Here is a 68,301-nt window from a genome sequence, read left to right on the forward strand (position 1 = left end):
ACTGTAGCCAGGTCAGCCTTGGTGAGTGGAAGTCCATGTTGCCAAGCCCATGCATAACCCCCATCTCTGCTACTGTGGCCACTTTGCTCAATGGGCCCATTGAGTAGTGACAGGAATGGCTGGAGAAAGAGGCTGACTGCCCCTATCTATCTATGCCATTACTGAATGCCTCCTCAGTTGAAGTCACCTTTTGTTGGGACCCAAGTATCTTCATATCCTTCCTCCATTTGGACAGATCCATCTACATACTTCCCCAGATGTCTTCTTGCCAATTTTCCAATCATGCTCTTTTTGTGTCCCTGAATATCCAGCCAGTCCATTGGCTACAGCCCATGAATCAGTGAGCAATCACACATCTGGCCATTTCTCCTCCCAAACAAAACATATGACGGACTGTGTGTACTGCTGGAAGTTCTGCCCACTGTGAAGATTTCTCTTTGTCAGTGTCTTTTAGGGTTGTCCTAGAAAGGGGTTGTGATGTTACAGCCATACTTCTGGACTTCTGGGTAGTACCTACATAACATACAGAACCATCAGTAAAACAGGCCCTCGTCTCTTCCTTAGGCAGCTGATGAAAGGGCACACCCCATGAAACTATAGCTGCATACTTGGAAGGAGACAGTGTCGTAACAGAAGTAGAAACCACAGGCGTTTGTGCAACTTGTTCTTGTAACCTGCTTGTGCACTCAGGACCTTCTTGGGTCCAACCAGTTCTATCTGATAATAGATTGCAGCTGTGCAGATCCTACTTTATGACTTGATGAGTCAGATAACACCCGGCTCATGATGGGCAGCTCGGGTTGCAGGGTAACTTACTGGCCCATTGGTAAATTTTCAGTTTCCCAATAGCAGGTCAAGACCTGTCTCTCATGGAGAGAACAGTTGTCTGCAGATGATCGCAGATCCTTACTCTACACTCCCAAAGGTCCCTTCTGTGACTCACCAATAGGGCCCTGCCTAAGGCTCCGAAAATCATCCCAATCTGCCACTGACACAAGTCCCATTGCATCTGCTGGATCATGGTCCAGGTAGTAGAGCAGCCCACACAGCACCCTGGACCTGTTGAAGAGCCTGCTCTTGTTTCAGCCCCCGCCACCCCAAATGAGTAGCTTTCCAAGTCAGTTGATGTATGGACTAGAGTAATACACCCAAGTAAGTAAGTGCTGTCACCAGAATCCAAACAGGCCCATTAAATGTTGTGCTGCTTTCCTGGTTGTGGGAGGAGCCAGGCACAATAACTTATCCTTCTCCTTAGAAAGAATATGCCTTTAATCCCAGTACTTGGGAGGCAAAGGCAGGTGGATCTCTGTGAGTTCCAGGCCAGCCTGATCTACAAGAGCTAGTTCCAGGACAGGCTCCAAAGTTCCAGAGAAACCCTGACTCAAAAAAAAAAAAAAAAAAAAAAAGAATATCTTTGCATGCTTCACACCACTGGACTCCTAAGAATTTCACTGAGGTAAAAGGCCCTTGAATTTTGTTTGGACTTATTTTCCATCCTCTGATGTTCATATGTGTTACTAATAAGTCCAAAATGGTTGCTACCTCCTGTTCATTTGGTCCAATCAGCATAATGCCATCAATACAGTGAATCAACGTGATATTTTGTGGGAAGAGACAGGTGATCAAGATCTCTTCTAAATATGACACAGGGCTGGAGAGCTAATATATCCTTAAGGTAAAACTGTAAAGATACTGCTGGTCTTTTCAACTGAAAGCAAGTTGCTTCTGGTGGTCCTTGTGGACAGGTCCTGAAAAAAAGGCATTTGTTAGACTAATAGCTTCATAATATGTTCAAATAAGGACACCATATCTAGTGCAGTGGCTGCAATTGAAGTCACTACTTGATTGATTTTTAACAGTCAACTGTCTTTCTCTATGATCCGTCTGTCTTCTGTACTGGCCAGATAGGAAAGTTAAAAAGAGATTCATTCAGACAAACTTCTGGCAACTCTTTAAAATTATGAGAGCTTCCACATTAAACCTGGCCTTTCCATTCAGGTGGGCCCATATGAATAAACTCAGTCTAATTCAGTTTTATGTTCCTTTCATCATTATCCCACACTCTTAAAATTCAGTCCCACACTTGTTTCCTAGATTTCTGCTTGATGAGTTAGCAAACTCTTGAAGCTCTTTAGTAGAGTAGTGCACCTCCTCCTGGGCTACACTTCCTATCTCCCCTCTAGGAGACTGCTTAGCCTCCTATCTGGTTCTAGGTCTAGAGGCCACTGTTGGTGGGCCCTGAAGAACATAGTCTCATCGTGTCTGGCTTTTCCTTTGGAGAAAGTCACTGCTGATGTAGCAGACAATGAAGGATCAGTTTCATCATCCAAAGGCATAAAAGGCAATATTTTAGAGGTTGGGAGTGTGTGTATATTTTCTGTTGAGTGTAGACAGCCTACTTCCTTAAGTGATATAAACCCTTAAGAATCTGAGGGTTAGCTAGGCAGTGATGGCACACGCCTTTAATCCCAGCACTCAAGAGGCAGAGGCAGGTGGATCTCTAAATTTGAGGCCAGCCTGTCCCACAGAGTGAGTTCCAGGACAGCTAGGGCTGCAAACTGAAATCCTGTCCTGGAAACAAAACAACAACAACATGGAACCTGAGGGTTCAAAGTTCTGAGCTTCAGTGGGGTCCTCCCATACACCTTTTTTTTTTTTAAAAAAATTTTCTGCCTCCTCCCCGCCTCCCATTTCCCTCCCCCTCCTCCCGCCCCTCTCCCCCTCCCCCCACTCATCTTCTCCTTCCTCTCCAGTCCCAGGAGCAGTCAGGGTTCCCTGCCCTGTGGAAAGTCCAAGGTCCTCCCCCCTCCATCCAGGTCTAGGAAGGTGAACATCCAAATTGTCTAGGCTCCCACAAAGCCAGAACATGAAGTAGGATCAAAACCCCGTGCCATTGTCCTTGGCCTCTCATCAGTTCTCATTGTCCGCCATGTTCAGAGAGTCCGGTTTTATCCCATGCTTTTTCAGTCACAGTCCAGCTGGCCTTGGTGAGCTCCCAATAGATCAGCCCCACTGTCTCAGTGGGTGGGTGCACCCCTCGTGGTCCTGACTTCCTTGTTCATGTTCTCCCTCCTTCTGCTCCTCATTAGGACCTTGGGAGCTCAGTCCGGTGCTCCAGTGTGGGTCTCTGTCTCTATCTCCATCCATAGCTAGATGAAGGTTCAGCTTTTGTTGAGATGAACAAACTGATTCTGTCATTCGTGTGTAAATGTCAGATCAGAGGACACTGAGGAGAGGGAACCTGAAATGACCCTATCCTATACTGATGAATATCTTACATATCACCTTAGAACCTTCATCTGGCGATGGATCGAGGTAGAGACAGAGTCTCAATTTGGAGCAACGGTCTGAGCTCTTAAGGTCCAAATGAGGAGCAGAAGGAGGGAGAACATGAGCAAGGAAATCAGGACCACAAGGGATGCACCCACCCACTGTGACAGTAGATCTGATTTATTGGGAGCCCACCAAGGCCAGCTCGTCTGGGACTGAATAAGCATGGGTTGAAACTGGACTCTCTGAGCATGGCGGACAATGAAGGCTGATGAGAAGCCAAGGACAATGGCACTAGGCCAAAAATGGCTCCATAGGTAAAATGTTTACCATCAAATCTGATGACCTAAATTCAATCCCAGGACTCACATAGTAGAGGGAGAAAACCAATTCCTATCTCTAGATGTCACAGATACCTCAATGTCTCCAGGTAAAGGAGCTGTTGATCCTCCCATACATCTGTATCCCACATTACAGGATCCCATTCTTTTTTTTTTTAATTTCTAAAATAAATAAGTTTATTTATTTATTTTACATCCCTGCCACAATTTCCCCTCCCTCCTCTTCTACCAGCCACCCCCCACCCCTGCTCTGTTCCCACCCCACAATCCACTCCTCCTCCGTTTCTGTTTAGGAAAGGGCACCTCTCCCATGAGTATCAACAAAACTTGATGTATCAAGTTGCAGTAAGACTAAGCACTTCCCCATGTATTAAGACTGGGCAATGTAACCCAGTATGAGGAGTAGGGTCTTAAAATCAGTAAAAGAGTCAGAGACAGCCCCTGTCCCCACTGTTAGAAGTCCCACAAGAGGATCAAGCTACAGGACTGTGCAGAATGCCTGTCAGTCCCATGCAGGGTCCCTGGTTGCCGGTTCAGTCTCTGTGAGCCTCTATGAGCCAGGTTAGTTGATTCTGTGGGTTCTCTTGTGATGTCCTTGTCCTCTCTGGCTCCTATAATCGTTCATCCTCCTCATCTGCAGGATTCCCCCCTACTCTGCCTATTGTTTGGCTGTGGGTCTGGATCTGTTTCCATCAGTTTCTGGATGAAGACTCTGATAACTGGGGAAAGCACCAATCTGGTCAAGGGAGATGGCCAGTTCAGGTTACTTGCCTGCTATTGCTGGGAGTCTTAGCTGGGGTCATCCTTGTCGATTCCTGGGAGAAACCCAGGTTTTTACCTGACCCTGAAATGCCCTGCCTTTCCAGTGGTCTCTTTCAGTACTCTCCCCCTACATCCAGGTCCCCCCTCGCCCCGCCCCGCCCCAGCACTCTGATCACTTGTGTTCCCATCCCCACCTGCCATCAGTCCACTCATGAAATTTCTTCTGTTTCCCCTTCCTTGGGATAGCTGATTTTTTCCTCATGAACCCTCCTTATTTATTACCTAGTCTCTCTGGGTCTGTGGATTGTAGCATAGATGTTAGTTTATAGTTAATATCCATTTATGAGTGAGTATATACCATATTTGCCTTTCTTGGTCTCACTCAGGATGATTTTTTCTCTAGTTCCATCCATTTATCTTCAAATTCCCTGGTGTCCTTGTTTTTAACAGCTGAGTAATAGTCTACTGTGAAATTATACCACATTTTCTTTACCCATTCCTCAGTAGAGTGACATCTAGGTTGTTTCCAGGTTCTGGCTATTACAAATAAAGCTGCTATGAACATAGTTGAGCAAGTGTATATGCCCAAGAGTAGTATAGCTGGGTATACAGAGTTATCAAATCTGTTGCCTTTTATCAATGATGTATCAGGATAATCAAATGCCTTTGTCTCCTTAAGTTTGTAGAATAGTTCACAGCATTGGCTTTCAGTACTCTCCAATCTCCCAAGAGCGTCTTCTGTAATTGGAGAGGCTTCAGTACCTGTAGGTGTTGACAAATTGGAAAGCCTATTCCAGATACTTAAAAGATTCACTTTAACTCGGCGGTGGTGGTGCACGCCTTTAATCTCAGCACTCGGGAGGCAGAGGCAGGCGGATCTCTGTGAGTTCGAGACCAGCCTGGTCTACAGAGCTAGTTCCAGGACAGGCACCAAAGCCACAGAGAAACCCTGTCTCGAAAAACCAAGAAAAAAAATTCTTTCTTATGCTTCTGTTGCTCTAGAACCATTTCTGATACCAAAATCTATATTAGTCAGGGGTCAGGGTTCTCTCAAGTAACATAACTTATAGAATGAATATATCATATATATATATATATATATATATATATATATATATATATATATATATATTAGAATGACTTACAGGCTGTGGTCCAGCTAGTTCAACAATGGCTCTCTACCAGCAGAAGGTCCATAGGTGTTCAATCCATAAGGCTGGATGCCTCAGCTGATCTTCAGTACACGCCAGAATCCCAAAGAAGTCAACTCCAATGACAGTAAAGGAAGGTCTTGCTAGCAAGGGAGGGAGGAAACAGGTGACGAACTAAAGTTTTCTTCTTCCATGTCCTTTATATAGGCGGACAGCAGAAGGCATGACCCAGATTAAAGTCGGATCTTTCCACCTCAGTAAAAATCTTTGTATTCCCACCACAAAGATCCTCATTAGAAGTAAGTCTTTTCACTTCAAATGACTCAATTAATAAAAAATCCCTCACAGGTGTGCTCAATTATTTGGGTTTTAGTTAATTCCAGATGTGGTCAAGTTGACAACCAAGAATAACCATCACAAGAATAAGTCAAAATATATCAAAGACAAAGAAAGCAGAAAGCAAAATGTCTCCAAAGTTCCCAAAGCAACCAAATTCTGAAATGCCTCTAGAGAGCTGAGAGCAAGCAAAGAAGAGGACCAGACCCAAGGTCTGGACCAAAACGCCTTCAATACACACAGGTGCCCTAAAAGTGAATATTTTCAGAGCAGACCACAAAAGGTATCTATCAAATTATGATCCTTACTTAAGCAGATAATAAAGAGAATGGAATGTTGACCAAACCACAGGAGGTCTGTAGCCCCAGAAAGACCTCAACTAACAATCCACCTGAGGAATAGGACCCGGCGGCTGGATTCAATGGGTCCATGCAGATACCTGGCTTGCTTTCAAGTTATTGGTCTGGTGAAAAGTGAATCATTCTCTGAGTCTCATGCTGAGGTCCTGAGAGACTAGGCCTTAGACAGACGGAAAAGGAGAGGGACTAGGTAATAAATATGATCAATGTCCAAGGTGTCTGAAAAGTCAGAGCAAAAATCATGCTTATTATGTTGCAGGTCTACTTTATTTTTTCCAAAAGAAAATGCATAACCTTGAAAGTATGGGTGGAAATTGATATTGAAGCTTGTACAAGAAAAAAAAATGTAAATTTAGGATGATCTGTCCACATAAATCTAGGATATGGGATTGATTCCTTTCATAGAATAGGATTTTAGAATAAATTCTGACACTTAGCAATTATTCACCAAGAGTAAAAGTGTTCTAATTACTAACTGCAACTTGCAGCATTTAAATTTGGCCTTTCGGTTTTACCTACTATATTAGAAACATCCCAGTATAAAGGGCCAAGACTTATGTTCTTATATGGTGCTGTTCTCACATGATTATTGGATCCAGCCTTTATAATCAGTGTTATAAACTAAATGATAGTGCAACTAGATCTATAAACATTAAACAGACCTATAAATTTCAAAACACACTGTGGTAAAATCCTGCAATACTATGTGTGCCTCAATAGCTTCTTGAGACATTTATTATTAGTTTACAATTTAAAAATATTTAAATTTATTGTTTTATTATTTCTTTTTGTTTGGTTTTTGTTATGTGGTTCAGGCTTGCTTCAAACTCAGTACTTTTCTTCTCCAGCCTCCAGAGTGCTGGTTTTATAGGTGTGTCCACCACACTGAGATTTCTTTGAAGTGTTTTTTTTTTTTGAAGTTATAATTTGAATACGTTTCTCCTTGCCTTTTTTCCCTCCATACCCTTCCAATAACACCACTCCATTCTCCTTCAAAGTCATAGCCTCTTTATTTTTTAATTGTTATTGCATGCATATAAGCATATGTATATACTCTATCCTATGTATCTATGTATCTATGTATCTATGTATCTATGTATCTATCTATGTATCTATCTATGTATCTATGTATCTATGTATCTATGTATCTATGTATCTATCTATCTATCTATCATCTATCTATCATCTATCTATCTATCTATCTATCTATCTATCTATCTATCTATCTATCTATCTATCTATCCTTGGTCTATAAAATGCTTCCTGTCTGTCTGCTTTTAGTGTGGAACTGAGCAACCAATTGGTGTGCTCTTCCCGGGAAAAGGCCAGCTCTCCCACTCCCAGCTTTCCTCAGTTGCCTGCAGTTCTTTCTGAAGGGCTGAGACCTCCCCTCACAGCCCTTCCCCTCTCTATTCTACTCGGCGTGTTCAATGGTGTCATCCTGGTGTGGTTCATATTTGGACAGTCATGTTGATGAGATAATGGGAGTAGCTTCTGGTATTAGTAGGAGACACTCTCATAGCAAACTCCCTGATCTTCTGGATTTTAAAGTTTTTCTGTCCTCTCTTCTGTAAGGTTCCCTAAGCCTCAGAGCAGGAACGTTTTATAGCTGTATCCATTGAGACTTAGCTCGGTTGTGGTTTTCTATAGTGGTGTCCATCTGTTCTGAAAAGAAATTTCTTTGATGAAGGGTGGAGACAAATGTTCATAAATCGTTAGGTATTATGCTGGTTTAATAAATCAGTGGTTATCGATTCTCCTCCAATAACCATAATGTCACAAGCACTGAGTTGTTAGTCAGGTTTCCAGTACCAAACAACGTCTTCTTATTGAACAAGTCTCAAGTTAGGTTAGAGAGCTATTTGAAGTGCCATTTCAGTTGTATTTTAATAAGTAAAGACTGCCTGAAGATTTGAGACTGAAACAGTCCCACTGGTCAGCCTTATAGACCAGGTTATGGTAGCACACCCCGCTAATCCCAGTAACCACAATGACACACACCTTTAATCCTAGTAGCCACAACACTAGTTGCCATAGAAATAGGTTAGTGCATACCTTTAATCCCAGCCCTAGAGAGAACTGTAAAACAGGAGGAGACAGCTCTCAGACACAGTCTCGTTCTGAGATTCCTGAAGGCAGGATCGCCATTTTCGGACTGAGGTCAAGATAAGAGCCAGTGGCTGACTGTTCTGCTTTTTGGATCTTCAGGTTGAACCACAATTCCTGACCCTGAGTTTTTATTAATTGTGCATCAGCTGTTGGTTACCAGAACGAGCTGCATGCCACTGCTTCACCCCATGGCTGTCTTGTTGTATTGGTCTTGATGTGGTCGTAGGTGTCAGAGCAGGGTAGGACTGTGGGTCACCTCCCTCTTTGGGAAGCTTGCATGGTGCCTTCTGGTACCATGGAAGCTAGTCCTCAGGGAGGAGACTTTCAGATCAGTTCCAGCTCAAGGGTTCAAAGTATTTAAATATAAAATTCTCAAGTTGGTTATTATTTTTTTTCATTTATTTTTGGAGATAGCCAGTATGTATTCCAGGCTGGCTTCAAACTCAGTGGCTTCCTACTTTAGCCTCCTGAGTGCTAGCTTCACAGGTATGTACCACCACACTAGGCTTTCTTTGAAGTTTTCAAAGCTGCGCATCAGAGCAGAACAGGAGGCACTGGCATGTTCTCCTTATTAATGCTTAGACTAATTGTGTTTGAACTGGTAGACAAGCAGCTCGAGGGCAGCAAAAGAGTGTAGCTATTACAAGCGTTTGAGACATCAAGCTTGCAATCAAGTTTCTGATTCATGTCTGAAAAGAGCATGGCAGAGAATGCAGAGCATCAGGAGGACAAGCAGCTCTTCATGCTTTGTTTTGCTTGCTGTTTCACAGGGCTGAAGATCTAAATAACTAGTGTACCTACGTTTTGTATATACACTTAATATATTAAAATGTTCACGTATACAAATGGTGCCCAGTGTACAGACTCTGCATCTACAGAAAACCCGAGAGAGCTTGGGAAGAGATTCTAGACACAAAATGACAGTGTTAAGCATGGTTTCTTGGTTGCAGCAATTTCTTGGGTTTGCTCTCTTTGCTAGAAGCAAGTGCATCTCATGGAAGAGAGGCTTCCTAACTCAGTTTTAGCTGAGAAATTTTGCAGCTCTTTTAAGAGGTGCAAACACTTAAATGGTGTTTATGAATTGCCAACAGCATACTTCTTGGTGGTGTCAGGGACCTTGAAACACCAAAGAGTTGTGGCAATAAACAGGGTTCCTGATGGCACCTCTGCCTTGAGGCTAGACTCTCAGAAAGCTAAGGAATGGGGTGGATCCAGCTGTCAAAACCACAGCTTTAATCCTAGCCATATCCATATGGCTTAGCAAATTTAAGACTCAAACGGTCAGAAAAAAAGATATACAGTAAATATAGTTTCAGAAGAAAAAGACTCTTAACAGTTTATAAAGTCCTGAAAATAAAAAAGAAAGAGAGTAGTTGGGTGTGGTGGCACACACCTTTAATTCCAACACTTGGGAGGCAGAGGCCGGCATATCTCTGTGAGCTCAAGGACAGCCTGGTCTACAGAGTGAGTTTCAGGACAGCCAAAGATACACAGAGAAATTCTGTCTCAAGAAGCCAAAAAATTAAAAATAAAAATAAAAGAAATAGAGGTTAAAATAAAGCCACATAAAGATGGAAAATACACAGAGAGTCTAGATACTGTATGTTATTGTGTTGTCTTTAAATTGTTTGACTGCCGAGGAAGGATCAATAGCTGTTAAAAGACATTTGATTATAAATGCTGCTGGATTAATACAACAAATATGTTTTGAAAATGCTTTGACTTCAAAATTTAAGTCAAAAGAAATGTTACTTTGAAGAGAATTTACTTTTGCTTCTACAGGAAATGAGAGACTGTGGATTCATTATGGGCTAAGAAAAATCAGTTTTAATCAAGGAAGACCCCCCCCCCCGAAGAATCTCCTATAGAAGCAAATGGTCCAGATGATTCAACATTTCAGAGGACCTCTGTTGGAGTTACCTGTGAGTTCTGCATCCAGAACAGTTTCAAGACTGTTGGTGGAGATGATCAAGTCTCACAGAATTTTCCAGTTAGGACTTGACCATAATCTTAAATTTTCTTTAGGTCCCCATAAGATTATCAGTGCCCCCAATCAGCAGGAAGTAGAATGGAAAACTATGCCCACATTCCCAAAAAGTAGATTATGGATGTTATGGATGTTTGCCTTTTTTTTAGAATGCTTGTTACAAATTGTTATAGATAATGGTCAAAAGAAAAGCTAAGCAAAAGAGATTCGATTCAGAGTTCTTGTTTTGTTTTTTGTTTTTAAAAAGGGGGGAAGTGCTGTGGGACAATGGTTTTACCCTGTAAAGATTTGTTTCTTATACTTGTTTAATAAAATGCGGATTGGCCAGTAGCCAGGCAGGAAATATAGGTGGGACAACCAGGCAGGAAGTAGAGGCGGACCAAGGAGAACAGGAGAATTCTGGGAGGAGAAAAGGGTCAGTCTGCAGTTATGACCCAGACACAGAGGAAGCCAGACACAGAGCAAGCAAGATTTTACTGACTCGCCAAAAAGGCACCAAGCCACGTGGCTAACACAGACAAGAATTATGGGCTAATATAAGTTATAAGAGTTAATAAGAAGCCTGAGCTAATAGGCCAACTAGTTTACGATTAATATAGACCTCTGTGTGTTTCTTTGGGACTGAACGACTGCAGGACCAGGTGGGACAGAAACCTCAGTTAACATCTTTGGCAGAGAGAATGGTACAAAGTAAGGAGAGATTTAAAGATGAGGAATGTGGCTCAGTGCTGGAACTCTTGTCTAACATGCACAGACTCTGAGTTCTACTCCTAACATTGCAAACAAACACATGTAAAAGTGAGAATCATCCAATGTTTCCAAACAAGGAGAATGTGTTTTCCTTTGTCTAATATAATTTTGATCATTCATATTGCATTAATTACTTTTCTTATTTCTCTGACCAAATACCTGAAAGAGGAAGGATTATTCTCACATATCGCATTGTTGTTGTTCCCACTTACAGCCTAAGGAATACAGTCAGCCACTGCAGCAAAGACATGGCAGAAAGGCAGGCGGTCATATTACATTCACTTTCTGGTGATGAATGTTGCTGGTCTGTCCACTTTGTTCCTTTTGTTTAGTCGAGAGCCCCAGCCCAAGGCTGCCCAGACCCCAGATAGGCCTTCTTGTAACTGGCACACACTATTTTTGCACTGGTTAATCTTCATTGTCCACCTGATTGGCTTTAAACTTACCATGAAGAAACACAACTCTGGGTGTGTTTTAGATTTGTCCGCACAGGTAAATTGAAGAGAGTAGACCTACCTGGAGTATGGGCAGCCCTCGTCTGCTGCTCCTGATGGAACAAAAAGGAGAAAGTGGGGAAAGAAGCATTTGTTTTTTAACTGTGGAGATAATGTGACTGCCTGCCTTTCTATCCTACAATCAAGGCAATGATGAACTGTATTCCATAAGCTGTAAGTGAGAGCAACAATAATATTCTGTAGCCAGTCTTGTTTCTGGCTAATAGCCTCTTACAATATGGCATGGTATCCTGGCTCTTGAGGGAACCCTACACTTGATGTGCGACCAAAAGCTCAGTGACTTCTGGTTAGATTTCTTCCTTCAGCAATCCAGGTGATCACTGTTGCCTTTCTGCACACTTCTACTTGTACTTCTGCTTACTACTGTAAATATGACCAAGAACCCATGGCTGTAGAGCTCACGGGCCCAGGAGTGAACGTACTGCTATTTTGTAAAGGATACCGTGTTGAACTCCTCTCTAAGTTCACATTCCTATACTCATTGATGCTGTCAGAGGCCATCAGAGAAGCTTCTCTGTGCAGTGGACAGTGGTAAAAAGTAGAGACTGTCCAACATGCAGAGAATGAGAGTCTGTGACATGTTCACCTATGAATGGGACATCGATATTCCACCCTCTCCCGGGGCTCAGGGACTGTCATGGAAGAGGGAGTAAAAAGACTGAGGGAGCGAGAGGACAGGGAGGACCAGAGCAAAATATTTTTAGGACTTGGCAGGATGACTACACACAGGAACTCATAGTATCTGTGGTTACCTGCACAAGAGCAGCTAACATTCTTGCATACAGCGAGGAGGGGTTCATGAGTCCCGCCTCTAGAAAAGGAGCTGTTGACAGCTAATGGCTTCCAGGGGTAAGGAGAGTCAGTTTTTCTTTAAGGGTTCTATTGCTGAGAAGAGACAGCATGACCATGGCAACTCTTATAAAGGAAACTTTAATTGGGGTGGCTCACTTACAGTTCAGAGGTTTAGCCCACTATCATCATGGCAGGAAGCAAAACAGCACACAGGCAGACATGGTGCTGGAGTTGAGAGTCCCTATATCTTGATCCAAAGGCAACAGGAAGTGAATTGAGATACTGGCCAGTATCTTGAGCATATATGACACCTCAAAGTCCACCTCCACAGTGACACACTTCCTCCAACAAGGCGACACCTCCTAACAGTGCCACTCCCTTTGAGGGCCATTTTCCTTTGAATCACCACAGGGGTTGTGGCTCCCAGTAGGTCAACCACCTTCCAATGGATTCTCCACATCCATGAATATATATGGACAGTACAAATTCGACTTGGTGGATTATTTTAAAAAAATAAAAAAAGAGGACATGAAGCTGGGAAACGGTAAGGAGAGGAATAGAGGGCAAATGAGATAAAAATGTCTTGTATGTATGCAGGAAATTTTGAAAAATTATTAAACACACACACAGAGTAAAGACTGGAGTGATGCATCCGTGGTTAAGAGAACTTCTTGCTCTTTCCAGAGGACCTGAGTTTAATTCCCAGTACCACATGGTACCTTACAGCTCCACGTCTGCTGGTAACTTCATTTCCAGAGGATCAGACAACCTCTTCTGGCCTCTGTGGACACCAGGCACACATGTGGTGCACAGACATACATGCAAGTACAATACCCAGACACTTAATACATCTATTTTTAAAAAGAAAAAGACTTCCTGTGACATTGTGAAAGAACATGTACAAAGACCATAACACAAAGAGATCTCATGCGTGTAACACTGTTTTTAAGGCTTCGACTGTATTTAAGGGAGGGCTTTGAATGCACTGGTATCTTATAAATGTGTAACTGATTACTATGGAAGTAAACACTAAAATAGGAAACTGGAAAGGGACACCATCACGTGGTGGAGGCCATAAATCCCAGGACTTTGAAGGTGGATGCAGGAAATGAAGAAGAAAGCTCAAAGCCAACCTCAGCTATATAACAAGTTTGAAGCCACCTTGAGCTACACAACAGAACACAATAAAACACAACAAATCCATAGTTGTTTTCCCCTAGAATACATTAAAGTAGAATCCAACATATTAATTTCTTATTTAAGGGCTGGGGATGTAGCTCAGTGCTTGGTTAGTGTATATGAAGCCCTGAGTTCTATCCCAAGTCCATGTAATAACTGGGTGTGGTCTCCATGTCTACAATCTCAGCACTGGGAAAGTGGAGGCAGAAAGATCAGAAATGAAAAAATCGTTCTCAGCTACATCCCAAGTTCAAGGCTTGGACAGGAAACTAAGGTCAAACGCTGATGATAACACTGCTTAGCATACATGAAACGCTCCCTGTAAGCTCCCCACATCATCTCCGAGGAACACAGCCTAGACGGGTTCTTGTGTCTACAGAATGCTAACGCCTACGTTTTTACTCAAACAGGAAATTTAAAAACGTCTGTGATAAATACATAATGTTGGAACTCAGTGTAATGGACAAACATCTGCTTCCAATTTCTATATTCTAAAAATGCTGCCACAAAATACATCACACAGTTTTTAAGCTACAGGCAATCCACTATGGAAACCATCATGACCTTTTCTCCGAGTTTCCACAGAATATTCTGGAAGAGGGAAACAAAAGAGATGACAGGGCAGGTAAGGGTGCATCTTGCTGAGTCTGGTGGCACAGACTCAGATCCCTCCACTCAGGAGGCCCAGGCAGGGGGGTCACTTGGCAATTTAGTGAAACTGTGCTTCAAAATAAAACGCAGTGGGAAATGACCCGAAGATTCGCCTTGGTGGCAGGGTGCTTGCCTAGACTTTGTGAAGACCTAGCTTCAATCTTCAGTACAAATATTAAAGAAAATTCTTTCTTTTTACAGCTTCTTGACATTAATTGGCAAATAGTTAAAATATGGTTCCCCTGATGGTTTGAAAGAAAATGGCCCACAAAGGGAGCGGCACGATTAGGAGAGGTGGCCTTGTTGGAGGAAGTGTGTCAGTGTGCGGGTGGCTTCAAGGTCTCTTTTGCTCAGGTTTCCTCAGTGTGGCAGTCAGTTGATTTCCTGTTGCCTACGAGATGTTGCACTCTCAGCTCCAGCACCCCATCTGCCTCCATGCCTCCATGTTCCCCGCCATCATGATAATGGGCTGCACCTCCGAAATGGCAAGCCAGCCCCAACTAAACGTCTTCTTGGTAAGAGTTGCCGTGGTCATGGTGTCTGTTCTCAGCAACAGAAATCCAAAGACAGCTAGTAAGGAAATCCCAGAGTCTTTACTGACACTAAATCCTTTATTCCATTCAGATCAGACACGATAAACACTGAACAATCTGGATGTCAAATAAGCAGAAGTGGAGTTTCGGAGGAGTTTAATATGTGCATTTTATTAGGCTGTTTTCACCACTGAGACAGTTACCCTAGCACAGACATTTACAAGAATAGCCAGACTCGCTACAAGGGACTGCACCAAGCAGAACTTTGGAAATTGCAAAAACAAATACGCACAAGAGAACTGCAGCAGAAATTCAGTTAATTTAGGTCACATCGCTGTGCTGCCTTCCGCACTAGAATCCAATGTCAGCTCAGTCATTCTTGGTGGTGGGACACATCTAAGTTCTCACAGCCCAGAATTCGGGACCCCATGGATCATTCCAACCATTCAGCGGCCAATGGGAGCTGCCACAGAACCAGCTGGTCTTTTCCCAGCCCTCAAATGCAGCAGGCAAGTCACCATTTTGCTTTATTTACCTTGCAAAACACAACTTGTTATTCCTGCTTAAGCCATTCTCAGAATGAAAGCCAAGAAATTCAATGTAATGTAACAGCCCAACTCTCAGGGCACTGTTTTATAGACACAAGCATGTGGAGAACCCTGGCAGTAAAGGAAAACGCAACACTTGGCTACACTTGTTAATTCTAAACTTGAACTCCCCAGGTCCCACCCGGAAGCATCTTCTTACTCTCCCATTACCACGAGATTAATTTCATATCCATTCTTGAACAATTAGTAATCAAATTTTAAATAATTTCAAACCTCAAATAATTTCTGTATTTTAGATTATATGCTACTACCTCTTCAAAGTGAACATTTAAAAGTGTTGTAATATGGGAAGGTTCATATCATGCAGTACAAAGAAGCAAAATTGATCCCTCCCGAAGAATCTTTCAACTCTAAGGGGAAAAATGCCTGGATTTGAAGCAATCAAGAGACACAAAGAATTCTGACAAGTGAACATCTGGCAGAGAACAGGGCTACATTTACTTCTGAATTGATAAGATATTTATAATTTATAATTGTAAAATATCACAATACTTTAAAGAACATTTCACCAAATAATGGGTGGCACAACACAAAAGAGTTTTTTTACAAACCACAAGTAAATCAAAGGCACACACACACACACACATATTACACGTTCAGTATTTTATCATTTATACCAAGCAAACCACATGGCAAACTCCCAGCAAAATTCATACTTAGAAAGTATGTAAGACCAGTCCCTTTCTTTCCACTATTGTGCCATTTGCAAGAACAGGGGCATGCGTATACATAGGATTATAATTATATTCTTTAAATTATATTTTAATATCGAGACTTAGAAAATATAGACACATGTATTTTATTTCCATACTGACTTGTAGTTTATTCAGGTTTGTTCTCAACAAATATATGTTAAGAAAGCCTGCAGGAAAGGCTACAGCCAAGCCCCTATGGAGACCAGCACTTTCTATCCTTTATAAGGATGATTGGATGAGGGTTTTCAGTTTCTTCCAGGTAAAACTAGACCTGGGAGCACACGCTTATAATCTCAGCACTCAGGGGTTTAAGACAAGTCTGTCCAAAAATAAATACATATAGATACAAACACACACACACATATACACACATGCACACACACACACACACACACACACACACACACACACCAAACCTCACCACCAGCACCAAAAATCTTTTCCAGAAGAAACAGGATCAAGTGCACCCAAGGCCATTATCCACAGACTCCTCCTTGTCAAATCTAAATTTACCTCAATCTATCAAAGACCTTCAGGTCTCTGAATTCCACCAGTTTGCTAAAAAAAAGGGGGGGGAGTATGGGGTGTGGGGGAGGAGCAGCAGTAATGCAAAGAACTCAGAGAAGAAATGGAGCCCACACACCAGAATGCTACACACCAGAACACTACACACCAGAACGCTGCACACCAGAATGCTGTCATTTTTATGCGCGCATTAGCTTACAAGTTCTCAATGCTCTTAAAAGTTGTTTCCATAATTCTGTCCCAACACCTGATTCAACAAGAAAGTGCCTCAGCTCTGCTAGTCTCCCTGTACTTCTTCATTTTAGACAGTGAACACAGACTCTGCTCCTTCTTGTAGGTTTTGTTTGTCTCCTGAGCCGGGGTCTTGTTATACAATGCATAGCAAATCCAGGATTCCTCTGCCACAGTCTCCTACGTGTTAGAAGGGCACATGTAAACTAACATTCCTGGCAAATGTTTTCCTCCTTCCGACTAACATCCATGAAAAGACCTTAAATTCTTTTTTGAGCCTGTTCTAAATAGGGTAGGCAGGTAAAATGAAAATATATACTTTTTCCATTTCCCAAAAACAAGAAGACGAAAAAATTTATTTTGGGACATTTTCTTTCTACTAGGTATTTAAAACAAAAATTAAAGGAAGAAAGCATGTCAGACTTGAAGGCATATATATTTCATTATTTTTTCTCTTGTTTCTGCCTCAAAATTCCATGTCACCCTTAACATTACCTAATCTTTTCATATCCCATAATTTTATATTCAAATTACCACACAATATGGCTGCTTCTGTTCTTTGGTTATCCACATCAGTTATGCATAATACAATGTATCTTATAGCCATTTGTTGTTGATATTTTGGTTTGGGAGACAAGCTGTGGCTCAGGCTTCCTTGGAACTTGCTATGCAGCCCCAGGCTGATCTCAAAGTCACCATCCTGCTTCTCTTACCTCCTCCCCTCAAGTCCTGAGATTATAGGTGTAGGCCACCACATCTGGCCCCCATATATATTTTAACCCAAGTGGTTATCTAATAATAACCACTGATTGTTTACTACAGAAAACCACTCAATCTGCTGAGTGTCCTTCGGGATAAATATATCAATAATTTAAAGCTAACTCATAAAGGCTCCATAAGTCTGCTCTCTTTAATGTTATATCGCTTCAAAATATTTACACACGCACCACACATATACCAAATTTACACAGTTTGTGAAAATAAACTATAGATTAATTCCAAACACACATTTAGGGATTCACAGTTAACAGCAAATTTATATGCAGGTAAAAAGGAGTTTAGGTTTACATTCCTAATTTACCTAGCAAATTGACATGTTTGAATACACTTTCTGAAAGATTTATTCTTCCTCATAAATCTCAGAAATGAGGAAAATGGAGACATAAACTTCAAGCTATGTCTACAGCAGTGTGAGTCATTGCAACATTATCTTTACTAACAAATGACCCAACTAGCTTACTTTGTGCGGAAAAAATGATACAAACATACCGTTTACAAAACACACAACAACAAACTTACATACACCATCAAGAAACAGAAACACTGTCCGTGTTTCCCTGTACATGTTTTGATCAAGGAGTGTGTACATTCTCCTTGGGACATTAAGGAACAGTTGGAGCAATATAGCACATTTAACTGCAGAAAAATGGGAATGGATGGGGAAGGGGCTAAAAAGAGTTCAAATACACAAGAGAGCTATTTACAAATCTGGATACACTTCAGTCCTGTCTTTTGTCTGAAGAAGCTCGCAGGGTTAAGCTTACTAATAAATGGTTCAGAGTACAAGATACAGTAACAGAAAAGCTTTTCATTTTGACTCCTTGGAACATTTATTAAAAAAATAACACTTGTGGGTATTCCTCCCTTAGAATTTCTGCATCTCCTGGGAGTACTTTTCTTTAGTAAATCTATGCTTGTTTGTCTCTAAAACATTACAAATGAAAATAAACAAACAAAAAAAGACACTTGTAAGTTGGAGCATCCTGGAGTCCCAGGTACCCAGCAAACTGAAGTAGGAAGACTGTTTGAAAGAAGGAGTGCAGGGCCAACCCGGGAAAACTGTTTTAAACAGAGAGAAAGAGAAGAGAAACATTGAAGATAATGCACTGACTAGCTGTCAAAATTCAGAAAAACCTGTCCAACTGAATAAAGAACGAACTCATTAAAAAGAAACCGGATCTGCTTGGTAATCTTAAAGATCTGAAAGCCCCCGACTCACTCTCTAGCATCACAAAACAAAGCATATAGATTTACCATTCATCAAGTGTACCAAACCACTTCCTCTCCCACTCAGTGCGGAGACTCACAATGGCTTCACAGCTTTGTCATGGTGCTTACGCTGAGCATGTACAGTTGCACATAGTGATAAGGATTTATGAAAACACTACCGTGCCTATGGCTGGTAAGCTTATACTGCATTGGGATCTATCAGTTCACAGGGACACACAGGGACAGGTGGCCTTCTGGGTATTACCAGTTTCTTGCTATGCCTGCTGACACGTGCAGCAGAGGAACCCTGAGCCCAGGCTGGCGATCAGGCCCATCGCCCGCTGGAGGCAAAGCTTCTGCTGAATGAGAAGTTTATCTCAGAGTTCTTGTATTTTCCCCAGGCACCAAAGGGCACCACGACTGCAGTGCTGTTGTCTTCGGTGCCATACTGTAGAGCCTGCAGGAGCCGGGAGAAAGAGAAAGGTAAGAGCTGGAGCCGCTGGACTTCTGTGCAAACAGACAGCATCCTTTCTCCAGAAAGTCGACTGGTTCTATACAGTTAACAAATGCAATTATCTGACACAGTTTGCAACTGTCTCAACCCTGTATTTATGTTCCACTGTGGTTATTAACTGCACATGAATAATAGATTATCCAACTATTTCCCATCCTCCACTATAGCAATCTTGGCAACTGAAACAGCTTTAAACTGAGAAACACTGCTGAGTGGCTCCCAAATAGGACACACTCAAAACCCTTAGCATGGTGCCAGTCATGGAAAAGCCTTAATAAGTGCTAATTCTTACCAACAAAATTGCCTGTAGGAATTTAGTTGAAGAACTTAAGAGCTTTGGAGAGGAATAAAAAAGAACAAAATATAACATCTGAAAACAATACTAGAAACCTACCCCTTGGTATACTAACTTAAAATCTAAAATCTCAGAAATGGGTATGTACAAAAACGTTTGTAGTATTCCTTCTACGACGGTTACGTGGGCGTCAACTAAAGTGCCTGCAGCAGGACTGTGAACCACTTCTAGGAGCCACTTCAAATAGTGAGTCAGTACTGTTCAGAAGGGCCTAGGGTTGCAGTCAGCATCAAACAGATCAAAAGATCTCACAGCCTGAGTTAAAAGATGTCTGGTATGAATAGCTTCAAGGAATGTAAAAGGCTTACAAACAAATCCTACGAGAAAAACATGTTTAAAATGTTTCAAATATACCATTATACTTAATGTATAGTTGTTAAAGTAACCATTAAAAATGGTGATAAAATAATAGGCAATGAGGAAAAACAAACAAGAAATATGATATTTTAAAAGATTTGTTTACTTATTTATGTATAAAGCGTTCTGCCTTTGTGTATGTCTACACAAATAGGAGGGCACCAGATCTCATTATGGTTGTGAGTCACTATGTGGTTGCTGAGAATTGAGCTCAGGACCTCTGGAAGAGTAGCCAGGGCTCTTAATCTCTGGGCCATCTCTCCAGTTCCGAAATATGAATTATTAAAATCCCATCCTATAAGTTGATTCCACTAACAACAAGATGCAAAACTAAACAGTAAGATCTCTATTTTTCTCAAGGCCTTGTGCCTCGCTCAGTAGGAGAGTGCTCACCCAGCATTCGAGAGACCCTGTGTTCAAATTCACTTAAGCTAAAACACTAGAGGCCTCTGCTGTCCTTCATCCTCTTCCCTCTGGGAATTTCCCACCAGAAGCTCCGCTACGTCACCTGTTCAGTCACCGCGTGGGCTGCTTCATTAGGATCATGGCACTGGTTGACAAAGTCACAGATCTCTTGACTATTCACCATGAAGTTAATCCCATCTGTGGTGAGGACCAGGAAGCTGTCCTCCGCATGGTAGAGCTGCAATCAGAAGCAAACAGATGTGATTAAGACTGTGCCTTAGGCTGTGCCTTCCAGTGATCCAATAGCGTGGAAACTGAATCTCCTTTGCAGAGTGGCCATGTGGGTCAGAGTTCATGGGCAAACTGAAAATGTAGCTGAGAATCAATACCACCTGGGACAAACCAAACTTTTACCTAGCAATACCAAGAAAGAGGCCAGACAGCCAAACGCTGAGAGTCGGGATTTAAATGCGGCTTGTATTATCTGGCTGACCCTTCCATCACTCGACGGTGTGAGCCTCTATTTACTTTAACTTGTGCTGTTATCTCAATTTGTTTCTCTTTCTTTTAAAGCGAAGACAGTTATATCTCTTCTGAACAGAGGTTGCCACAAAGTAAATCCTACATAAGTATTTATAAGTATTTTTTTTCATAAACATTTCATAATTTTTTTCTTTTTGAGACAGGGTTTCTCTGTGTAGTTCTAGCTCTGTAGACCAGGCTGGCCTCGAACTGAAAAGATGGGCTTGCTTCTGCCTCACCAGTGCAGGGATTAAAGGCGTGCACTACCACCACCTGGAATGAGACATCTTTTTAAGGCCGGAAATCCTTCCTTGAATTCTGAACATTCATGCCCTACCATTTGTGAAAGCCTACTAAGCTGACTCAAGAGCTCTAGAGAAGCAAGCAGCGGGACCTGTATCGTGTTGGGCTCAGTTTAGAGTAAAACACCGAGTGTTGAACTGAGTGGAGAAGGGAGGCCAAGAATGAGTCCTGAGCTGAGAGAATGCCTCTGTCTGGCAGGCTTTGGAAAGGATGGCCACAGAGCCCCTCTGCCAGGGGAAAACAAAAGCCAAAGACATTACCCGCCTCAGATTGGAAACTAGCATCTCACTTAGAAAGTTTATTCTGCACACATTAGTCCCCCTTGAAAAACACATCTCCTTCAGGTAAATCTTCCAGGACAGTCTCGGGTCATTCCCAGTGTTTCTGACCCCCTTCTTACCTTAATCCTGGTTGTCTCGGGCTCTGCAATTACGCCACTGGGTTTAAGATCCAAATCTCCAATACTCCTCGTCATTGCGAGTCTGCCGTTTACATGGGGCTGTCCCAAGCTATTCCAAGACACAAACCCACCACATTTCTTGATCCTAGTTAGGAAAAGATAAAATTAATCACAATGATGATGATGACAATAATATAGGAAATTAAAGCACTGGCTTAAATACCAACTTTAAAAATTGAAATCCGGAGCCTTCTAGGTCAGCCCATACCCATAATCCAAGAATTCGGGAAGGCTGAGGAGGATTTCAAGTTTAAGGTAAGCCCATGGTAAATGCCAAAACTTTTAAGTCCATAAATAAATGAGATAAAAACGAAAAACTTAGGCCACATATGGTGTACACACCCTGATAGCCCAGCACTTGAGAGGCTGAGAAAGGAGAAAACAGATTAGGCTGCATGGTGAGCTCCAGTCTCAACAAACCCAAACCACCCCAAACAAGAAAATCTGGCCCGAGGTAATGGCTATGGACAGCAAGGCTTGCAAAGAGGCCCTGGGGTTTTACACCAACAGAGGGAATGCCACGTTCCATTTCTATGGCAGCTACAGCTATCACCCCATAAAATGTCTGGTCATGGCGGCAGTACCTTTCTTTCTCATCCTTTCTTTCTGGGGTATGGTCAGTGGTCAGCTTCATGGGTTTTCCTTTTCTACACAAAAGAGCCCGGCTGTCTCCAACACTGGCTACCACCAGTTCAATACCATCTCGCAACAAGGCTACCGTGGCAGTAGTCCCAGAAGTCAGGAGGCTTGCTACAAATATTACAAAACAGAGTATCAGTTAGCGACAGAAGTGCTCGGATATGGGATTTTTACTAAGAATAAAGCAGAAGCATAGTAACCTAAGGCTGGCCCATACCGGTCTAACTTAACAAGAGCTATGCAAATGTCCTGCAAACAAACCAAGGAAGACCATGCAGAGAAACAATTAATTATTTAATTCAGTTATAAGGCTCCATGCAAACGGAAAGCTTGGCAAGCTAACTTGGCGAGCAAAGCATCAGTGTCTCCAAACGGTCTGTGTGTAAAAAGCATCACAATGATGATGCCTTCGCGTGTGTAGCAGGTGTCAAAACAAAACATGGAAATGCCACTAATCTGGCTGCTGTGGCAGATGGCAGATCAGCTGGGCCCAGTAGGTGGGCCACCTTTCTAAAATCATGAGATTTGGATCATTCTCTTTCATTCCTTACTCCAGTCAAAGTAGTACTAGTTAATAGGTGAGGAGAGAAATGCCAAGTCCAGACCATTTGTCTTCAAGTTCTACAGTGGGCATTTTTACCTTCTAGAACTACAGTTTATAAATTTTCACACACACATGAACACGCATGCACACAGTTAAAGAACCATGCCCATTTCTGGTTTTGATCTTTGTTGGCTCTATGCCTGAAGAAAAGTCCCCCCCCCCACCTTAGATTCTAGATCTGAATGGTAAAGAATGAAATTCATTCCAGTTTCTCACCAACATGACATACTCAACATGATTAGCTCCAAAAGTATCTAATAACAGAATCTGCAGCCAAAAGCAGATGAGCATGGCCAGCTGCTACTCCTGCAGCCCTGCCTGGGCAGGAATATGTCAGCAATGTGCATCTTCTCTGCCATCAAGGAAAACCCAGCGTCACTAGGCTTGAGGCTGCCGCTCTTTTTCTTCCCAAGCCAATCACCTTTGTGTGTCTTCCTTTGATTTATTCTAACATCACCTGTTCTGTGCTGTTTACCGCTAATAGAATCGTTTAAGGTGTGTCGAGCCTTGTGGAGAGCGGAACGACTATAAACTACGAACCAAAGGACAACACAGCCAAGTGGAGGAAGTTGAGAAGTAACTCATTTAGAGCAGGAATTGTCTCTAGTGATACTGTTAATCCTATAAAGCATTGTCAAAAGTTTAATTGGATTAGTTTTTTTTTTGCAGTACGAATTCTATATCCAATCACTTGATTGTTGCTTATGTAATATTTGTAGAAAGCTTCCTGACCATCCAAAGGTGACTTGTACACTATAAGCTGATTTAGAAACCTGTAATTGATTTAAATGACAATCAAGTCTTTCCAAGATGGTTTTTAGAGACAACTTTTCAAACTTCACCAAATAATGCATTTTAGAAAGAGATGAATACATTTTCCAGTCATTATATTAAAATGCCTGCTTTAATCAGGAAAGGAAATAGAAAAGCCATGGATAAAGTCTACTCAGTCTTTTGTAGTCATGCTAAGTTCACTGAGAAACGGCATCTACAATTGCACTGTCTTCCCACTTATCTCTTGTTTTTGGAACCATTAGATCAAAGCAATGCTATCATATCACAGCAATGTTGAGATGTATGTCAGCACATGACAGAAATTTTTTAACATAAGGACCATTGATGCTTATCTTACAAGCGTTACAACTTTCAACCTGATATTAGTCAAAAGTCTATACAACAATAGACTATTTACAGTTCAGTCAAGTATACAATCTACTTCCAAATGGCTTTAAAAGGCAGGGAGGAGAAGTCAGGCATGCATTAGATGCTACCAGCCCAGGGAACTCTGAACTCTTCACGTTAGCTCTCATCAACAGCTTTTCATCACGTGATCTTTAATTGAAGACGACAAAAGAATTAGCATGTATAAATGAAATTTCAGTTTGGGCTGTAGTTCCCAGCTCTCTCACCTCTGAATTTAAAAGACCTTGGGCTTTTATCAACTCACCTTCCCAGTTTCAAAATCTCAGGATATATGGGGAAGGTTTCAAAACTAACCGTTGATTCTGGCTTGATATGCATCTAAGAATATAAATTAGTGAATCAGCACTTATTTCCATGTAACAGTTAACACAGAGGTAACAATCGTCATCGTCTGCCCTAACAACAAAACTAGAAAACTAAGACGTTGTTCAGTAAGTCTTAAGACTCACTGGATACTTTATACGGTACATTGTCTCACTAGCAGGACAAGGAGGAAATGGAAATGTCCCAGTAGCTTGGGTTAGGAACTGTGAGACTCTTTTCACCTGAGACAAAATTAAGCAGCTCTCTCTTTCTGCTGAAGCCCAGCAGAGAGAGTCCACAGGCTCCAGGTCTAGAGTTGCTGAGGAGGCACAGTTCTCTGCCACAAACAACACGCACAGAGGCAAAGGGGAATTTCACCCAGAAATTATGCTCAAACACAACAAACCTGTAACACAAAGGAGAGCAGAGAGGGAGCTGCAAAATAAGGAGGAGGATTTCCAGTAGGGGACATTTCCCTGGCAAATCACATACTATACCAGGAGATGCTACATCAATGATTTCAACACTCAGCAGCTTCAAGTTAATAGTGTCTATTTTTCCCATCAGACTAACATTTCTCATAGTGTTGAAACTCTTAGAAAAAAGTACTCACGTATGCATCTGTACCAAAACACCAGTGCTGACACAGACATGTATCTGCATGTGTGTTGCAAGTGCACACGTGAACGCACACACGTGCACACACACACTTAATTTTGAAGACAGCAAATTCAATCTTTTTATTGGGTCAGAAAACAATGCAGTGTAAATTTGGATCATAACAATATAGAACTGTCCCCTAAACAAAATAATTTATATTCGATAATCAGTACACAGAAGGTGTGTGTAAACTATAGTTTATACCAGCTGATGGGGGTTTCAATTTACGTGGAGAGGCAATCAAAACACCCCGTATGCCAGAAACAGAACACAAGCCATTTGTTCATAGCATATAATGTAAGAATTAAGTACGGGAAGAACTGTTTCTAGTTGGAGGACTTAAATTCAATGTTTATATGAAGGCCAGTGTGGCTCTTGAATGATAAGATTTTTTATCATCTTTGTAACTTGATGCAATCTAAAGCAGGTGTTTCTGCTGCTCTCTCTCTCTCTTTTTCCGCAGTGCTGCAGGACGATAGAAGAGAAGAAAAATGACCACAATTTGGAAGAGCAACAAAAAGAGTAAAATCTAATGCCACCCCCAGTGATTATTAAGCTGTGTAAATAACAATCCTTATAAACTAATATTGCTGCAAAATTTATTTAAAATTGGTGATCTTGACATGTATAACTTTTTTGTCTACCATCTGTTTTGTTTTAAATGGTCATTTGTTTAAAAAAAATGAAGTGAGAGGGTATTTTAAGTCATTGCTCGGTTTCACTAAATGTAAAAAAGACTGACACAAATTGAATTTAAAATTTTGAAGGTGATGCTAAAAGGTTGGAAGGTTAGTTCAGTGGTGGAACACTTGTCTAGAGTGTATGAGGTCTGCTAAAAAATAATCCCCATTCTCTTGTCTCACAGCAAGGGCTCAGGGGAAGTGAAAGTAGGGGAGATACAAAGAAATGAGAAAAGACAGCAAGGGTAACCATGGTCATAGAGAATGTTTGCTAGCTAGCTCTGGTTCAACACACACACACACCAAAAAGAGTACTATCTACCTTTAAAATACCTTTTAAAAACACTAAAATAATATTTCAACTCAATACTTCAATTAAAAAATTAAATTTGGATAACTTTGAAACCTTATGTGAGACAGGTCTAATTTCCATTTAATCTGACCCGGAAAGACTAGCACATAGTATTCTGTCTTTAGTGATTTTATTTTGCCATCTGAAAGATATTTACAAATATATCTTTAAAATAGTTCTCAAACTCTGGTTTTTAAGAAGCATATGATATGCACAATAGTACACAGAACACTTTCTAAACACTTTCTAACCAGTGCACTGGGTACCATCCTGTTCTAACCAGCGCACTGGGTACCATCCTGTCTCTAACAGCGCACTGGGTACCATCCTATTTTGTTCCCTTTTAACCAGTTCTTCACTAAAAAGAATAATAAATTTTAAGACATCTTTATGAAGTTCTAAGATTATCCCAAAGGATGAAAGAGCAACTAAATTAGCAAAATATATCTTACTTTGGTTATTAGAAATGATATTTTATTTAACAACTGGATTGTGTGAGTCATCTAAAAAGTCTCTAGAAGATGTACAAGTCAAATTCAAAATCTCCTGAATTATAATTATTAAAAATAGACATACAAGTTAAATGTTATAAATTCCATCTCCTGAATTATAATTATTAAGAGTAAATGTTTTTAAATTCGACACCAAGTCTAATATTGATGGTTTTAATCACCAGCATTGACTATATCATTTTTAAAAAGCTTGATTGCACTCATGAAGGGTTAATGAATTTTAGTGTTGGCCATATGCCAGTGCTCTGGGACATTGTGTTCTATGAGTCATGGGCAGTAAATACAGCTGTTTGTAGAACAGCTGGAGCACAGTACTGACACTACATCCCTTAAATACTGTGATGAAGCAGCCAAGTTCACAGCCACCCTAGAAATGGGTAAAAACACTCCAAATCGATTATTCTAAAAATGCTGGGTGTGGTGGTGCATACCTTTCTCTGTGAGTTTGACCCATCCTGATCTACATAGCCAGCTCCAAACCAGCTTGGGAAGCTTAATGAGACTCTGTCCCCACCCTCAAAAAAGTAAAACCACGAGAAACTGTTTCACTTCCTCTTTATGTGTTTTACTCTTTAGGAGAACAAAAGCTAAATCTTAAGCAGAAACCACACCCTCTGTCAAGTCCCCACTAAAGGAAGGGGAGATAACTTTGGGTGCAAAAGGAAGAAGACAAAATGATTTCAAATAACTCACAAAGTGAAAACTACATGTGCAGACAAATGGAGAAAGAATGGACCATCAAGTGTACTGGGGAGTGTGATGGTAAGCATCTCACAGTAGCAGGCAGGGGCTGGAGAAGCAGCTCAGCGGCAGAGCCCGCTGGCCTAGCATGTTCCAAGGCGCTGGGTTCAACAGGGATGGTGATGGGGAGGCTGATACTGAAGTGGTACACTCAGCTCTCCTAGGGCCACCCTTTCCCCCACCCTGCTATTAAATATGCTAATGAACAAGGCCCTAATCTCCACTAACCATTTCTTCTCTTTGAGTTGGAGCTCCTCGTGTGTGAAATGGGGAGAATCTCCATCTGGCTGAAAATGGCATTCCTGGGGGGCGCTTTGCTTGTTAAAAGGAAAGAAAACTAAGAGCAACACTCCCCCACAATGCTGTAGCCTGTCAGCACACATTACAAGGCTGCTGCAGACGCTTGCAAAATTAACTTTATTATCAATGCACTTTTGGTGAGCTAACTAGAAAATATTGGATATACTTTCCTGAAATTATTTTGATAAACTTAGTTAAAACACAAAACATTTACTTTAAAAACTTAGCACATTACACGAGTTTTTTTTTCTTTTTTAAAAATACACTTGTCATGTCCTTATACTTAACAAAACCAAAAATATCACTAGTTACCATAGGAAATCTGCAAGATGGAGAAAGAGAAGACAAATATCTCCCTTCTGACTAGACAAATGGGTGCCAATCAGTCATTTTCTGTCAGACTTAGGACTTACTGCTAATATTCTTCTTTTTAAAAATATATATTCATTTATTTTGTGTGTGCATGCATGTGTTAGTTTTTAAGTGTACACAGACATGTCATAGCTCATGTGTGAAGGTCAGAAGTGAACATATGGAAATTGCTTCTTTCCTTTCTCCATGTGGGTCTTGGGGCTAGAACTCTCAGGTGATGAAACTTGGTGGCAGGCACCTTTACCCACGAATCCCTCTCTCTGATCCCCTGAAGTAAATGCTGAACAGTTATCAACCTTGCAGATGGGATTTTCCTGCAGTGTTTGAACTAGTGGTCTGGCAGGGGGATGAGGTCCTCTTAGTACGGACATCCTGTCCATAAAACTATTCATCAAATAGATTGAAACATTTTAAAATCTTTTTCAAATTAAAATTCAGTAACAACCATTTTGGAGCGTCCCCTTCTGAAAGGTCATTATCGACATGGTGGGACCCTGACATCAGTTCAGATTCTAAACAGCATTGAAAAGGATTCTTTGTATAAAATTATTTCTGTAAAAACTCCCCACAAGCAAACATGCAACAACATTCCCACCACTGAAGACCTTCCCCTTCGGTTTCCCTTTCCCCACAAATCCTTAAGGCTCTGAGGCATGCCCTGACTGGCTTACCATCAGCAGACAGGTGGGCATAACTGGAAAAGGCTTTATCAATTTCTAGAAAGGCCATGGTCAGGACTGTTTCCAAGTCTTTCTCCCGAGGAAGCAGATCCCTTTGGGGAGAGGAAAGAAAGCTGCGATCACTCTACAGTGGTTTTCTCTTCTCAGGCAGTGCTCCAGCAGCCACTCCACGCAATAGGCCTCATGCTTTCCTCTCAGATGCTTTCGCTGAGGATTCAAGAACTGAGGACCATATATTGGTCTCTGAATGCACTAAGTATGGTGAAGTGTGTCACTGTTGGGCTGAGGCTCATGGCATCATGCTCTGGGTATGTGGTGCTGGAGAGGCAACTCAGAGTTCCCTGTTAGGTAGGACTAACTGAGCTACATTAAACCCGAGGCTTCTTAAAGGCAAAGGCATGAGAATCTAAGTTGGGGAAAGTGGTGCTGGTGGTCGCCTATAATACTGACTTAGGAGGTGAGGGCAGGAGGATCAGGAGTTTAAGGTCATCCTTAAATCAGTTCTAGCCCAGCCTGGAATGTGGCATTCGACCTCGGAAAAACAAACAAGGCTGTCTGAAGATATAGTTTAAGTGGTTGGGTCTTTGTCTCAATTGGAAAAAAAAAAAAAAAAGCTTCAGGTCCTTACCTTCTGAGCCATCTCACGATCCCCAAGTCCTTTCCTGTTTTTAAAGAATTCTTAGTAGTGCAACCCTGATCGACTTAAATCACTGAATTTGTAGAATGAGGTAAATCATGCAAAACTCAACTGACAAATTACCTCTAACAATACATTGGAAGGTAAAACAGTAGCCCATGGCCATAACTGCCACACTGTTTCCTCTCTTTAATTCTAGAAGCGGTGTGAGTCTCAAAAACATAATGAGTGTTTTGGGTGAGAATAGCTCCCACAGGCTCATGTATTTGACTGCTTGGAACTGTTTTTTTTTTTTTTTTTTTTTTTTTTTTTGGGAAAGGATTAAGAGGTTTTAAAACCCCACACCATTCTGAGTTAGCCAGTTCTCGTTCTCTTGTTCTCTCTCTCTCTCTTTCTCTCTTCCCGTTTGTAGATAAGGATATCATCTCTCAGCTATTGCTGGCTGTTGCCATGCTGCCCGTCATCACAGTCATGGACTCTAATTTCCTGAAACTGTAAGCAAGTCCCCAATAAACTTTCTTTTATAAGTTGCTTGGTCACTATGTGTCTTCACAGAAAAGTAACTAAGACAATAAGTAAACTTCTCTGTGCTGACAAGAGTAAATACTTCTTCAGGAACACAGAGGTATAGCTCCATGGGTAAAGTGTTTGCTATGCAAACAACATGAAGACCTACCTCCCATCTAAAGACAACATGAGGCCTAGGGGCTCATGGGCCAGCCAGTCTAGCTAAAAAAGTGTGAGCTCCAGGTTCAGCAAGAGACTCAATCTCAAAATGTAAATTAGGGAACGATACAGAAAGACACTGATGTCAACCTGTGGCCTCCACACACAGATGGGTGCACAAACACATACACAGACATGCACTCCACACACAAATTACCACAAACACAGGTGATAACACACATGAGTAAAATTTCTTTTTTTTTTTTCTTTTTTTTTTTTTTTTGGTTTTTCGAGACAGGGTTTCTCTGTGGCTTTGGAGCCTGTCCTGGAACTAGCTTTGTAGACCAGGCTGGTCTCGAACTCATAGAGATCCGCCTGCCTCTGCCTCCCGAGTGCTGGGATTAAAGGCGTGCGCCACCATCGCCCGGCATGAGTAAAATTTCTCACAAGTTATCTTTGTACTTTATAATTTACTGGAAATAGTAACCTAGAGGCGCAGATTCTCAACCGTGTTTCTCAAATGGCGAACAGGTACACAGGCCACGCTGACTACCGCACACACTGATGGAGTGGCACGTGTGCACTCGAGGAATTCCGTCTGCACTGGCTATCTCAGCCACAGGGAGACTATTTCAACAGAGGAACTGCAACACCAAGGTCGTCATACATACATCACACATTTTTCCATGTGCGTGTGACAGAAGTCAGCAGCTGCCGGTCCCCCGTGCCCGTCGTATACTGCAAAGTACAGCACCTCCTCTGTCAGCTGTGCGAACCCAAACCGATCTTCATTTTCTTTCCGTTTGCCAATGAGGGAGGCACTGCCCACGTTCTCCAGGCTAATTTTGGGGATTGGCTTGCCATACTTGATGCTAGGTGGCAGCAGAATTGGCTCATCGATGCGGTTATCCCAGATCCCAAAGTTGTCCCAAGTGGCTGGCTGCCCGCTTCCATCGGGGTCAAATCGGGAACACCTGGGCTCGGTGGTGGAGCTGTAACAGGCAGGAGTCACCTGCCTGCTGTCCTGCAGGAAGACGGAGCTTAGCAACACTCTCTTCTTCACCTGGTTCCCGCCACTTCTGGCCAAAGTAATTAAGGCCGCCGATAGCATACTGCAATGCCAAAGGCCTCAGTCACAGGGAAAAACAGAGCAATAGCAGAATTCCTTGAAGAAAATTGATGCACCTAGGGGTGGGGGCAAAGACAAGGTCATAGTAAATAATTCAAAACACTGCTAATACATCATTAGATGCCAGAAACGAAAGCCATAAAGAGTCTGACATTGTGTGCGCGCACATGCGTGCAAGCATGTATGTGTACGGACTCTACATTCTATTCTTGAGAATGCTGAATCAAATAACTTACCTACCCCCTTCACAGTGTTTGAATTCTATAACAGTTGATAATATGCATATACAAACAACACATGTATCTCCGATTTAACCTGCTATCACTTTGGGACCTTGCCAAAATGAACATGTTGATTCGGCTGGCATGAAGCAAGGTCACACGGTACATGCTACTCAGCCGTGACCACACAAATGCCGGTCATCAGGTCACACTCTGGAAGTAGAGATCCTTTCCTCAGCCGTTATAAAGACAAGATACTGTAATTGTCAACAAGAACAACTGCCTCTCCTAAGGACAGAAGTAGGGAAAACAGTGGTTGCTAGAATATTTATAATAATTCTATACTCAAAGAGTAGCCAAGTTTAACAAAGACACTATTTGGGATCAGGGTTTCCTTTTTACTTTAAATATTTTTATTCATTCTTTCAGAATTTCATACAGTGTATTTTTTTTTGTCATATTCACCTAACTCTTCCTACCAATGCCTTCAAGGTCCACCCTACGGCCCAGCCCCATACTTGGTGTCACCCATCAACTCCAATTTGAGTCACCCAAGTACTCCTGGGTGTGGGTCCACCAGGTAGGGGCACAATTGACCTACCGGGAGCCAGTCTCTTAAACTGACTCTTCCTCCCCACTCCATGCTGGAAAAAGGTATTATATTATTCTCAACCACACAAACCAGGACTGTGTCTGTAGTGCTAGCTATTGAGGACAGTGAAGTAAGAAGAATTATTTCCATTCAGTTCAGATCAGTCTAGGAGACACAGTGGAACACTGTTTCAAACAAACAGTTGAAATTTACTTCACAATAAAAAAAATGAGTTAAAAAATATATCTGTTTAGGGCCTGTGGATATGATGTTATCGATTAATCTTGCCAAAATGCATCAACATTCACAAAAAAAGTCAGCTGGAGTTCATATATGCAGAAATGCATCGCAAATTTTATTTATTTATTCTTAAATGTACTTACTATGCATGCAGTGTTTTGTCTGCATATATGCCTGCAGGCCAAAAGAGGGCACAGATCTCATTACAGATGGTTGTGAGTCACCATGTGGTTGCTGGGAATTGAACTCAGGACCTCTGGAATAGTAGCCAATGCTCTTAACCTTGAGCCATCTCTCCATCCCACACTACAAACTTTAAACAATAACTTTCAGGTGAATTTTTGTGAATTCACTTTAGCTAAGGGTGGGAAGGGCCATTATCCTGGTCAGCAGGTAAAACAGTCAAAGAAAGATGCAATACAAAAGCACTCCCTTAGAAATCCTGATGAGGATGGGAGATAGGTGGGAGGAGGGGGTAGGGAGAGGGATAACTAACACTAAGGATGTTTGAAAAAGTCATACAAACTACCTAATACATACATACATACATATATATATGTATGTATATATAATATCCTCTGGGAGTCAGGGAAGAGGGAGAGAGAAATTGTATACAGGAGATGCTGATGCTTCTGGAAGCCATATGTAGCCAAATAAAAGTTCGTGGCTGGGTGTAGGATATCCCACCCCTCCCCGCCCTCGGCTGTCTGTCAGGAGTGTACCAGAAACTCTTTACACAATACAGGCTGCTGTGATTGCTCTTGGTTGCCCACTAGAACTCTATGGTAACACCCCATTGCTGAATCCACCCACCACACACTTCGTCCGCAGAGAATGCCTTGTAAAGTCCTATCTCTATACCCAGAGATGAGTGCCGCTCTCAGACCTCATTGATGTTGCTTTGTGTGTGGACAGTGACTGATGCAGAAACTCACAACCAATCAAAGGGCCACTTGGATAACAGTGGGACATTATACTACACCTCTCCCCTCAAGGACCATCCAAGAAGATGGAGCAGAAAGATTCAAAGAGCCAGCCGCTAGGGAGGAGTGGCAGGAAACAATGTCTTCTAAACTTGACACCATTGCTGCACTCTCGAACTCACCACAGCTGTGGTTGCTGGCACAAGACCAAACCACTCACTATTCTAGGATGCAAGGGCTGATGGGAACTCCCCCAACCCACCCCTGAGGTGCTATGGACAGCTGGTGGATTCTGGGAGAAGGAGAGCCAGTTTTTCTTTACAGGTGTAGCAGCTGGTCTGTTGACTATGCTCAGGAAGGCCCCACATCCGTGAATTGATGGATGATATAAACAATGGTCAAGGGGGAAAAATGACATAAAGGCAAAAGTGGGGACTGGGAAGTAGATTTCAGAAAAGTTAGGAGGAAGAGTGTGTGGGGGGAGGAGGGGTTGAGTATGATCAAAATACACTGTATGCAATTCTTAAAAAAAAAAGTAATAAAATATTTTGACCAAATTTTGAGACACACAGAAAATTGGCAGCACACATTCTGGGTGTATCTGTGAGGATGTCTTCAGAGACCATGAGAAACGAGTTAGTGCTCGGTCAGCAAATGGAGGGCAAAAGACTCATCCTAAGTATGGGTGACATCATCTAATAAGCTAGGCCCTCTTCTTAGGGGGACATTTTCCCTCCTGATCCAGTGAACACCAGACCCCAGCTTCTTACCTTTGAATGGAGATTCACACTAGCTATTCTCCAGGGTGCTTATGGACCTTCAACCCCACACTGGGCTCAGAAAAATTTCAAGTAATACTTCAGCTGCCCATTAGCTCCCAATAGAACAACTTACTTGGAAGGCCCAGCCGGCCCCTGACTTTGCTCTCTGGCTTCCTGGACAGGATTGTACTTGTCCCCTCGCACATGTTCTCCTGATGTTAAGGTGCCACCCGCCATGGAGTCCTCATCAGAGCGCCTGCCAGCACCATGTCCTTCAAGACCCAGAGGAACCTGAACTAAAGTCACCCAAACAAACTTACTCTGTTTTTATTCATTTTTCACGCCTATTGGTTTATCTACTTGTACACAGGCATGGAGTGCAAGTTCATTGGTGCATACGAGGAGGTCTGAGAAATACTTGAAGGGAGCTGGCTCTCCCCTTCCGCCATGTAGCCTCCAGGGACAAAACACCAGTCTTGGCAGCAAGCACCTTATATCCTCTGAGCCATCTCACTGGCCCAAAACAAATGTTTCATACCATTTCCCCGAGTCACAGGTTTCAATAAAAATATGTGTTATAGGTGACAGCAAAGAGAAATTTCAAACGAATATAATGTGGCATTTACTAGAAGTATTAATCACTGATGGATGTGATTGGCACAGCAGTAATTATTACTTCTAATAGATAAAGCAATATGTGTGAACAATAAAAAACAGTTTGTTTAGGTGACTTTAGCTCGTGCACACTTCCTTATCAGGCATACACCCACCTTAAAGTAACAGGACTGCAGACAAATGACTGAAGTAGCTCTTCTAGAGTTCTCTGGCCTTCCTCTTACGCTTCTCTCTAACCCTCAAAAAAAATCAAATGATAAACGCAACTGCTTTCTCATCAGAGAAGAAATGCTCACAAGATATATTAGTGAATGATAAAATTAAAGTACAAGTGGGCAGCTCCTCTGAGCCTGTATAAACTAACAGTTATCATCAATTTGACCTTCCCTCATAGTGTCAACACTGTCACTTCAGAAAGTTAGCAGAGCAGGCTATAGAGAAACACGTGCTGGAGAGCACTCTGCTGGCTGAGATTCAGTGTGGGCAACTCCGGAATAGGTCAGCACCCCCAGACAAACAGATTTAAGTGGTTCCATCTCCTTTGCCAACCACACCCAAACTAAACCACACAGATCCCTTTTAGAGCCTCAAGAAAACTATTCAAAGACAACCTGTGTTTCTAAGCTACACAACTCTCAATTAAACCCACACACAACCCAGAAGTCTAACTTAACGGTGGAGCCAGGTCTTAGCTTGCATAAGACCCTCAATTCAAAACCTAAGCAGCCCCCGAACAAAGATAAAAACAGCAAGAGAAAAAAGCAAACACCCTCACCCCAAACCAAACAAATCTCTGTACATCAAGAAAGACACCCCCTGTTTCAAGTTTGGAAAAAACAAAACAAAACAAAACAAAAACCCCCAAACATCCCTCCCTCCCCATCAGACCAAGAGATCTTGGAACAGGTGCAGAAATGACCATGAACAGAACAGCAGATTGGGGTGGGGGGTGGGAGGAACGACACAGAAGTTTGAAAGACAGCAAACACTTAAAACAAATAAACAAAACAAAAAGCTGTGCCCTTAAACAGAATGGAAAACAGCCTGGCAAAGCCCCAAGCATTGGCTTTGTCAAACCAGCAAGCAGCAGTGGGCTGGGATAAGCTTATTAGTTGTCCACTAAAAAGCAGTTACTTAGCTAGTTGTTACTAATCAGGGAGAGTTACGTAAATCTGCGGATTAGAAATCTAAGCTAACCAATGTTAGTAAGCCATTTAAACAATTATATTTAATCTTTCAAAGTGAAATCACCCTTTTACTGTTTTTACTACACAAAAATGTCCCAGAAAAGTAAAAGGAACGCAAAGTATATACACAAACGCTTATGGCATAGTCTATTAACAGTAAGCTAACTTTGAACTGTGGTAAGGAAGAAAATAAAGATAAATAGTATGTTTGGAATCCTAGATATACAACATAACAATCTCAAATAAATTGGTAATTGTACATAAAAGGGGAAAAAAGAATGCTTGCCTGAACTATTTCAAATTCTTTATTTCCCAATCAAAACACAAATTGAGTATCACAATTTAATCAACATTGGTCTTTAAAATTGTATGTGTACACGCACACAATTAAAAATACCTTATATATTCTATCTATTATAAACGCCTCAAAACATGCCTTCCCACCATTTCCATAATGAGTCCAGTGACTAAAGTCAGTCTCCCTACCTTCTTCCTCTACCTCATACTTAAAAGTGACCAGAAAGGAAAGAAAGAAGTCAATGTTAGAACGAAGTTGTCCCCATGTAAGTAACTCCATCTAGCAGGAATCTCAGCCAAGAGGATAAGAAGCTGTGTGATGTCCTCGGCACAGTTGCTTCAAGACAGCGCTGGTGAAACTCACTTCTACAGAGCAGCAATCGCAGGCCAAAGACATCAGGAAAGGAGCTTTGTAGGGTGGTCTGCCCCCTAAAATCTCACCACTTAGGGTGTGGAGGCAAGAAGACCAGGAGTTAAAGGCCAGCCTGGGCTACTTGAGATCCTGTCCCAACAACAAAAACATCAGGATTGAAAAATGCATCTGCCTCGTCAACCTTTGAAACCACCCTTTGAATTTACAGCGCAAGCGCCCACACACAGCTGCAAGACGACTGCACCGATTTTACTCTTCATATTTCTCCCGTGTGATGCTTGTCCAGCAGTTTAACTCCCAAAGCTGTTCCACTGTATTTCTGGAAAAAGGAGGCACTGTCTCTATAGCAGGTTTTGGCACGGGGAATTTGAGTTCAACTGCTGATGAATGCCCAAAACAATTCAAAAGGGAAATTTCCTGCTACCACTTTAAGCAAGCCCTGGCAGAATCGGGAGTTCTGGCAAGCAGCATTACTGATATGGCTTAGATTTTCCTCTCTCCAGGAACCCTGTGCGGTAACTAACTGCATAGTGGCAGTGTGCTAACTTATCATAATGGGAAACACAAGGTAATTTTAATATTTTTTCATTTTGTTTATTGTGTGTGCCAGCGCAAGCCAGCAAAGGTCAGAGGACGCCTTGGAGGTGTACCTTTTGTTGCTATCTGTAGATCCTGGTGGCAGAACTCAAGCAGCAGGCTTGGCACCAGGCAACTTCACCGGCCAAGTCCATGGGACATCACCAGCAGATTTTTAATATTCTTAAACTCTAAATGTCTTTACCATCATCACCAATGAAAACCCACTGCACCCCAATAAACAATTAAAATCATCTGAAAAATCTCTGAAATGTATTTTAGCAAATCTGCACTCAATGTCCTTACCTCCTTTTAGGAGGAAAGAAAATGTATTCGCTTACAGGAGCAAAGAAAACAACAAAACCCCCAGTGAGCTCCGGGCGTCTGTTTAGTAATGAAAAGTACTTACTACTCAATTCTGTGAAAGGGGTGCTGAAGTCAAGGAAAAAAGAGACTCAGATTGTAAGGAAAACAGTTATTAACAAGAACTCATTATCCAAAGCTTCCGTATTCAATGACATTTGTCATACTGTGGTGATCTGGTCTCCAGTTTCTACACTCTATCTAGCAGACCAACACCTTCCCTTCCGCGCAGTCCTGCAGATCTCAGGCGGCCCCCATTGTTTTCTCCCTGGGGTCCAGGTTCTGCAGAGGGCACATCTGCTTTTCCCACCAGAGGCACCTGGGGTGAGGCTGGGGGCTTTTGCTGTTACTATTTCTCCAACTCCTACCACAAAACACCAGCGGCGCTTTTGAGACTCGAAATCGTCTAGCTGCTTCTACCCACAGCCTCATCTTTGTCTCCTCCGGGGGAATGTGCTCATCTACAGAAACAGGCACCAGGAGCCACTTGGCTTAAGACACGGTGCTTTCCCAGCAAAGCAAAACACAAGCTCTCAGATCCGAGCCACCAGGGCTCCGCAATCCTTCTCTACACCCAGCTCCTTACACACCCCGCAGGACAGGGTCCTGAGTTAGTTTTCTGACCTTGGCCGAAACGGGACGCGGCAGGACTCCGGCCAGCCCAGCGCAGCCCAGCAGATCTCCGGGCACCCCCGGGTCTTCATTTCGGGAAACAGGTCCCGCAGTGGCCACGCCTGCTCCCTCGGGCTGGAGCGCACCTGGGGGGGCCTCGCTGCAGGGAATCTGGGGCGGCTTCGGTTTTCCCCACTGTCTCTGTCCCTCCCTCCGACTCTGCCCACCCTACTAGCCCCGCTCCCACAACGCACACTTCTCGCCTGAGGTCAAGTTCAAGGCCGATTGCAACAACCGAAGAGCCGGATGCCCGGGTGCAGCCTCCGTGGGCCTCGGCGGGAACAGCTGCTCTCCACCCGGCACACAGAGCCCGGGGCGATGCGCATGGGGCTCGGCCTCAAAGCGAGGCCGAGGAAGCTGCGGGAACCCATCCCATATTTCTCCGCCTTCCTGAGGAACGCTCCATTCCGAGGACCGCCAATAGATTCCCGTCAACAACCTAGGGAATGAGCGAATTGAACTATTCAAGCTCTTACCTTGTGATGGTTGTGTCTGTAAATTTCTTAACTAGCTAATGGAAGTAAAGAGAAGGTTTTCTTGGATGATAAATAAGGCTGACTTCTCTTGTTGATGCGAATCTCCAGAGCTAACAATTAGGGAGGCCACAAACTCCTCTCTGGAAATGCTCGAAAAAATTTTCAGCCGCTGGCCAAATGGAGACCGGGAGGAGTCTGCTCCTCATGATTGACAACAACTCCGACCAGCTGATGCTCGGCAAGTCTCGGTGCCTGCCCTCAATCTCAGCCAATCATAGATCTAGATGGGATCGAGCCTCCTGCACGGGTAATTTGACCTCTCTGATTGCCAACTGAGTGTAGCAGAGCGACGGCAAATTGGACCAGTAGCTGATCGACATGGCGCCCCGCCCTCCCGAGGTGGCTTGGATCAGAGGTGCCCGGGAGTTGGTTGCTTAGGCCAGAGATATCTTGGCTATGACCCAAGAAATCGAGAACATGACAGCCACGCTTTGGCTTGTGTATAGCGCTTGTACATCTTCCAGTTCTCTTGCAAGTTCTTTGACAAATCACAGAGCACTGTTCTTCGGGCTGCACTAACAGACATTTTGGGATGGCTTGAAACTGTTCTGCCTGCCATAGGGATTTTCATCTTTGTGAAAGAAGCATTGCCTACGATCTGGAGGTCTAAACTGATTCGGATAGTCAGATAACAGCTCTTAGAATCTTCGGCCAAGTACCGAAGTGGAAGCAAGCCAACAAATAAACAAACGAGTAAAAAATAAATCATGTCAAGAGAGGGAACAGCTGAGGTGTGGATCGAGAACCCTGGGGAGCAGATTTTTACACAGGGCGCGGAGTTCCACTGAACTAGGGCTGTAACGCCGCATTCTAGGGCAAGTCACAGGCACAGGAGTATTGGCCAATACAAAACAGACTCCCTGTTTTCTTGTGTACACATTTTGTTTTGATATCTTTAGTCTTAATTGGGTTCTTTTTGTTTTTTTGGGGGGGGGAGAGAGTTCATGAAGTTGGGTGAGTAGGGGAGTGGGGAGGATCTGAAAGGAACTGTGGAAGGGGAAAGAATATGCTCAAAATATACTGTATAATATAATAATCATTAAAATTAATGATTAAGTTGTGTTGCCTAGTTGTACCTCCTGGTCCAAGAGCATCTGGAGATCGGGTGCATTTAATATTGGTCTATGTAGACTCACAAACTCTAATAATGACTTGAGGATTATGTCAGGGAGAGAGTCAATTTTCATAAAACTATTGAAATTGGTAGTGGATCTAGCATACATACAGAAAAGATGCATATTGAATATGGCTCAGGGGATTCTCACAATATGCAGCCTGTTTTTGTATCTAGCACCAGATCAAGACACAATGTAATTAACACTTAGGAGCCCTTCATCCTGCCAAGCAGTTGCTGCTTTCTTCCAGAAGCCACCTCTATGCTGACTTCTAACATAGTAGGTTAATTTTGTTTATACACTTAATATGTAGAATCAAACCATAACCTATGCATTCTCCTTTTGTTTGACTGCTCTGTTCAACAATTTACTTGTAAGATTCTTTCATGTTGCTGTACAGTTTCAGATCTTCGTATTTTTCAGTTTTATCATAATTGATGCATTTGTTTTTATGATGGGGTCCAGCCCTGTATGATGTTGAAGTAGTTTTCAGTTCGGAGCTATTATAGTTAGTGCCTATGGTGCACAGGGCCTTGAGTTCCAGCCCTAGTACCAGAAAGCGGGCTGGAGATGGCTCAGCACTTAAGAGCACATACGACTCTTCCAGAACACCATGGTTTGATTCCCAGTACCCATGTGGGGCAGCTATGATCTGTAACTCCAGGGGATTCAATGCCTCTGGCTCCCAAGGGCACCAGTTCACGTGCACATACCTTCATACAGGCCATGCCCATAGACACAATTAAAAATAACAAAATCAACCTTTTTAAAAAACAGACAGAAAAATAATTGCTATCATTTGTATTTGTGACTGTGGAAACTGGGGGAAAGAGACTGAGAAAGTGACCTGAGACCGTTTGCGAGTGGTCAAACTGGCACTTAAACAGGCAAGGTCTCCTCATAGCCATGGTTTCAACTGCTGTATCACATACTCTCTTATAAGAGGCAAGTGGGATGACCCTGAACTCACACTCAGTGTGCAGTGCTCCCCGGTGCCCTTCTCCGTGGAGCATCCTCGATGTGCTGCTTCCTACAGCGCTGCAGAAGCGCAGCGTCTCATTCTGAAGCCTTGACACAACGTGGCTCTTCTTTCATAGATTCTTTGGTGATTGTTGTCTGTTCTGTTTTTGGGCTGATGATTGTGCACTGTGTGAACAGGTATTAAGGTGGCCTTTATAAATCTGTGTGTTTTATCTTTTGGGAACTGTTTTTTTTTTTTTTTTTTTTTTTTCTAAGAATGAAAAGGAAAGAGAGAGAATTTCTGTGTGTAAGTGCCCACCCAGGATCTGATTCTCCATAGGAACTCCTGGACAGACTTTATCTCTTCTGACAACCTTATCACAAAATTTAGGAGGAAGAAGCAAAGGTTAGGTCATTATGACCCTTATCTGTAATAAGCTCACAGTACACTCTGCCTTCTCTTGGGCTCCATTGGGAAACAGCGTCCTGGTGTAAGGCTTTTTACATCACTCGCTTCAGAACAGGCTAAAGGTAACTTTACCTAACTCCAGTGTAACAGGCCAATTGCAAAGTCACCCATTTGTGGATTGTATCTCCTTTTCTAAGGAAAGAACTTTTCAGAAGGCAAATCTGGTCAAACTTACCTTACAGGCATGGTTTATAGTCTGCTCTAACTGAACCCAATTGTTTATTCTAAATTCTAAATTTGCTGCTATTATGAACTGTAATGTAAATATCTGTGTTTTCAGAGGGTCTTAAGTAACCCCTATGAAAGGTCGTTAGACCCCCAGAGGGTAACAAGCCACAGGGTGAGAACTGATGTGTTTTGTAGTTCTCTCTCTCTCTCTCCTTCCTCTTCTCCTCCCTGCCATTCTTTGCATTGGATATTCTTTCCAGAGGCATCAAGTGCCCTGAAACTTGCACTCTTTGTATGAGCTTTTTAATGGGAGGGACACAACTTTGACTAAACTAATTCCGGATCTATAAAGCAAAATATCAGCAGGGACATGTTTACAATATTTGGCATCAATAACCAAACACAGAGAGGCAAAAGAAATGAGCTTTAGAGACCGAGTCAGGATTCAAATCATCTCTGTTCCACACTGAGGGCTGCAGCAAATCATTCCTTCTCAGTGTGTCAAAAATCTTCTCAACTGGAAAATCAGGATGAGGCTGACTGTATCAAGGGCTACTGTGGGAAGTGTAAAAGTTGACACATGATACTGACGTCACTGGTAGGTCGAGGACATTTACAAGGAGAGTCAGAACACAAAGAGCCAATGGGTTCAGTTTTTATCCTTTTAAGAAGGGAATAGCACAATATTTAGCAGTCAGTCTGAAAATTCCAGGGTGAACTATCTACAAGCAGTATAACCTCAGGCAAGTTGCTTAGCCTTTCTGTTCTTTGTCTAATACGATGAGGTTGACTGTTGTGGGATATTTGAACACTTGCGTGAAGACGTATCACTGTGATTGGAGAAAGAAAAAGCTGAATGGCCGATAGCTAGGCAGGAGGTACAGGTGGGACCTCCAGGCAGAGAGAAAACTTTAGGAAGAAGAAAAGCAGAGTAGCCAACTAGACTCAGAGGAAGCAGAATGTGCAGAACAGAGATAAGGTAATGCCACGCGACAAGATGTAGATTAATATAAAAGGGTTAATTTAAGTTACAAGAGCTAGTGGGACACAGCTAAACAAAGGCCAAGCTTTTATAATTGATAATAAGTCTCCATGTTGTTATTTGTGGGCTGGCAGTGCACAGTAGTACGTGGGACTACCTCATAGAACCGTAAGGTAAAATTAAATAAGTTATAGCCCTTACATCAATGCACAGAAGGAGTAAGCTATTGCAAAGGTTAGCATCAGGTTAATTTTATATCAATTTTGCTAGGCTGGAGTGCCTGGATATTTTGTAAGACATCATCTAGAGATCACCTATCCATTTTATGTAATGAAGTGTTTCCAAACTGCAGAATAGCCAAGTCAATTTAAATATTATAGAACAGGGAAGCAAACACCCATCTAGCTGTTAAATTTTAAGATGGAATTTACATAAGTTACACTTCTGTGGATCTAAAATCCAGTTGTAACAGGGGTAACAGCAGTTGTCTAGGAGATCACCAATGCATTCCCTGGCACAAAGACTCTAGCAATTGGGAAAGACAGAAGACCAAGCCACAGAGAAAACTAACAACTTCCTATATCCAGGATGTAAGAAGCCTCATGCTGGAAGTCCCACAACCTGGTGCTGGGTTGGGTATTTTATAGGGCCCCTGGGTCCTCCCCTGTGCTGTTTAGATAGATACCTGCCTCCATGCCTTTCCACTGTTTCACCTTGAGATGTTTCCTGAGACTAAGAAACAGCTATCTCACGAAGCCTGCTTTCATTTTCCTTATCTACCGATGATGTCCCCCTAACTGTTTCATGTCCCCGCCCCCGCCCCTGCCCAGAGATTGACCAACTTCTGCCAGAAGCTCTGGCTGTTACATTTAGCCATGGGGTGTTGTAGGGAGGCCGCTTGTTTTGTTCCCGGCTGCTCAGCCCTGAAATAATCACACAGAAACCATATTATTTAAATCACTGCTTGACCCATTAGCTCTAGCTTCTTATTGGCTAACTCTTACATATTAATTTAATCTATCTCCATTAATCTGTGTATCCCCATGAGGTTGTGGCTTACTGGATAAAGTTCCCATGTCTATGTCCAGCTGCGCTGCATGGCTTCTCTCTGACTCTGCCTTCCTTCTCCCAGCATTCTGCTCAGTCTTCCCTGCCTAGCTAAGTTCTGCCCTGCTATTGGTCCAAAGCAGTCCTTTATTAATTCAAACTGCCTACATAATAAATAAATACTACCTGCGAATGTACTGTTAAACTATGACTTGAATCTGAATCTAGTGGTTTACACTGAACAGGAGACTCACGATTGAGTTCAGTGACAACTGGTTAGACTCAAAACAACTGTCCTTTTTAAAACATATCGATTTGCCCAGACGAGCCCTATCTATCGGTTCATGCACTGGAAGCCAGACTTGATTGATTCTTTTTAGTCTTTAAACTTTCTAAATCTCATGGTCACCTGGGTCACAGTATTGACCAGCAAGTGGTGATTGCTGAAGGGTTAGAGTCTAACTGAAATAGAACCAAGTTCCCTCACCTGTATTCCTCAAAAGCAGTGTTCCAAAAATGATTCTTGTCAGTGAAATGAAGTGAATGAAGGAATAATTACTTTCATGTAAACACATATTAGGAAAAAAATTGCCCTCATTTTGAGATCTGCAGGGCTAGAAGCCTATGTGTTTATAACTTACTGGAAAGGACACCTAGTTTTCTCAACTCACTATTCTGGGTCTCGTGCAAACTACCCTTTGGAATCTGAAGGTAACGTTGTAAGAGATGATGAAAGGCATGTTTGTGGCTGGTTGTCAAGCAACCACAGGCAGAAGTTACTGGCACGAACTCCTTTATTTTGTGCATAGAGTGGGTGTAGGTGCTGAACTGTGTTTCTATTGGTTACATTATCTTCCAATAGCAAAACAGAACCTGTTATTTCCCCAGTTAATTAGCATACTCTGGGAAAAAAACAACTCTGTTTCATTCTCTGTTCCTGTCAAATATAGATATAGAAACCAAGGATTTTCAGGACTGGATTCAAAAGGACTCCAGAAATGAAAAAGTTTAAAATACTGAAATAAATGAATGGCACCAAATGGTGGTTATATTCTGCTATGTGTTTGGAGCCAAAGTCTCTGTAGCTGAGTCTATTGCAAAATTCAGATCCTCCTGCCTCAAGCCCTTCTTTCCAGCCACGTTCTGTAATTACAGGTATGTGCCACAAATGTGGCAAGGGGTCTAGTTCCTGAAGATGCTTTCATGTACTGAAAATTAGAATCCCCAGGCATACTTCTATAGCAAATTTAGAAAACACTTGTATAAATCCAAGGACAACAGCTTGGTTGCTCCCTACCCCAACCTACCTCCACATAGGCAAGATAAGAAGATGCAGGAAGCTGCAACCTGGGAGGAAGGCAGAGTTCTAATGCCAATAGAAGGAAAGGGACCAAACGGTCACCACCCTGCCACCACTGGGGGCTTCTGTGTGGCCTGAAATGTGACCAGTGTAAATAGCAAAGGAATGCATTCCTTTTCTGGTTATGAGTTACATATTTCCTCTTTCTCTTTCCATGGTTTCTCCCTCTTCTAATTAATCCTGAACCCACTGACATTTTTTTTTCAACTCACAGCAATGCGTCACAGAACTCCACTAACACTCCATTTCCAAAGGAAAAAAAGAATTCCCAAATCCTAAGGTTAGAACCCATAAACTCCACTAGCCACTTCCCCAAATCAAGGAGACAGAAATGGACAGAAGAAAGGGGGCTTTTGTGTCTTCTGCCAGGGATCACACCTGGGACCTTGTATGTGTAAGGTGTGTTCATTGAGTAACTTATACCCCTAGCTGGAGAAGCAGGTTTTGATTCCGTTCCTGTCCTGAGAAAAGTTGGGTGTTTTCAAAATGCCTATGCCATTTTTTTTTCTAAAATTTTGCCCCAGGCAGATCCTGGCTCTCAACAATCTTTACTCTCACTACATTTCTAAATGGAACCTTTCTCCACTGAAGCTGCTCATCTCCAAACCTGCCAGGAGCATTCTTGCCTCTTTGTTACCTTTCCAGGAAACAGTCTTTATTTTCTACCTAGTTTTTTCTCCCCCCTACCATAAGAATTGGGAAGATTAAAATGAAGGATTATCTTATGGTTACAGATTGTACTTTTAACGAAGAACCAGGATAAAGAGTATTGTTCTATGTTGCAAACAGAAATAACAATTGCTAACTGTCTTAGTCAAGGTTCTCAGAGAAATGAAAAGAGATTAAAGAATCAATAGGAGACAGATCTGTAAACCTAACACCAGGGGATGGGGATGAATTAAGAAATTATCAAGCCCTAGGTCAACCTAGACTACATAGTAAGACCTTATCTCAGAAGTGAGAGGGGGATTAACTGGGTTAGTTATTAGGAACACAATAGGGAAAGTTAGTATCCACTTGACTGTGTTCAGCCTACTGAGAGGAATCCATAGTTGCTGTGAGTTCATGTGTGTAGTGGTACTGCCATGTCCAGAAGACATTGTTATCCTCCACTCCTCCACGACCTCTGGACCTTATAATATCCACACCTTCTCTTTTGAGATAGTGCCAGAGCTTTGAGTGGCAGGTTATATAGGTGTCCCTTTTTGGGTTGAGCACTCAACAGAGACTTATTCTCTGCACTTCGATCAGTTATGAGTTTCTGCATTAACTCCTATCTCCTGCACAAGAAACTTCTCTAATGAGCTCAGAGAGCTGTACTGGTCTATGAAGTATCAAAATAGGAGTTTAGAAAGCAGTTTGATACTATGTCATTTTAGCAAAATAATAGCAATTGCTTCCACTCTGGGAGCCTAGGAGATCTCCATTCATGGGTTTTGGCCAGATTTATAGTAATAGGCAAATATTTCTTCCTAAAGAGTGGTCCTTAAGTTCAATGAGAAAGTAGTTGGTTACTCCTATAATATTTGTACCACTATTGCACCCATGACATGTATAGTCATACTAATCGTTATGAAGGACCATGTAACATACAATGGTCAACCTATTGGAATAACTATTGACTTTTCAACACAAACCTTGAAGGCAATAAGGATTTAGACTGATGTCTTTGAAACTCTTAAAGAAGTGCTAATCCATTCTAATACACTCAGAAAAACTATCTGTCAAAATTGATAGTGAAAGACAAACTTTCCATGATAAAAACAGGCTAAAGGAGTTAATAACTACCAAACTATTCCTAAGAAGAATATTGGGAGGAATATGTCAGTCTAAAGAAAAGGATAAACACACTACAGGAGGAAAAAAAGATGCTATGGCACTGATTAAAGAAAACTAAGACAACCTAGATGCCCTTCAATGGAGGAATGGATAAAGAAAGTGTGGAATATATACATATTAGAGTACTACTCAGCAGTAAAAAACAATGACTTCTCGAATTTTGCGTGCAAATGGATGGAAATAGAAAACACTATCCTGAGTGAGGTATCCCAGACCCAAAAAGAGGAACATGGGATGTACTCACTCATAATCGGTTTCTAGCCATAAATAAAAGACATTAAGCATATAATGTGTGATCCTATAGAAGTTAAATAAGAAAGTGAACCCAAAGAAAATCATATAGTCATCCGCATGGAGAGGGGGAAGTAGACAAGATTGCAGGGCAAAAACTGGGAACTTGCGGGTGAGGTGGCATGGGGCAAAGGGGAAATGGGATGAGAAATATGAGAAGGGGAGGATGGGAGGAGCTCGGGGGATTGGGATGGTTGGGATATAGGAAGGATGGATACGGGAGCAGCGAAGTATATATCCTATCTAAGGGAGCCATCTTAGGGCTGGCAAGAGACTTGACTCTAGAGGGGTTCGCAGGTGTCCAGGAATATGTCCCCAGCTGGTACCTTGGGCAACTAAGGAGAGGGAACCTGAAATGACCCTATCCTATACTGATGAATTTCTTGCATATCACCTTAGAACCTTCATCTGGCGATGGATCGAGGTAGAGACAGATTCTCAATTTGGAGCAACGGTCTGAGCTCTTAAGGTCCAAATGAGGAGCAGAAGGAGGGAGAACAAGAGCAAAAAATCAGGACCACGAGGGATGCACCCACCCACTGTGACAGTGGAACTGATTTATTAGGAGCCCACCAAGGCCAGCTGGTCTGGGACTGAATAAGCATGGGTTGATTCCGGACTCTCTGAGCATGGCGGTCAATGAAGACTGATGAGAAGCCAAGGACAATGGCACTAGGTTTCAATCCTAATACATGAACTGGCTTTGTGGGAGCTTAGCCTGTTTAGAAGCTCACCTTCCTGGACGTAGATAGAAGACCTTCGTCTTCCCGCAGGGCAGAGAATTTGGACTGCTCTTCAGTATCGAGAGGGAGGGGGAATGGTGTGGGGGGAGGAGAAGAGGAGTGGGGATAGGGGGAGGGGAGTGGGGGGAGGGGGCAATATTTGGGAGGAGGGGAGGGAAATGGGAAACGGGGAGCAGGTGGAAATTTTAATTAAAAAAGAATAAAAAAATAAATAAAAGAAAAAAAAAAAAAAAAAAAAAAAAAAAAAAAAAAAAAAAAAAAAAAAAAAGAAAACTAAGAAAGTTCCAAGAACTACAACATCAACAGAATGACAAGAAGCAACACACATCTTTCGATAACTCTAAATATCAGTCATTCCACTTTATTTCTGTTTTTGAGAAATTCTTCTGAATTACTGATTCTTTCACCCACTTTGGTTATTGTCTTCTCTAAGTCATGATTAACTTCATAACTTTGAGTGCACCTTTTCAAAAGTGGACTTCAAAATCTTTTTCTGGCATTTTAACTCTCTTAACATCTTTGTTTCCCAGCATCCCGAAGTCATCACCTTGTGTGAGTCTCATAGTAGAATTTTTTTTTTTTGATGTTGTTCCTCCATTGCACTTTACCCATGTGTTGGAATGTATGTTCTCTCTCTCTCTCTCTCTCTCTCTCTTTCTTTCTCTCTCTTTCTCTGCCTCTTTCTCTCTGTTTTTTTGTTTAGTTTGTTTTGTTGAGTTCTTTTGGGAGGTTGCCTTCACTTGTATTTATGTTCAGAGAGTGTTGACTGCAATGAGAAAACTATGATGATTAGACAACAGTGCTATGTGACAGATGTTTCCTAGGGAGATTCAACACACACACACACACACACACACACACACACACACACACACCTACTCAGCACAGACAAGGAGCTCATATAATTCCAAAGTACAGATACACATACAAAGTACAATAATCTAATCAAAGTCCAGGCCAATGAGCTAATGAATTTTATTTCAGTTGTTTACAGGAATAATGGTGATGGGTTACTTATTGGAGCAAAAATGACTCAAAGACAGCTGCACCAACAAAACCCACCCCCACATGGGAGACAGTTCACAAAATCAGGCAACCTGGAGAACACGGCACAGCCTGTGGGCAGCTCAACATGTTGCAAAGTGTCCTTTCCAGATGGCTCAATTGGTCCAAACCTCTTTCAGGCAGCTCTGTTGGTCTCTGTTTGTCCCAGGCATTGGTGTGGTCTGGTCTTCTTCTGGCAGTCTTTACTGTTTATATGCCTGGGGAGGAGTGGCCTAGAGAATCTTGGCAGTTTCAGGGACTTCCTGGTGCTGTGCTGCATTGAGTTATGTACTTCCTGTCTTACCAAGCCTCCCTGCAGTGTTTCCCCTTTCCTTAGAACATCCCGTCGTTTCTCCTGCCTGTAAATGTCCCATCTTAGCAAGTTTCCTTCAAGATGGAAAGTTTCAGTGTTGGAAGACACTGCCACATAACAAGCAGTCCCAGCGTGGGCCGAGGCAGAGGAAATCTGTGCATTTCGCCTGTGTCCCCCGTAAGGTTTGGAGATAGTGCTAGGATACTAATCAGGAAAAACACAGTCTGTAGTTGGTATCAATATTTAAATAGTGAAGTAAAGAGGGCATGGGGAAAAGGACAAGAGTGAGGAAAGCAAGAATAAGAAGGAAACTACAATGTTTTGGAAGTATAAAAGGAAACTGAGAAATAATAAATATTAGGTTCGAAGAAAAAGGAAGACATAACCGGAGACGCCTCTGGGTAGCAAAATCACAGTTATGAAGTAGCAGCAAAAATAAATTTATGGTTGGAGTTCCTAAGACCATCAGAAATATCTGTTTTCCAATGGTCACAACCCTCAGGCTGAGAACCACCACATAAAACCCTTATTCTCGAAACACAAGTAACCACGTAGTAGCTGGACACCTAAAGTACAAAAGTGTACCTACTAACTTTGAAAACTGTGTTCATGTGTACAAAATATAAAATGCAAATAAAACATTTAAGTTAATGATTAAATTGAGACAAATATGAGTGAAGAATGAAGGAAAGCGGGGCATCAGGTCTCAGGCTGTGCTTCCTCCTAGTGTTTACCCCGCCGAGTTCTGTCACAATGCTGCGGCTGCTTCTGTGGGGTCTGTACGGCCCCTTCCTGCTATAGCCAGGGGAGAGGGTGTTGAGGCCTTAGGCTTCAGACCGTCTTACTCCACTCACGCTATCCACTGTGTTCTCCGCAGCTCAGGATCTGTTGCTCCCATCAGGAGGCTGCACTGCATTCCACGTTCTGTGGTACCCTTCCTGCTAGCTTGCTCCATCCCTGAAGGCATGCTATCACAGCAGGAGTGGAGTCACAGATTGCTCAACATCATGGTCACACGTACCTCTTGTGGAGCTGTGTCCTAAGGCTCTACTCTGCCAGTACACCAGATTCAACCTCCTGGGAGTTCTTCCCACCACCGGATCACTTGATCTTTCAGGGAATAGGAGGAAAGGGTGATGCAGGCCCTATACACATCCTGATTTCAGATTCCTGTATCCTCTTTCTGGTCCATGATGGTTGTTTTCTCTTCTGTGTAAGGAAAGCTCAGACTCTGACTGGGGCTGTCACAGAAACGGTCACTCTCTTGCACTCACTGTACCAGGTCCTCACAGTCTTTCACCTGACTTTCCTGGCAGGACCCAGCTCCCTCTTTCGCTGTGCTGTGTTATGATGCCAGAGACTGAATTCAGTCTCTCATGCAGGCTAGGTTTTCTATCAGTCAGTCCAGAAATCAAGATTTTTTTTCTTAAAAGTAAATGATAATTTACATGTTTAATATATTCTAAAACTTAAAAAAATGTAACTATGTTCAGTTGGTGCATAGCTCCGTTACCAGAGACAGAATTGGACGTTTAGAATCAGAACATCTGAGTGTAGACCAGAGACCAAGTGCAGTAATTGCGTCGGTTTATAGTGCTCCATCTGCAATCCACAGGCCAATGAAAAATCTATGCACTGTGTAGGTGGAGTTTTCTTGTTCCACACTCTTAAACAAACACACTGAGGTTTATCTTAATTATAAATGCTTGGCCAATACCTCGGGCTTATTACTAACTAGTTCTTACATTTTAAGTTAACCCATCTTCCTTGTTTACACTCTGCAATGTGGCAGTATTTTTATTAAAGGGCACATTCATCTCCTGCTCCATCTGCATCTGCCTAATGACTTTTGACTCTGCCCTTCTTCATCCCAGCATGCATACTTTGGCCACCTCGCCTATACTTCCAGCCTGGCTATTGGCCAATCAGCTTTTTATTAAACCAACCTGAGTGAGAAATCTTTACAGTGTACAAGAGCATTATGCCACAGCATATCTCAAGTTGCAAATCTACAACGGATTCTGTAAGACTAACAATCTTAACACCAATAAATATGAAAAAAAAGTATGGTGCTAACACTGAATAAAATACCTCTAAGGTCAATGATGCCATAAAAAGACAAATTCTCTTTTCTTATATACTTAATATATTAAGCAAGAAAACAGTACCAATTCTGTAGTACTAAAAAAATCCAAATTTTTCAAGGGATGAGTTTTTATAAGTGATTTCACAATGAAAGAGAAACAATATTTTGATCAAAGTTTTGCTAAATAAGATTTTAAAAATTAAGATCAGAAAACACGAATATAAAGTTATTTCCAGGCAGACAGCCAGACAGCGAGGCGCGGCACGGCGCAGACAGCCAGGCAGGGGGCCCAGTGCGGCACAGACAGCGAGACCAGCGCGCAACTCCGAGAGCAGAACGCCCCACTACAATTAAATCAAAGAGGTAGGCCTTTTGTTGGCGAGGTCCCTGCCAAACGGGGAGCCAGGTCCTGTTCCTGAAGACCCTCCTGAGTAGTGAGAGGGATCTTGGCCCGAGACAGGAGGCAGGAAACGGAGCGAGGGCATTTTGTAAGCTCCTGGCAAGCAGGGAAACCTGATCCGGTTTTAAAAGACCCATTAGATAGCATCGATAGGAGGAGATGGGCAGGCGCCAAGGCAAGAATTCACCCAACAATCTGAAAAACAACATGAAAACACCAGAACCCAATGATCTTACAACAGAAGGACTTGAACACCCTAACACAGAAGAAGGGGAAAAAATTGACTTTATGAAAGCAATAGAGTCCCTTAAACAACATGAAAAAAACGCCCTTATAGAAATAGATGAGAAGTATAACAAAAAGTTTAAAGAAATGAGTAAATACGTACATGATACCCTGGGAAACCAAGAAAAAATGATCAAACAGGTAATGGAAACAGTTCAAGATTTGAAAACTGAAATGGAAGCAAGGAAGAAAACACAAACTGAGGACCAGCTGGATATGGAAAGTCTAGGTCAACGAGCAGAGTCTACAGAAACAAGCATAATCAATAGAATACAAGAGATAGAAGAAAGAATCTCAGATTCTGAGGACACCATAGAGAAAATAAACACACTGAGCAAAGAAAACAGCAAAGCCAACAAATTCTCATCACACAACATTCAGGAAATATGGGACACAATAAAAAGACCAAACCTAAGAATAATAGGAATAGAAGAAGAAGAAGAGTCACATAATTTAACAAAATTATGGAAGAAAACTTTCCCAACATAAAGAAAGATATTCCTTTGAATATTCAAGAAGCATACAGAACACCAAACAGACTGGATCAAAGAAAAACATCCCCTCGCCATATAATAATCAAAACACAAAATATACAGGTTAAAGAAAGAATATTAAGAGCTGCAAAGGAAAAAGGGCAAATAACTTATAAAGGTAAACCGATCAGACTTACACCTGACTTCTCTATGGAAACCATGAAAGCCAGAAGGTCCTGGATAGAGGTACTGCAGAAACTAAGAGACCATGGATGCAAACCCTAACTACTATACCCAGCCAAGCTATCAATGGAGAAAACAAGACATTCCAGGATAAGAACAAATTTAAACAATACGTAGCCACAAATCCAGCCCTACAGAAAGTAATTGAAGGAAAATCACAACCCAAGGAATCCAACATTGCCAACACTGCCTACAATAAATCAGGCATCTAGCGACCCTTCACCAGAGCAACTCAAAGAAGGGAGACACAAAAAACTCTACTACCAAAAGCAATGAGAATAACTGGAGTAAACAACCACTGGTCATTAATATCACTTAATATTAATGGTCTCAATTCACCTATAAAAAGGCACAGGCTAAGAGATTGAATACAAAAACAGGATCCAACATTCTGCTGTTTGTAAGAAACACATCTCAACCACAAAGACAGGCATCTACTCAGAGTAAAGGGTTGGGAAAAGATGTTTCAAGCAAATGGTCCTAAGAAACAAGCATGTGTGGCCATACTAATTTCTAACAAAACTGACTTCAAACTAAAATCAATCAGAAGAGATCGAGATGGACACTTTATACTCATAACAGGAACAATCCATCAGGATGAAGTCTCAATCCTGAATATCTATGCCCCTAATATAAAAACACCCACTTATGTAAAAGAAATAGTACTAGAACTCAAGGCAGGCATCAAACCACACACACTAGTAGTAGGAGACTTCAACACACCGGTCTCTCCAATGGACAGGTCAACCAGACAGAAACCAAATAGAGAATTAAAAGAATTATTGGAGGTAATGAATCAAGTGGACTTAACAGACATCTATAGAACACTCCACCCAAATAGGAAAGAATATACCTTCTTCTCTGTAGCTCATGGAACCTTCTCAAAAATGGACCACGTACTCGGAAACAAAGGAAACCTCCACAGATACAAAAAAAATATCAGTGTCCACCTGTGTCTTATCAGATCGCCACGGACTAAAGTTAGAATGCAACAACAATGCTATGCCCAGAAAGCCGACAAACTCATGGAAACCAAACAGTCAACTACTGAACCACACCTGGGTCAAGGAAGAAATTAAGAAAGAAATTAAGGTCTTCCTTGAATTTAATGAAAATAAAGAGACAACATACTCCAACCTATGGGACACCATGAAAGCAATGCTAAGAGGAAAGCTCATAGCACTAAGTGCCCACTTAAAGAAAATGGAGAAAGCATACATTGGGGAATTAACAGCACACATGAAAGGTCTAGAAAAAAAAGAAGCAGACACGCCCAGGAGGAGTAGAAGACTGGAAATAATCAAACTGAGGGCAGAAATCAACAAAATAGAAACACAGAAAACAATCCAAAGAATCAATGAAACAAAAAATTGGTTCTTGGAGAAAATCAATAAGATCGACAAACCCCTATCCAAACTAATTAAACAACAGAGAGAGAACACACAAATAAATAAGATCAGAAATGAAAAGGGGGACATAACCACAGACACAGAGGAAATTCAGAGAATCATTAGATCTTACTACAAAAGCCTATATGCTACAAAACTGGAAAATGCAAAAGAAATGGACATTTTTTTAGATACGTACCATATACCAAAGCAAAACCAAGACCAGGTGAACGTTCTAAATAGACCTGTTCAGTCGCGAAACTGGAAACTGTTATCAAAAATCTCCCTTCCAAAAAAAAGCCCAGGACCAGATGGTTTCAATGTAGAATTCTACCAGAACTTCCAAGAAGAGCTAATACCTATACTTGTTAATGTATTTCACAATATAGAAAGAGAAGAGTCATTGCCAAATTCCTTTTATGAAGCTACAGTTACCCTGATACCAAAACCACACAAAGACCCAACCAAGAAAGAGAATTACAGGCCTATCTCACTCATGAACATTGACACAAAAATTCTCAATAAAATACTTGCAAACCGAATCCAAGAACACATTAGAAAAATTATCCATTATGATCAAGTAGGCTTCATCCAAGAGATGCAGGGCTGGTTCAACATACGCAAATCTATCAATGTAATCCACCATATAAATAAACTGAAAGAAAAAAACCATATGATCATTTCATTAGATGCTGAAAAAGCATTTGAAAAAATTCAACACCCCTTTATGATAAAGGTCTTGGAGAGATTAGGGATACAAGGGTCATACCTAAATATAATAAAAGCTATTTACAGCTAGCCGACAGCTAACATTAAATTAAACTGAGAAAAACTCAAAGCCATCCCACTAAAATCAGGAACACGACAAGGATGTCCACTCTCTCCATACCTCTTCAATATAGTGCTTGAAGTTCTAGCAATAGCAATAAGACAACATAAGGGGATCAAGGGGATCCATATTGGAAAGGAAGAAGTTAAGCTTTCATTATTTGCAGATGATATGATAGTATACATAAGCGACCCCAAAAACTCTACCAAAGAACTCCTACAGCTGATAAACACCTTTAGTATCGTGGCAGGATACATGATCAACTCCAAAAAATCAGTTGCCTTCCTATACACTAAGGATAAGGAAGCAGAGAGGGAAATCAGAGAAGCATCAATTTTCACGATAGCCACAAATAGCATAAAATATCTTGGGGTAACTCTGACCAAGGAAGTGAAAGATCTATTTGACAAGAACTTTAAGTCTTTGAAGAAAGAAATGGAAGAGGACACCAGAAAATGGAAGGATCTCCCTTGCTCTTGGATTGGGAGGATCAACATAGTAAAAATGGCAATTCTACCAAAAGCAATCTATAGATTCAATGCAATCCCCATCAAAATCCCATCAAAATTCTTCACAGATCTGGAGAAGACAATAATCAACTTTATATGGAAAAACAAAAAACCCAGGATAGCCAAAACAATCTTATACAATAAAGGATCGGCTGGAGGCATTACCATCCCTGACTTCAAACTCTATTACAGAGCTACAGTATTGAAAACAGCTTCGTGTTGGCATAAAAACAGAGAAGTCGACCAATGGAACCGAATAGAAGACCCTGACTTTAACCCACAAACCTATGAACACCTGATTTTCGATAAAGGAGCTAAAAGTATACAATGGAAAAAAGAGAGCATCTTCAACAAATTGTGCTGGCAAAACTGGATGTCAATCTGTAGAAGAATGAAAATAGATCGTTACCTATCACCATGCTCAAAACTCAAGTCCAAATAGATTAAAGACTTCAATATCAGTCGGAACACACTGAACCTGGTAGAAGAGAAAGTGGGAAGTACTCTACAACACATGGGCACAGGAGACCACTTCCTACATGTAACCCCAGCAGCACAGACATTAAGGGCCTCATTGAATAAATGGGACTTCCTGAAACTGAGAAGTTTCTGTAAAGCAAAGGACACTGTCACTAAGACAAAAAGGTAACCCACTGACTGGGAGAAGATCTTCACCAACCCCGCAACTGACAATGGTCTGATCTCCAAAATATATAAAGAACTCAAGAAACTAGACCGTAAAAGGCTAATTAGCCCAATTATAAAATGGGGCACTAAGCTAAACAGAGAATTCTCAACAGAAGAACTTCAAATGGCCAAAAGACACTTAAGGTCATGCTCAACCTCCCTAGAGATAAGGGAAATGCAAATCAAGACACCTTTAAGATACCATCTTAAACCTGTCAGTATGGCTAAAATCAAAAACACCAATGATAGCCTTTGCTGGAGAGGTTGTGGAGAAAGGGGTACTCTCATCCATTGTTGGTGGGAATGCAAACTTGTGCAATCACTTTGGAAAACAGTGTGGCGGTTTCTCAGGAAATTCGGGATCAGCCTACCCCTGGACCCAGCAATACCACTCTTGGGAATACACCCAAGAGATGCCCTATCATATGACAAAAGTATATGCTCAACTATGTTCATAGAAGCATTGTTTGTAATAGCCAGAACCTGGAAACAACCTAGATGCCCTTCAATGGAAGAATGGATGAAGAAAGTATGGAATATATACATATTAGAGTACTACTCAGCAGTAAAAAACAATGACTTCTTAAATTTTGCATGCAAATGGATGGAAATAGAAAACACTATCGTGAGTGAGGTAAGCCAGACCCAAAAAGAGGAACATGGGATGTACTCACTCATGTTTTGTTTCTAGCCATAAATAAAGGACATTGAGCATATAATTTGTGATCCTAAAGTGTTGAAATACGAGCGGCGGGGCTGCGTCCCCAGCACCTGGCCGCCCGCATGGCTAGCTTATGCCCCGAAATAATTACATGGAAACTGTATTTTTTTAATCACTGTCTGGCCCATTAGCTCCAGCCTCTTATTGACTAGCTTTTACATATTGATCTAACCCATTTTTAATATTTTGCATAGCATCACGAGCTGGCTTACCAGGCAGGATCTTAACCTGCGTCTGTGTCTGGCGGGAGAATCATGGCAACTCCCGACTCGGCTTCTTTCTCCCAGCATTTTGTTTTGTCTACTCCGCCTACCTAATTTTCTGTCCTATTAAAGGGGCCAAGGCAGTTTCTTTATTAAATGAAAGTAACTCCTCCATCATTTCCCCTTTTTTTGTTTAAACAAAAATGAAAGGCTTTAACTTTAACATAGTAAAATTACATATAATAAGACAGTTGTCAAGCAAGAATTACAGTTACAATATTTATATCTATTTTTTATCATAACTAAGGAAAATTATAACTATTTATTTATTTTTTAACTTTATTAAAGACTCCAGAAGGATATAATATTACCTAAGTAAACAAGAAATAAGAAAACTCTAGAAATGACAGAGATATCTTGTTGTCTGGACAGTTACCCAAAGTTCTTTTGTACTGTTGGGGCATCCATCTTTAGTCTTTAAGCCCATAGTTTTTAGTAGACATTTTTATCAAGCAGGAAATTTTAAAGATAGTTTAGTCACTTTTTGCTGTGTCCTGTAGAATGTCTTGTAGACTCTTTTATGAGTCAGGAACCCCAAAAGAACATCTCACCTTTAGGCAAGTTTAGCAGTCCTCTCTCTGTGGGTTCTCTGTGTCGTTTATGTATCAGTCCAGGCATGAGTAGTTTCATGCCCAAATGGCTATCAAACTCCATAAGGTGCCTCTTTGATGCCCATCTTTTTTCTTCTTGAAGTAGACTGGTGCTGCCAGGAGCAGACGTGTCTCATTGTCATAAAAAAAACCCTAAATTATTAAAATATTTTAAATGCCATGTTTTGTAGTCTTTGAAAGATATGAAGAATGTCTATCTAATTGAAATATATCTCTATATATCTAGAAAATCTAATTAACATGACTACAAATTTGACTAGTATTGATGATTATCCATTAGCAACCTATATTTCTTAATTATGTATTATACTTTTAAAATGAACTACACAATCACAATACCTTAATCAAGATCAGAAATACATATACATATAACAAAATTGACCTTAAAATCCACACCAATGTAAATTATTTATATCTATATCATATCCCCCTTTAAATGTAAAAGAACGTTTATAAACCATATTTGGGAACATGGGAGAATCATGGTGACTCCCGACTCGGCTTCTTTCTCCCAGCATTTTGTTTTGTCTACTCCGCCTACCTAATTTTCTGTCCTATTAAAGGGGCCAAGACAGTTTCTTTATTAAATGAAAGTAACTCCTCCATCACTAAAGAAGTTAAATAAGAAGGTGAACCCAAAGAAAAACATATAGTCATCCTCCTGAATATTAACCTTCATCAGGCGATGAAAGGAGACAGAGGCAGAGACCCACATTGGAGCACCGGACAGAAATCTCAAGGTCCAAATCAGGAGCAGAAGGAGAGAGAGCACGAGCAAGGAACTCAGGACCGCGAGGGGTGCACCCACACACTGAGACAATGGGGATGTTCTATCGGGAACTCACCAAGGCCATCTGGCCTGGGTCTGAAAGAGCATGGGATAAAACTGGACTCGCTGAACATAGCGGACAATGAGGACTACTGAGAACTCAAGAACAATGGCAATGGGTTTTTGATCCTACTGCACATACTGGCTTGGTGGGGGCCTAGGCAGTTTGGATGCTCACCTTAATAGACCTGGATGGAGGTCCTTGGACTTCCCACAGGGCAGGGAATCCTGATTGCTCTTCAGGCTGAAGAGGGAGGGGGACTTGATTGGGGGAGGGGTGGGAACTGGGAGGCAGTGGCGGGGAGGAGGCAGAAATCTTTAATAAATAACTAAATAGAAAAAACAATCAAACAAACAAAAAATAAAGTTATTTCCAATGTTCACACATGAAAATGTAACCTGCACAAATTTCCCTATAAGCAGATCCTTGTGCAAATGCCCTGCACACTTTGAAAATGCTAAAATTTCTAAAGTTTGAATGAGTGACAGAGGCAGCATGAAAGGCTTTGAAAATCATATCTGGAGAGGAATCCATGAAGGGAAACATTTTGCTGCCTTTACTGACCACACATGGACACCTCTTGTCAACAGAAAAGGAGACGTTTCAGCCACCCTGACATTTTGATATAAAAATGTACATGTAAAAATACTTAACTTCTTGAATGATCAGTACTACATCAACTAAATTCTTATCTATCTATCTATCTATCTATCTATCTATCTATTTATTTATTTAAGATTTCTGCCTCCTCCCCACCACCGCCTCCCATTTCCCCCCCCCCTCCCCCAATCAACTTCCCCTCTCTCAGCAGCCCGAAGAGCAGTCAGGGTTTCCTGCCTTGTGGGAAGTCCAAGGATCTCCCACCTCCTTCCAGGTCTAGTAAGATGAGCATCCAAACAGCCTAGGCTCCCACAAAGCCAGTACGTGCAATTAAATTCTTTAATTAAAAATTCTAAATTCTTTAGAATGAAACATTATAGCTTTATGTTCAATTGGGGTAGAATTCTAGAGAACATCACTGTGGAATTCTCTGTTAAGCAGCATACTCATTCTCAAACATAACCATTAAGCTCTTAAAATGAAATGTTAATAACATGGATTACTGAGAATTTATATTTTCTATTCATTAGCAAAATATAGACAGCCATTTGAGAATGCGAACATGGATATTTTCTATTATAGGCACCAAAATACCTGATAAGAAATCATTGCAATATAAAAAGACAGTAGATAACTGAAATGCCTCCTTTATGATACAATAGACTTTTGCAGTTGGCGTTCCTACTCCGAGTGCGGGGAGCGGTGCCACTCCTATGCAGAAACCACTCTGCTCTTCACAAAGCCCTAACATCAAAGGTCAGTGTAATGAATGTGGAACAAAAATTAACAAAAAAAAAAGAGATCATGAATTTGAAGGAGAACAAAAAGGGATATATGAGGTGGAGGAGGCTCAATAGGAAAGGGGGAAACAATACAATTACATTGCAATCTTAAAAATATAAGAATAAAAATGTGGAACACAATTCTGTATGAAATTGCTGCTGTAGGTTTAATTTTTTCAAATAATCATGCCAAATTATGAAGTTACTATGCACAATTTTCAAGGTATTTTAAGAACTTAATGAACTTAATAAAACAGGCCTAAAAGCCCAATAAAACAATGTCCTGTAACACCCTGGTCAAGATGAGGGCCATTTCCCATCTTTCTGCTACTGTCATCAGGAGAAGAAGAAAAAAATTATGTCTTCTATAAAAAGACAATCAGACACAAGATCAGGCTAACAGGATTCACCACCAAAGAGAGGGACAAGAATTCTGATTGTATACTGTGATGATGGTCTGTCTTAGGACCACCAGAAACTTGAAGACTAAAAGAATAAATACGTGATTGAACTGTTGATGAAAATCCCAACTAATACATATGTGGAGAATCAAGTTTTCCACCATATTATATGAGTGATGTGGAAGTAGGCTTGAATTTGGATTGTGATGCCAGAGCACGACATCCTAGCATCCCGAGAGGCATGTCTGCTTTCTGTTCTAAACTGAATTTTGAAGAACCTTGGGGAAAAGCTTGATCCACTGAGTAGCACCATCCGGTAAGTCCTTTCTCATACTCAACTTTTTGTTGCTCTTAGGACACAACCTAGCAGAACAGCTGAAAGATTCTCTGTCATCACCTTCCTCTCCAAGTTGCCCCAAGACTGAGGTTGCCCACACAGTTTTTACAGCAGGACCCTTCTCAACTCTCCTGCCCTGCCTAAGCCTAAGGCTCATACCCTGGATCCTACTGCAAACTCTAATAAACCCTTAAATTTTCTCTCTCCAAACTTAAATTTTCGTTGCCTTTTCTTAACCTTTGAAGGTGGGCAAGATGTGGCACCACATACCTGTAAACTCCAGCGCTCAGAAGGGAGAAGCAGGACCAGAAAGAGTTCGTGCCAGTGTGGACAACTGGCAAGTCGTCAACTCTCCTCAATTGTCCCACCAACCCCAAGAGGAAAACCATAAAGATACCAACATTTGGTGGATATTTGGGAATTGTTTTCACTTTCTGTTGGCTTCAAATAATATTATAATGAGCATCCATTCATGACAAGGGCCTGTACTATGTATTATGTCGGGTTTTACTTCCACCTGTGCTTGCTAGATCATCTAGCTTCCATAAATGACTTCATTTTCTTTTGTATGAAGATATATTTCTTATAAATCCAAATTTCTGACCCACAATTCAGAATATGTCTCTTTTGGATAATGGAAAGTATTTCTTCAAAATATGCCGTGGTTGAGAAATACAGTATTGTCTGATTTCAGAACTTGATCATTCCAGGAGTGTTGCATGCCTTTAAGCCCTTAAGGATCTAAGACCATAATTTAGCTTGCTCTACATGATGAGACCCTGTTTCAAAATACTAAGAAGGCTCGAGTGTATCAAATAATTCACAAAACAGAAATGATTCCAGACACAGGAAATGTGTTGACTAAATATTTTGATTTTGTCTCTCCTCTCTCTACGTAAGCACTTCATTGCAGGCCTTGATCTGTGTAAATGACGGAAGGGCCTGAGATGAAGCCAGCTTGCTAGAGTGCCTCTCTCATCTTCAAAGCATTGATTTTGATTCTAGGCACTGAATAAACCAGGCATGGTGTTACATCATGTAACCCCCCCCCCACACACACACACTAGGGATGGGAGAAAACAAGATTAGGAGTTTATCTCCAAAGTCATTGTTGGTTATATGATTTCAGCCTGAGATATATGAGACCCTATCTAAAAAAAAAATCAGCTGTAGAAAATGCTGATCTCGATCACACGCAAGTGTATTTAGAAGGTGCATGACTGACCACCAGCTTGAAACACAGTTCCTTTGAGACCTATTTTCTTGCCCAGTCTCTTGATTATCTACTTAGCTATTTATTATGTATTTATTTATGTATGCTTGTCATTTCCTAGGACCTAAGAGGAATATCTTTGCTATATAAATGGAGGTATTCCCAGCACTTAGAACTGATCCTAAAGGCTCAAAATCTTTGTTAAATGAATGAGCAAATGGAAGAAGAATCCTCAGTGTCTGCACTGTGTGGGGACTGTTGAGGGGAAGATTACACCAAGTGAAACACCGTGCAAAGAGGACAACAGTAAGAGATTTATAAATAACATTAGCTCTCCATCTCTGACCTGTGAAAACGGAAGGAAGCTGAACACAAAATTCATTTCAAAACTTTTGTTGTAAGCTCATAGCTTGATTTTGCTATTTTTCTCTTAGGTTATTTAAAGGAAAAATTGACATTTTAAAAAATATGTAAACTTTAAGGCCAACTTCTTTTATTTAGCATAATGATTTTCCAATCTCAACAACTTGTTTGGCCTTTTTTGAAATTAAATTTTAAAAACTAATATGTAATTGGGTTGATTCCCACTTCTGTCATCCCATCAACTCCTCCCATGTGTCTCCTTACTCCATCTCATATTAATAATCTCTCTCCTGTGTGTGTATGTGTTATGATGTGTATTTTAGTTACTTTTCTATTGCTATGATAAGACACCATAATCAAGACAAATTATGAAAGAAACTATTTAATTAAGGGTTTTGGTTTCAGAGAGTCACAGTCCATGAAGTAGAGCGAAGGCATGGTGGAAGAAAGAGCTGAAAGCTTACATCTAGATCTGCAAGCAGGAGGCCAGGAGAGGGTGAGCCCTGGGAATGGCACTGACTGGTGCTTGAACACTCGAAGGCCACCTCCAGCAACACATTTCTTCTAACAGAGTCAGACCTCCTACACAAACAGTTCCACCAAATGGGGAGCCTGTATTCAAACATATGAGCTGAGGGGGGCATTTTATCCAAACTACCACAATATATATGCATAAATGTTGGGATAATCTTGTTGTATACTGTGAAGATATATCTTTGCTAAGGCACTTTCTGATTGGCTTAATAAAGAGCTGAATGGCCCATAAACAGGCATAGGAGGATAGACAGAACTTACAGAAAGAGATAGGAACCCTGGAAGGAATCTGAGGGTTGGGATTCAACAGCAAGAGGTAGAGTAAGTGGGACATACAGTATGGAAGAGCGGTGGCGAACCACGTGGAGGAACATAGATTAATATAGAAGGGTTAATTTAAGTTCTAAGACCTAGTTGGGAACAAACCTAAGCTAAAGCTAAGCTTTCATATTTAACGAGAAGGATCCATGTCATTATCTGGGAGCTGGCAGCCTAAAAAAGTCCAACTACATTTGACACCCAATGTAGAATTTGAATATCCACATAGGGCCTGAGAAAGCTAAAAAAAAAAAAAAATTCCAAATACGGAGTCAGTTTCTTAGCAACCAGTTTCTCAGCAGGCCTTATGCTCTTGGTTGAAAAAGGCTTGGCTGCTTTAAGAGGTCCTGTTGTGGAGGAAAAATTTGATAAAAAACTCCTGCCTTAGTGCAGGCTCACCAACTTCTCAGTGCTAGGGTGGATAAGTGCAGCTCCTTGTTGTTGCCTGAAGGCATGAGGCTATGCTCTCATGGAAAGGTAAACAGCTCTGCAGCCAAGAGCCAGTGGGGTAGCCTGCTGGACTGACTTTAGTGGGGACAGAGCCAGGTACCAGTGCCATGTACCAAGCAGAACCATGCAATGGGTAGCCTGGTCCTTTAAGGCTTAGTAACATGGTCAGAGAAGGCGACAGACATGCAAAAAGCCAGATTCAGACTGAGAAAACCTCTAAACAGATACAGAATTCTTGAAATGTTCTTACATGCTGAAAAAAGGAAAGAAAATGGGTATAGACAGTCATAGAAAAATAGTTAAAAAAAAATAAAGTGAAGTCTTTAAAGAAAGAGTAAAGTAATATAAAAAGAATAAGTCACGTAAGGAAGGGAAATGCACAGGTGTCTGAATCCTTTATAGTGCCTTATGAACTTTAAATATTTTAATGCTAATGAGAAAAAACAAACACTGCTGAGAGACATTATATTGTAGAAAAAAACTGCTGAATTAAACCAGCATATGTATTTTAAGGATGTCTTAACTTCAGAATTTAACTCAGGAAGTGTGCTATGTTGGGGGAAATGCCTTTATTTCCACAGGAAACAAAAAGATATGGTTTCTTTAAATATTAATAAAGGTTAGATTTGACCAGAGAAGAACTGAAAGTCTTGACTACAGACATGAAGGAAGAAACCAAGAAAGTCTACAAAACATGATATGTATGTGTTGAACCCTCTAATATGGAGACAGCTCTAAGAATGGATGAGATATGATAGATCTTGTTGGCTACAAGTCCTCATGACTTATTATTACATGCACAGACATGCCTATACCACACATATATACCCCTATACATACACATATATGCATGTACCACACACATTTACCTCCATGCCACACACGGATGCACGTATGCACACACCATGCATAATGCACACACCATTCATATACATGTGTGTACTCACACAAACCCTAATTTCCCTTCGGCAGTCCCCATTTTTTAATCTCAACACTGTTCTTGATTTGTTTTCAAAAATCTTAATTTCTCTTTTTTTCTCATTTGCCCCATTATTCTCCAGTTCCTGTTTAAATACAAAGGTTGATTTTGAATAGCATTAAGCAGTGATGTAGGTGGGTCTTATATCTATGTGTTGTTTCATTGGTTAATTAATAAAGAAAACTGCTTGACCTGCTAGGTCAGAACATAGGTAGGCGGGGAAGACAGAACAGAATTCTGGGAGAAAGAAAGCTGAGTCAAGCAGACACCATAGCTCTCCTCTCCGAGATGACGCAGGTTAAGAATCTTCTCGGTAAGCCACCACCTTTTGGTGCTACACACATTAATAGAAATGGGTTAATCAAGATATGAGAGTTAGCCAGTAAGAGGCTGGAACTAGTAGGCCAGGCAGTGTTTAAAAGAATACAGTTTCCGTGCAATTATTTCAGGTAAAGCTGGCTGGGTGGTGGAACGCAGCCCACCGCCACTCCATCCACAAAGCAGAAAATGTATTTTTGTGTTATTTCTGATTTTCTCTCACATGATTTTCTTCATTTAGTTACCATGAGTAAATATTAGTAAAGTCACTGCTATGTTAGACATTTCCAAGGCTATGGAAACACTGAAACTTTAGAAACAATTTCTGCTTCCAATATTTCACCATGTTAGTAGTCTCTATCCACACTGAAAACTTCTGACTTCAAACTTCTTAAAGCTTCCCTGTGGGATAAAACAGTTTGCATGTTGTTCATTGTATGAGAATGAAACTGACTTGAAAATTCACCTGAGATTTTTGTTTTCTCTCCTGCCTTGTCTATATCCTGAGTTGTGGTGACACATGTTCCATTTTTGACATTTAATCTATCGAAGAACAAAATTATAATTAAAAATATGTTAATTGCCATGAACTTTAATTTTTATAAAGAGGTAGTGTTTTGTTTCACAAAATAGAGTAAGTGTTCATTGAACCAAACAGAAGAGGATGTTTTGTAGACAGATAAGGGCTGAAAGAAAGCAGAAACAAAGAACAAAGAGCTAATTGATCAAAGTTACTGTCCTTGAAAAATGTGGAAGCAGAAAAGAGGAACAGAACAACAGACAAATGACTGGGGTTACTTCAGGTTGTCTTGTAAGGATTAAGTCAGACAGAACTTCACTGTAGTGCTGACCAAAACTGACTTCCTTGCGAAAATTGTTCTCTCTCTCTTGGTTCTGATAACATGTTAATATAAACTTGATATCATGTTCCAATAGCCTAGGTGATGCATTTTGAGTTTTAGACTTTTAAACTCCAAACAATGGTATAATAACAAATCTAGGTTAAGATAGAGTTTGCTCAACAAAATTGAGTTGGCTTTCTATATTCTGTGTTCTTCATCTGAAAATAGAAAATATTCAGAAAAAAGGATCTGTTCTGAAGATGTAGATGTGTTCTTTTTTTGTATCATCACTGCTGATTTAATATAGCATAATATCAATTTTCATAGCATTTACATGGTATTTGGTATTATAAATAATTGAGGTGGTTTACAGTATATAAAAAACACATAAAGGTTATTGGCTAGCACGGTGCTAATTACATAACATTAAAAGATTTAAGTATCTCTGGGGTGATACTGTCTTTGTAAATCATATTTGTGCTAAGGGACTTATATTTGTAATATATAAAAAACTTTTTCAACTCAACAATTAAACTCCAAGTAATCTAATTTAGAAATGAGTAAAGGGGCCTACTAGAGCCAGAGGAGTTTTAGATCTTCCAGTTTCAACTTAGCACAAGCTATGGCAATAAATCGCCCCATAAATATTTTTTATATTTTATTTTAATATTTAATTCTCACTCTTCTATGTTTGTCTCATGAGGGTTTTGCATTTGAGTATATATTACTTAGTTATATCTTAAGATTACTGTGCATGTTCCTACATCTAAAATACTGTTAAAACATTCTTTTAAAAAGTTATTTTATGTGTATATGTGTCTTTGTGTCTGTATATCTGTGTATGTGTGTACAGGTGCCAAATGAGACCAGAAGAGATCAGACTCGTGGTACTGGACTTTCAGGTGGTTATGAGTGACCTGATGTGGGAGCTGGAAACTGAACTCTGGCTCTGTACAGGAGCAGAAAGGGCTCTTCAATGCTGAGCTATCTCTCTAACCCTCAAGAGTATTTTTACTAGACTTTTCCACCATACTTCATATAATTTTCATCTTATTCCTACATCTTTCTCTCATCCTTATGCCCTTCTCTTTTTATCTTGAAGAAGATATCAGGAAATGGAAAGCTCTCCCATACTCCTGGATTAGTAAGATTAACACAGTAAAACTGGCTATCCTACAAAAATCAATATATAGATTCAACACAGTCCCCATCAAAATTACAACACAATTTTTCTACAGACCTTGAAAGGACAATTCTTAACTTCATATGGAAAAACAACAACAACAACAACAACAAACCCCAGATAACTAAAGCAATCTTGAACAATAAAAGAACTGCTGGTGGTCTCAGGTGATACTACAAAGCTGGTATTGGCACAAAAAAGACACATTGATTAATGGAATTGAATTTAAGACTCAGAAATAAGCTCACATACCTATAGACAGGTGATTTTTGGTAAAGCAGTCAGAAATACACACTGGGAAAAAAAGACAACATCTTCAACAAATGGTGCTGGCCAAACTAGATGGTTGCATGTAGAAAAATGCAAATAGATCCACACTTCTCACCCCACACAAAACTCAAGCCCAAATGTATCAAAGGCCTCAATATAAAACCAGACACAGTGAACATGGTAGAAGAGAAAGTAGGGAATAGCCTTGAATACATTAGCACAGGAGACAACTTTCTGAACAGAACACCAGTTGCACAGACACTAAGATCAAATATTATTAAATGGGTCTGCATGAAACTGAAAGCTCCTATAAGGCAAAAGACACTGCCAATCTGATAAAAAGGTACTTTAGGGAATGGGAAAACATTTTCACCAATTCTACATTCAACTGAAGGTTAATATCCAAAATATATAAAGAATTCAATAAATAAATGTCAAAAAACATGCTAATAATTCAGTTAAAATGGGGTACAGATCTAAACAGAGAATTTTTTAGTAGAGGAATATCAAATGGTTGAGGAGAACTTAAATTAATGTTCAATGTTCTTAGCCATCAGGAAAACATATATCAAAGCTACTTTGAAATTCCATCTTACACCTGTCATCATGGCTAAGATCAATATCACAAGTGACAGCTCATGTTGTCAAGGATTTGGAACAAGGGGAAGAGTCCCCCATTGCTTGTAGGAGTACAAACTTGTGTAGCCACTAAGGGAACCAATACGATTATTCCTCAGAAAATTGAGAATTAATCTACCTCAAGCCCCTGCTGTATCATTGTTAGGCATATATCAAAAGGATACTTCATCATACCACAAGGACACTTGCTCAGTCATGTTTGTTGCAGCTATATTTATAATATCCATAAACTGGAAACAACCTAGATGTCCCTCAACAAAAGAATAGATAAAGAGAATGTTTACATTTACACAATGGAGTATTGCCGAGATGTTAAAGCAATCACATCATGAAATTTTCATGCAGATTGATGGAACTAGAAAAGATCATCCTGAGTGAGGTAACCCAGACCCAAAAAGGCAAATGTGGTATGTATCCACTTATAAGTGGATACTAGCTGTTGAGCAAATGATAGCTACTATCCATAGACTTAAAGAGGTTAGGTAAAGAAGAGGGCTTTAGGGGGGAATGCATGAACCTCCCTGGGAAGGAGAAATAGAATAGATTTTGTGGGTGGACTTAAGGCAGGTGGAAATGGAAACAGGAGGGACAGAGGGAGAAAGTACTGGAAAAGACAACTAGAACTGGGGGCATTTGGGGGGCAATGCAGAAACCTACTGCAGTGGAAACTTGTCTATAATCTATGAGGATGGTCCTAGGGAGGACTCCTAATAACAGAAAATACAGTCTAAATTGGCCACCTTTTGTAGCCAAGCAAGGCTTTTAGTGGTGGGACTGGTTGCATTCGGTTGAGTTGTCAACCAATGGGGTCCCGTGTAGATCCCTAAGTAACCCAGTCCAATGCTAGGACAGAAGTCACCCTCGAAAACTGATAGGAGGGCTT

At 41.2% G+C, this 68,301-nt stretch overlaps 1 protein-coding gene across 1 annotated transcript; it reads right to left on the reverse strand.

The window, feature by feature from the left end:
* Window positions 1-14,858: 14,858 nt before the first annotated feature.
* Ppm1k (protein phosphatase, Mg2+/Mn2+ dependent 1K) lies at window positions 14,859-38,648 on the reverse strand. The gene is made up of 7 exons (XM_057769232.1): window positions 38,474-38,648; window positions 30,720-31,233; window positions 28,737-28,837; window positions 22,284-22,449; window positions 21,640-21,784; window positions 20,518-20,652; window positions 14,859-19,240 (listed from the first exon to the last, which is right to left on the reverse strand). The coding sequence occupies exons 2-7, from the start codon at window positions 31,157-31,159 to the stop codon at window positions 19,109-19,111; spliced, it is 1,119 nt and encodes a 372-aa protein (XP_057625215.1). The 5' UTR covers window positions 31,160-31,233; window positions 38,474-38,648; the 3' UTR covers window positions 14,859-19,108.
* Between the last annotated feature and the right edge of the window lie 29,653 nt (window positions 38,649-68,301).

This window comes from Chionomys nivalis, chromosome 1 (genome assembly GCF_950005125.1).
Source record: "Chionomys nivalis chromosome 1, mChiNiv1.1, whole genome shotgun sequence".
Lineage (NCBI taxonomy): Eukaryota > Metazoa > Chordata > Mammalia > Rodentia > Cricetidae > Chionomys > Chionomys nivalis.

Excerpts from the sequence above, each read along its gene's own strand:
- Ppm1k (XM_057769232.1), bottom strand. The coding sequence starts at position 31,159 with ATGCTATCGGCGGCCTTAATTACTTTGGCCAGAAGTGGCGGGAACCAG. Across the intron at positions 28,838-30,719 it reads CACATGGAAAAATGTGTGAT|GGATCTGCTTCCTCGGGAGA; the intron begins GTATGTATGACG and ends CTCTCCCCAAAG. Across the intron at positions 21,785-22,283 it reads AGAAAGGATGAGAAAGAAAG|GATCAAGAAATGTGGTGGGT; the intron begins GTACTGCCGCCA and ends TTTCCTAACTAG.